The sequence below is a fragment of the Quercus suber genome, unplaced genomic scaffold (assembly GCF_002906115.3).
Source record: "Quercus suber isolate HL8 unplaced genomic scaffold, Cork oak 2.0 scaffold_324, whole genome shotgun sequence".
Taxonomy (NCBI): domain Eukaryota; kingdom Viridiplantae; phylum Streptophyta; class Magnoliopsida; order Fagales; family Fagaceae; genus Quercus; species Quercus suber.
Window position 1 is genome coordinate 172,857 of NW_027069777.1, and position 72,089 is coordinate 244,945.

The 72,089-nt window shown below is 36.9% G+C and overlaps 3 protein-coding genes across 3 annotated transcripts; 2 read left to right on the top strand and 1 right to left on the bottom strand.

Moving 5' to 3' along the window:
* Window positions 1-3,720: 3,720 nt before the first annotated feature.
* Window positions 3,721-18,647, bottom strand: LOC111996280 (homogentisate geranylgeranyltransferase). Its single transcript, XM_065782974.1, has 13 exons — window positions 18,595-18,647; window positions 7,334-7,389; window positions 7,079-7,275; window positions 6,880-6,963; window positions 6,732-6,806; window positions 6,507-6,590; window positions 6,044-6,133; window positions 5,364-5,465; window positions 5,120-5,215; window positions 4,485-4,556; window positions 4,215-4,310; window positions 4,043-4,147; window positions 3,721-3,762 (listed from the first exon to the last, which is right to left on the bottom strand). Exons 1-13 carry the CDS (start codon window positions 18,645-18,647, stop codon window positions 3,721-3,723), a joined length of 1,152 nt encoding a protein of 383 aa, XP_065639046.1.
* Window positions 18,648-18,700: 53 nt separating this feature from the next.
* LOC112009397 (uncharacterized) lies at window positions 18,701-23,857 on the top strand. Its single transcript, XM_024041730.2, has one exon. It carries the CDS (start codon window positions 18,701-18,703, stop codon window positions 23,855-23,857), a length of 5,157 nt encoding a protein of 1,718 aa, XP_023897498.2.
* A 34,416-nt stretch (window positions 23,858-58,273) lies between these two features.
* Window positions 58,274-59,415, top strand: LOC111996267 (ethylene-responsive transcription factor ERF003). Its single transcript, XM_024028229.2, has 2 exons — window positions 58,274-58,531; window positions 58,638-59,415. Exons 1-2 carry the CDS (start codon window positions 58,449-58,451, stop codon window positions 59,113-59,115), a joined length of 561 nt encoding a protein of 186 aa, XP_023883997.1. The 5' UTR covers window positions 58,274-58,448; the 3' UTR covers window positions 59,116-59,415.
* The last annotated feature ends 12,674 nt before the right edge of the window (window positions 59,416-72,089 follow it).

A 72,089-nucleotide genomic window follows, 5' to 3' on the forward strand; every position in this document is an offset into this window, starting at 1 on the left:
GGACTATATTCGTGATTTATTTACATATTCAAACAAATCCAAATCAAGAAGGTGTAAATTTTGCAATTGTAGCCTCCCTGAGATTTCTTATAATTTGGAAATGCTATTTGGGAGTCAATCTATTAGGAATAGGGCTATATAGTTATGGTACATTTACACTAACATCTAATTGAAGTCAGGATCTGATAAATGCAAACAAACATGGGATAGCATATATATTATATAAGAAAACGTCGTGTAAACCATCGAGAACCTTTTGAATCAAAGTCATGAATATTTTTGGAACTGAGACCGCCATTCCACCTATTTTGTCAAGATAAACAAGACATATTCTATCATAACTTGTTCCCACCAAGAAAAAAGTGCAGCATTATTCTGCATAAAATTATTTTCTGTTTAGCATTATTTAAAAATTGTTCACTATGTGTTTTATAAGAAAACAGTGAACAATTTATGTAGTGAAAAGAGAATAATTTATGCAGAAAAAATAGTGAACAATTTTTTAAATAATGTTGAGCAAAAAATAATTTTAAACAGAATGCTAGAAACAGTTAATGCAGAAAATAGTGAACAATTTTTATAAGAAAACAGTGAACAATTTTAATTAATGCAAAAAACAGATTTTATGAATGCAGTAAGCAAATTTGAATATACAGTAAACGTGATGTGTAGAGAGCAAATTTTATTAATGTAGAAACATATTTTATCAATGCAAAAAACAAATTTTGATTATTGTGAAATTTAAACATGAAAAAGCATTTTGATTTAGCTTTTAAATTTAGAAAACACAATTTCACTAGGTGTTTTATGAGAAAGCAGTGAACAATTTATGCAGTGAATAGAGAATAATTTATGCAGAAAAAATAGTGAACAATTTTAAATAATGCTGAAAAAAATTTAAACAGAATGTAGAAACAGTTAATGCAGAAAATAGTGAACAATTTTTATGAGAAAATAGTGAATAGTTTTAATTTATACAGAAAATAGATTTTATGAATGCAGTAAGCAAAGAATATACAGTAAACGTGATGTGCAGGAAGCAAATTTTATTAATGTATAAACAGATTTTATCAATGTAGAAAAACTGATTCAATTATTATGAAATTTAAACATGAAAAAGTATTCAGATTTGGCTTTTAAATTTAGAAAACACAATTTCACTAGGTATTTTATGAGAAAACAGTGAACAATTTTATGCAGTGAACAGAGAATAATTTATGCAAAAAAAAAAAAAAACAATGAACAATTTTAAATAATGCTGAACAAAAAATAATTTTAAACAAAATGCTAGAAACAGTTTTTGCAGAAAACAGTGAACAATTTTTATGAGAAAACAGTGAACAGTTTTAATTAATGCAGAAAACAGATTTTATGAATGTAGTAAGCAGATTTAAATATACAGTAAACGTAATGTGCAGAGAGCAAATTTTATTAATGTATAAATAGAATTTATCAATGCAGAAATACAAATTTGATTATTGTGAAATTTAAACATGAAAAAGCATTCAGATTTGGCTTTTAAATCTAGAAAACACAATTTCACTAGGTATTTTATGAGAATACAGTGAACAATTTATCCAGTGAACAGAGAATAATTTATTCAAAAAAAGAGTGAACAATTTTTTAAATAATGCTGAACAGAAAATAATTTATGTAGAATGTTAGAGATGCAAAAAATAATGAACAATTTTTATGAGAAAACAATGAATAGTTTTAATTAATGCAAAAGACATATTTTATGAATGCAGTTAGCAAATTTGAATATACAGTAAACATGATGTGCAGAGAGCAATTTTTATTAATGTAGAAACAAATTTTATCAATGGATAAAAATAGATTTGATTATTGTGAAATTTAAACAAGCATTCAGATTTGGCTTTTAAATTTAGAAAACACAATTTCACGAGGTGTTTTATGGGAAAATGGTGAACAATAGCTAAACATGATGTGCTACAACTTGCCAAGAAAAAAGTTGCAAAAGCAACTTTCACATCATCAGCCAAACATTTAGATGTACTAAAAGTATGGAGTGAGGATTTTCTTTTACATGTTGTTCTAATTTCTCATTGTAACCCCAATATTTTAACCAATTTGACTATAACACTTCCGAGAAGTTAGAAATTGATGAGTGTGTTAAAAATGAATGAACAAGGGGTATGAGTGGCCTAAAAATTAACATTTTGAAATTAAAATTTCTATATTTTATAATTCTTCTATTTAAATAAATAAAAACATATGTTTGTGCATTCAAATGAAAAAAAAAAAAAATTACTTACTTTATGTTTATGTTTATTTTTTGGTTATCAAAAAAAAAAAAAAAAAAGTATGAGGAACTTGAGCTTACCAAACTTGAGTTCCATATTACAAGGAACTCGAGCTTGGGAAGCTCGAGTACCATAGAAGGAAAAAAAAAAAAAAAAACAGCTCGAGTTTTGTATTTACAAATAACTTGAGCTTGGTAAGCTCAGGTATTGTGTTGCATGGAACTTGAGTTCCATGTGGCATTTTTTCAATAAAAAAATCCACGTTGGCACAAGTTCTTTTTTTTATTTTTTTTATTTTTATGAAACTCGAGTATTTAAAGCTCGATTTACACAGCAAACTCGAGTTTCATGAACTTGAGTTTCAAAAAGTGATATATTACTACTTATTTTGTAAACAGTGATATGTTGCTAATAATTTCCGTGAAAAGTGGTAAATAGCCAATTTGGCCCAAAGATTTATACTAGATTATTAAACTTCTCTTATTACAGTGGATTGTATTTCTCAAGAAAGCTTTCCTTATGTTGACATTTCCTTTGCTCCGTGTGTTTTAACACTTCGTCATCATATGGCATATGCTTGTGTTGTTTACTTTATTATTATTGCTTTACATATGGTGATTATTAATCTATGGTAATTAGCATATGCTAATTTATATTCATAATTAGTTAATTTAAATAGCTGATTAATTTTGCTGTAAAATTAACCAAGGGGTTTAAATTGTTACTTTTCACATTTCCATCTGAACTAATTTGACATTTTCATAAATTGCAATTTAACTAAGTTTAAATAAATAAAAATCAGTTTGGTTCAACTTGTATCAGATCTGAACCAGTTTCGTGGTTTGTTTGTTGACTGCCTGTTAGTCTTTACAATTCACTGCCACGGCCATCTACTTAATAGGAATCCATGCGGACCGAAGATCAAAAGATATTGTAATCTTCATATAGTATAAAATTTATGCTGCCTTTGTTTTGTCATTAACATTTTTTAGAAAATGTGTTATTTTTTAAAAAGAACAATATTTTCTTAATAGGTTTTTTATTGACTAAAGATATATATATGTATATATATATATATATATTTTTTTTTAACTTATTTATTTATTTATTTATTTTTATGCTACCATATATAGGAAGATGCGGAAAACTATTTTCACATGAAGTTTTTCGTCTAAATAAATGGATAACACAGATTTAGATGTTCGCCTACTCTTCTCATAATTAACCAAAAAAAAAAAAAAGTTTGCCTATGACATGTCTTTATTCGAATAGGTCACAACATAACCAAAAAACTTGGGAAAAAAAAAACCACATCTTAAAATGTCATTTGCAGGAAGACCGATTAGGCAGATATTGTTGCCTAGTAACTGTCCAAATCGCTCCCAAGTTGGACAAATCTGAAAATGAGAAAATGTGGCATTACTTTTGTTTTAGCAAGTGACTCTTAATTTTTTTCTCAGCGTACAAAAGGAATGAGGAAGTACTCGGCATAAAACAACTGCAGAAGCAACATCATTAATCAGTATGGATTTAAAGAATAAAACTTGCTTGCTTTTAAAAACAAACTTGCACAAGAACTCTGATCTTATGTATGAGAAAAAGTTAAGCAACTGGTCTTGTATTCAGAGAGAGAGAAAAGGCATGGAAGTGAATATAATTGCGATGAGCCGATGACTTTGAAATGAAGAATTTACTTTGCAGTTGTCATTACTGCCATTTAACCAAAACAAAAGAATGCAGTACTTACCAAAAACGAAAACTGATATATAACCACTCACCTTCCATATAAGCATGTAAAAAGAAGTCACTGAGGCTTTACTGGCAAGATCAACTGATTGAGCTCGAACCAACAGGGAAGAAGCAAGTGCCAAGTGTCCTAATATCTGTATCAACAGATGTTAATAAATGGACATACAACTGCAAAATTAGTTGCCAAGGTACACTACATACCGTAACTAGCTTGCTTGGAAGGAATGAAGAAGAAGCACCTATCACCACAGCAGCCCCATATGCCAGTGTTAACATATTAACACAAAGCCAAAACACCTATCGGGAATATCACAGTACATATAAGGCAATATTTCAAATCTTGATTTTGAAACAACATAATTAGTTGGGTTGCATGCTTGTTAACATAGTAAAAATCTTATCTTCTACATCCTCTGCTAGGCAACCAAACAAAGTGAGGAAAATACTTAAAAGTAAAATTGATATACAGACCCTTTCTTGACCAAGTCTAACGCTGAATGATTGAATTCCAAACTCTTTATCACCATCCACATCAGGTATGTCCTGTTAGAATGACAATAAGATGTGAATTAATTAACATTAAATATATGCAGCGTGATGACATGCACAAGTGATTTGAAATTTCTAAGAAAAAAAAAAATTCTGCAGAAAAATGGATAACTGAACTGTGGTTAAAGATTCAGGAAAATAGGATAATTCCATTTTATATTCCATGACATTTGAAGGCACAATTCCATGCCCTTTAGTGGAGCTATTCATCATTGAATTTGCATACATTGGGTCCGTTTGGGTTCTACTTATTTTGCTGAAACTAAAAACTTTTTGTAATTGTGTCAATGATCCCCTTGTAATTTATATTCTTCCTTTTTCCATTAGGTACGATGACCTTAATTTTCCTCTAGTATCCAATGGATAAGCATTATTTGGCTTTCAAACCATACATGTTTTGGAATATTTTGACTTTATAATCCTATCATCAGGTGCATAAATGGTCTATATTATGTAATGCCTTTTCAAGCTCTCAAAATCAACACTTCACTATTCGGAGCAATACTTAAAGCAACTAAAACTGTAAATAAATTTCCTGGTTAAATTACAGTCCTTACCTTGAATAATGCAATGACAGCAGAGAAGAAGCACATGAAAGCCGCAGCAAATACCAATGATTTTGTTATCATGACAGGTCTACCAAGCACATGGTTCTTCAGTTATAGTCACCATTTTTGTAGAAAGCAGAAAATGAGGAACACCAAATTAGAATGTAAAATAAAAGTCTCTTCATCAAATTTAGTAAGAGTGCTATTTGTCTTGCATACCAAGTCCCTTAAAAATTTTAGGAGTTGTATATACCTGCATGTGTAAAAAGTAAGCGAGTTGAACAACAACAGCCCTCACAATGAGGATGCAAGTTGCGGCAAGAACTGCGTGTCTCTTCCATCTGAGAAAGGGTAGCTATAACACAGACAGAAACAAACTTTAATCAAATTATCCACTACTGCAATACACAAGTTACAGTTGCACACACACACTTATATTAAAAGGGTAATTTAGGCCAAACAAATGAACAATCCAATGTTGTGTAAGGTCAACAATGCTAAACCATGTGTTTCAGAATATGAATTTTGGACACATTTGGCATTCCAGCATTAAGCTGGTATAGCTGCAATCAAACTCAAGTGAAAATAGTTCAAAAGTAGCACAGCTATGAACAATATGAAACTGAATTGCCAGCCACAAAGCTGTTGAGAGAGAGAGAGAGAGAGAGAGAGAGAGAGAGAGAGAAATTTGCCAAAAGGGTGACTAATAGGTTTAAGAATTCATAAGGCCTACATTGCATATTCTTCCGATGTGCCAAAATTTGTTTTCAGTTCAATTTACAAACAGCACTTAGATACTGATTTTTGTTTTCTTTAAAGTGTCTTCTAGACTTCCAGTTATATTGGAAGAATAGGTTATTGATTATATTAATTAATTGTCTTTTCTTGAACTAATGTCAACAAACACAGAATATTTAAGCGTAGGAGACTTACATCAATGGAATATGCACTTCCAAGCAGAAAACCCACTAGAAGTGAAGCAAAAAGTGGTGGTGATTTAAAAATGATTCCCATAGCAAAACTCTGTAAAATAGCACCAGAATGATTGATGTGAGAAAATTTTGGCAGGCATATATAATCTACACCTACTAATGGTACCTGAGAAGAAGATAATTGTGTCAGTTTGAACATCAATTGCTTACGAAATTGGAAAATCCAGCCAGACAAAAATAACCTTCAACACAATTTACAAAAGGTAAAATATGTACAAATTTGAAAATGTAGTTTTAGTTTATTTCTCAGAAGACTAATTGAAAATGTTCTAGTTTGCGTCCTCCCAAACTGGAATAAAAAATTTGAAAGAGCATAATTTTGCAACTTCCAAACAGTTCAATAATCTATCAAACTGACAGTATAAATATAATCAGAACATGAAGGATCATGCCTGCCAACTTACCATCAATAAAGATGCAGTAACAATTGTGATTCCAGTACTCATTGAGAAGGCACCAGAAGCCAAAGGGAGATCGGGTTTGTTAACCTGTAAGCATGCACAACAAGCTTAATCCCAAGTATATGAAATACATTTCAATGAGGCAATCATGCATTGTATCTCAGAAATTGAAATATGATACATATCTTGTACATTTTAAATTTTACTCTAAAGTATATGATGATTTACCTTGTCTATTTCAACATCGAACAATTGATTCAAACCAACAATGTAAATGTTCATCAATATGGAGGGTACCAATGCCTGACAATAGGAAAACAAAAATGTTAATTTAGTACGTAGTATGCAAGTTCATCTCTACCTGACCAAAATTTACCTTCAATAAACCCATAAAAAATGTAGGAGTCAGATCAGCAATGGTTTCTACTGGAAGAAGAGAAACTGATACTATCCCTATAACCTGATAAAAAGAAGTAGCACAAAATATATTATAGTCAAATTCTTGTTATCTCTCAACCAAAAGAAAGATGCTGTCAAATTGTTTTTTCTCAGGTAACTAAAGATATGTAACTCACGGTGCCAATTACAGTGTGAGGACGTGAAAACAAGTAGAAAGCTTCTAATTGCTTAGATAGAACATTAAGAAAGCTCGTCAAATAATCATCCTCAGGTTTAGATGCATATTCATGTTTATATATGGCACCAAGTTGGTATTTCTTGGTTATGACATGACTTCTGATGGTTGTTATACTCTCATGGTTTCTACTATCATCTGTCAAAGAAGAAAATCTTGTGGAAGAACATCTGAAACATTTCTTCTGTTGGCATACGATGGATTTGCTTCTTAGTTGCTTCACTGATACCACCTGAAGAGGAATAACACAACCTGAACAAGTTTTAAGACAATTAAGATCATTAACATAAATAGTATTCACTTCTGGAATCTAACAAATTCTGGTATGTGTTGTTTGGACTTCGTACACCAGTAAATTGGCACAGCAAATGGATGTGTTCAGAATCACCTTGCCTACTTGATTAAATAATTTTTTTTTAAAATTATTATCAAACTTGTTTCTCAATTTCTGACTTATCATGAGGATATCTCTACGGAAAAGTAATTTCAAATAGCTAATCGAAATAAAAAAATAAACATAAATATTTAATGCGCTTAAAACTAAATAGTATTTACATAAATCTCATTTGTATAAAAACTTATGAAGCACGGGTGCGGGACTTGGCAATTTTTGAAAAAGTAGGGTACCGGTGTGGCGGAGTGCGGCGATTAAAAAATTATTAAAAATATTTTTATATAGTGAATTTAATATTTTTTATATATAAAAAAAAATTCAAATAAAGGGTAGAGTTTATTATTAAAAAACAATTATTTATGATTTGTTTTTAATAAAATCAATATTTTTGCTAATTGTAAACAAAAAACCACCTTTCAAGAAGGTTCCTTTACTCATTTTCCAATTCCCAAGCCCACCCACATGAAACAATTGACTTTCCCACTTACTTAATTTATATTCTTTTGTTATATACATTTGTTCTTCTTCTATTTTTTTTTTTTTGGGTGTCTTCTCATCTTCTTCTTCCTTCTTTTTTTTCTCTCTCACATGAAGCAGAAGAATGGCGGCCAGCTGCCCATTTTGGCAGCCGTATCGGTTTGTTTCAGTGGCCATTTTGGCCAAAATCGGATTGATTTTGCCGTTTCGGCTCCCGTTTTTGCTAGAATTGGGCCGAATCGGCGCAAATAAAAAAAAAAGGGGTGAATCAGAGCGTCGGACACTGGACGCCGTGTTGGGACAAGTCCGATGTGGCGGACTTGGAGCTGCACCCGTGCTTTCTTGATAAAAACTCTTATGCTCATCTCATTAACTAAGTATATTTCAGTTTTCTTGGAAATAATTTTACGCATCCTTATACACCCTTGACTTTTTTTCCCACTGAAATAATTTGAAAACTCCTTTGTTCCCAAACGTATTGAATGCTCCAATTTAAGCAAATTAAATCACTTGATATCAATTTAGTGTTCAATTGGGTACCCGCAATTTTTGGTAGCTTATTTACATAATATAAATAAAAAAACAAATTTTGGTAATTTTTATGTTAAATGTATGACAAAATTAAAGCTGACACAAAAAGCCAAAGATAAAAAGCTTTTTAGACTCATTTGGGACATTCTCACTCCCTTTATTTTATCATTAAAATTTCATATGAGTGAATTTTATATTTTTACTTAATTATCTCCCTTTATATACACTCTTTTAAAGTATTAATGTCCTTTTTTTTTAAAGGAAAATTATATTTTATCACCCACTATACCCCAGATTACACTTTGCATCCTAAAATTTTTTAATGCACATTTTGCACCCTAAACTATGATCCATATTACACTTTGTACTCCAACAATAAGTTTGTTGTTAACTTGAATAGAAAAATATGACACCACGTGAAAAGACTTAATTACCCCTCTTCTCAATACCTTTAAAAAAAATATATAAATTATACTTTACCACCTTAAACTATACTCCTGATTACACTTTATCCCTTAAACTTTGAATTTCCATCCAAGTTAATAGCAAATTTAATATTAGAGTATAAAGTGTAACAAAGGTCATAGTTTATGGTGCAAGACGTGCATTCGAAAAGTTTAGAGTGGTAAAGTGTAATTTTTTTTTAATATTCACCTTCATTTTTCATACATAACTCAAAGATTTCATTAGCATTTAAAAAATTAAAAGTATAAGTTCATAAAAGAATATATATATATATATTTCTAGAGAATCAAAGAATATATAAATACGCAAATCATTTTCTTTAAGGTTCTTTTTCTTTTTCCAAAAAAAAAAAAAAAACTCATTTTTATTTGCATTTAGAGAGTTAGGGATGTGGGCATGCAAGAAATTATTATTTTTTCACTAGAATAGAAGATACAGAGATTTTATGGTTAAAAATTTGGGACATGTTCTACTTTTTCATCCATAAAAAAATATTTCTCTCTCTCTCTCTCTCTCTCTCTCTCTCTCTCTCTCTCTATATATATATATATATATATATATTACATTGCACATAAGAATGACATTTATCATTTAATTTATCTAATTTTTTTTTAAATTTATATACATATTTATTCTTTTTTAAAAACTATTGCTATACTTAAATGTGTATTCTTTAATTTATTTGAAAAAAAAACTTTGATTTAAAATATTTAAAAACTATTAATTATAATTAATATAATTTAAAGGATAATTACACATGATTTAATGAAAGAAAATGTTTTCCTTGAATTACATAAAATTGAATTGATAAAAAATTATATACATGAAAATAATATATATATATATATATAATAAATCATATTGAAGTCATGTTTTAAATATAAAGGGATAATTATACTAAACCCACTTGTGGTTTGGGCAAAAATCACCTTGCCTACCCGTGGTTTGAAAAGTATCACTTAACCTACCTGAGGTATGTTCCGTTCGTTTTCCATAACCCACCTCAGTTAAAATCGAGGGTAAATAGGTATTTTTGCTCAAATTTATATCTCTCTCCTCTCAAAACAAAAAATAGCACAAAAATGGAAGGAAATAAGATCAAAAGGGAGGGACAAAAACAAAACCGAAATCCTCAATTCCAAGAATAGTAGAGTTGAGTCTTCAATTTCAAGAACCAGACCAAAAAAGAAAGGTTCAAAATTCTCAATCTTTTTCCGTTAATTTTTCAAGTAAAAACACGAACCTTTTTTGTAAGTGATAATAGTAATTAATTAAACGAATTAAAAAAAAAAAAAAAAAAAAAACAACAACAACAACAACAGCTGAGGAGAGTGAAGTTGAGAGAGAGTCTTCATATTCAAGAACCACCCCAAAAAGAGAGAGAGAGAGAGAGAGAGTTGGCGGTGAAGATTGGTGTGGCAAAGCTTCACTTCGATATCTTCAACAGTATAGTTCTGTGGGACTTAGACTCGGAGAGTCTCTGGCAAAGCCTGCAAGGCAATTTGGGCGAAGAAGAAGAAGAGGACGAAAATGACGTTGCACCACTGTCATCCATTGGAAAGTCCATTACCATCGCTCCTCCAATAGCCCCTACTTTCCCTTCTCTTCCTCCCTCAGGCGACGATGACGACGCAGATTTCTCCTCTCTTCACCTTCGCAGTGGTGGGTTCGTAGTGGTTTGTGGGTTTTGAATCACTAGTTCTGGGTTTAGTTTTGGCTTGAATCACTGGTTTTATGTTTTGGTTTGAATCATTGATTCTAGGTTTTGGTTTGAATCACTGATTCTGGGTTTATTGGTGGCGGATGGTTACAAAGTTTTGGGTTTGTGTACTGATGTTGATGTCGTTGTTTTGTTGATGGGTTTGTGGCTTTTGTTGATGGTCCGTGGTCAGTGGTCTGTGGATGGTGGTTATGGGTTCGTGGATTTTATTGATGGTCAGTCGTCGGTGATCGTTTGTCGTTGGGTTTCATTCAAAATTTCTTTTTTTCGCTGACTAAAGTCGTGTTCTTCATTTTATTTATTTATTATTATTTATCTTCTTCTAATTCGAATCAAAGAAAGCCGGAAGAGGAAGAGAGAGACTCAGGGAAAGGGATGAATGAATAGAATATCACCACCGTTGGTTTCGATATTGTATTGTTCGGTTATTTGTGTAGGTTGATCTGGGTTTTATTTTTTTGGTATGTTCTTCATGTTCAAGATTGATGTGAATTGAGAGAGAGACCCATACCACTTTTTGATCTTGTTTCTCTTACATTTTTGTGCTATTTTTTGTTTTGGGAGAAGAGAGACATAAAATTTGAACAAAAATACCTATTTACCCCCGATTTTGACAAAGGTGGGCTACGGAAAACAAACGCAACATACCTTAGGTAGGTTAAGTGATACTTTTCAAACCACAAGTAGGCAAAGTTATTTTCGCCCAAACCACATGTGGGTTTAGTGTAATTATCCCAAATATAAATTCTATATATAATGTAAATATAAAAAAATTATCTTTACTATTAATAATAGGATTCTTTGTTTAGTTTTTAACATTTTGGCTACTAAAATACCCCTACACAAATTCTTAAACTCTTTAAAATACCCCTGTCTTTTAATTAAATAATTTTAAATTAAAAAACACAAACTGGTTAAAAAAGTGATTTACAGTTCCTAAGTTTTAGGATTTTTCCTTTATCTTCTCCTTTTGGCTTAAAACTTAAGACACTATCTTTATTTTATTTTTAAATATTATTTTGTATTACCTTACCTCTTTTCTTTTTTTCTTTTTTTTTTTAAATACACACGGTTATTTATATATCACTTTTAAACATTATAATACTAAACCAAAAAAGCAAAAAAGAGTATTATTGCACGTGCAAAGCATGTGTGACAAGTCTAGTATTATATAGTATTATTAGGGTTTGTTTGGATAGCACTTATTGTTGCTGAAAGTTGCTAAAAACTGATTGTTGCTGAAACACTGTAGCAAAATAATTTTAAATATATGAATAGTATCGTGGGACCCATTTTTAATATTTTTTATGTGTAACAGTACATGAACAGTGCATAAACAGTGTATACACAGTACGTGCACAGTAAATTTGTCCCCAAAGTCAAAAAAGCCGGCAAAAAAAAAAAAAACACAAAACGCAACTTTACTTTGAAGTAAGAAATTGCTATCCAAACGCAGGCATAATGTGCTTTGTGGATTTAAACATTATTGATATATTTAGTTTAGGCCCCTTAGAAAAATTCAGACTTGCCATTATGGCATTACCTATTACAAATATGAATGGCCCTATGGAACTCAATGCAAGCCTACTATATTCTGCTCATTTATTATTAGAATTTAATATACATGCATTAAAGAAATGTACCAACCAGCTTGATCATGTTCACTTTTGGCCTGGGACTCTAATTATAAACTATATATATCCACTTTTTTTTTTTGGAGAAATATATATATATATATATATCCACCTGAAGAAAAGATTTACTTGTTGTCAATTTGTTATTTGAATGGATTACCGAACTACTAACTTACCCTAAAAATAGTCAACCACTAGAATTTGGCAGATGTTTTTTAAATTACAGCTGGCGTATGTTAGTAATATCAGGAGATTTGAGGGCGTAAATCCTGCAACTATGGAAAATCGTTCAAAACTACTTTGCCAATAAAATGTACCAAAAAAAAAAAAAAAAAGAAGTAAAAAGTAAAAATCTCCCCTTAAAAGCCCTGGTTCATACTTTACATCCTTCTGAGTATTATTTGTTAGAATAATTAAATGATTAAATGTAAAGGAAGATGTTAAAATAATGGTTAAATGATTAGATTTTACTATTCTTAATTCAATACCACTGCACACTTTTGGTGTGATGATCACTTCGCAAGTATAAGTGCTTTTGTGGAGGAGGGGGATGGGTTGAGGTTCAAGTATCTAGGAAGAAATTTCATACACATATACACTTAAATTATATTAGAGTAAAATTTCTATCTTGTGTATAAAAAAAAAAAAATTCAATGAAAAAAAATTCCTAATAGCCTTTTGACATTAAATGATTGTTAATTAGCTTATAGAATAAATCTGAGATCGGATTCTAGCCTTTGGCATACAACAATAAAAATAAAAAGTACATTAAGTAGTGTTAAGTAGTTTAAATAGCATAAATTTGAGATCAAATTATGACAAAATTACAAGAAGAGATTAAAACATAAGAAAGGATTACATATATAATAAAAAAAGATTCTCATCACATAGATAGTTAGACAAAATAAGTGAGGAAGAATGTTAGAATAAAGACTACATAATTAAAAGTGTAAGACAAAGTCGAAGAATTAGTTCAAGTCAAGTTTGGAATCTCGACTACATCTCAATCAACTATCAATCAATTGAAATCTACTTGTTGATCGACTTTCAACCCAATTTTGATCGATCAAGAATTAGGGTTTATTTTTATTGTAAACTTCAATTCCAAATACTGAAATTTTCCTTGGTAGGTGATATCCCAGTGTGTGCGTGTTTTTTTTTTTTTTTTTTTTTTTTTTTTTTTTTGTGTCTATAGATTTTTCACTTTGTTAATAAATCACTGTATTCTTTACATTATATGACTTTGTGATTTGTTGTTGCGGCATTTTAGTTGGAAACCCATTGACCATTATAAATGGTCAACTTAATAAGTTGAATTATTTTTGTTAAAATAAAACAAGGGGCTAAACTTCTAAGTCTCTAACTTAAAAAAAAAAAGTGGATTAATTTATTTTTTTATTTTCAGATCATTACTAGAACTGNTTATGGCATTACCTATTACAAAATATGAATGGCCCTATGGAACTCAATGCAAGCCTACTATATTCTGCTCATTTATTATTAGAATTTAATATACATGCATTAAAGAAATGTACCAACCAGCTTGATCATGTTCACTTTTGGCCTGGGACTCTAATTATAAACTATATATATCCACTTTTTTTTTTTGGAGAAATATATATATATATATATATCCACCTGAAGAAAAGATTTACTTGTTGTCAATTTGTTATTTGAATGGATTACCGAACTACTAACTTACCCTAAAAATAGTCAACCACTAGAATTTGGCAGATGTTTTTTAAATTACAGCTGGCGTATGTTAGTAATATCAGGAGATTTGAGGGCGTAAATCCTGCAACTATGGAAAATCGTTCAAAACTACTTTGCCAATAAAATGTACCAAAAAAAAAAAAAAAAAGAAGTAAAAAGTAAAAACTCTCCCCTTAAAAGCCCTGGTTCATACTTTACATCCTTCTGAGTATTATTTGTTAGAATAATTAAATGATTAAATGTAAAGGAAGATGTTAAAATAATGGTTAAATGATTAGATTTTACTATTCTTAATTCAATACCACTGCACACTTTTGTGTGATGATCACTTCGCAAGTATAAGTGCTTTTGTGGAGGAGGGGGATGGGTTGAGGTTCAAGTATCTAGGAAGAAATTTCATACACATATACACTTAAATTATATTAGAGTAAAATTTCTATCTTGTGTATAAAAAAAAAAAAATTCAATGAAAAAAAATTCCTAATAGCCTTTTGACATTAAATGATTGTTAATTAGCTTATAGAATAAATCTGAGATCGGATTCTAGCCTTTGGCATACAACATAAAAATAAAAAGTACATTAAGTAGTGTTAAGTAGTTTAAATAGCATAAATTTGAGATCAAATTATGACAAAATTACAAGAAGAGATTAAAACATAAGAAAGGATTACATATATAATAAAAAAAGATTCTCATCACATAGATAGTTAGACAAAATAAGTGAGGAAGAATGTTAGAATAAAGACTACATAATTAAAAGTGTAAGACAAAGTCGAAGAATTAGTTCAAGTCAAGTTTGGAATCTCGACTACATCTCAATCAACTATCAATCAATTGAAATCTACTTGTTGATCGACTTTCAACCCAATTTTGATCGATCAAGAATTAGGGTTTATTTTTATTGTAAACTTCAATTCCAAATACTGAAATTTTCCTTGGTAGGTGATATCCCAGTGTGTGCGTGTTTTTTTTTTTTTTTTTTTTTTTTTTTTTTTTTGTGTCTATAGATTTTTCACTTTGTTAATAAATCACTGTATTCTTTACATTATATGACTTTGTGATTTGTTGTTGCGGCATTTTAGTTGGAAACCCATTGACCATTATAAATGGTCAACTTAATAAGTTGAATTATTTTTGTTAAAATAAAACAAGGGGCTAAACTTCTAAGTCTCTAACTTAAAAAAAAAAAGTGGATTAATTTATTTCTTTATTTTCAGATCATTACTAGAACTGGCCAATCTGAATTCGAGAATAATCCTCTCCAATCATCTTATGTTTGGAACAAAGAGATTAAGGAAAAGAAGATCAGCACAGATGAGAAGGTAACTAAAATAGCATTAAATTTAGTTCATTTCGGTCACCTTTCCTTCTTCTCTCTACTCATCTCCAAATTAAACTACAAATTCAACCTGAGATTAACTAAACATTACCCAAAAAAAAAAAAAAAAAACATTTCTCCCACATTGAGGATAAGCACTGATCAAATGAAAATCTTTCAAAAATTCAAAATTTAATTGAGTGAAAAAGTAATAGTTTGCTTACCTCTTGTTTGGGTTTTCGAGGACCATATTTTTCTCTGCAGCCCATCTGTTAAAATCAAGTATAATGTAACTTGAATTTGGCTATTACCTTGAAGAAAATAACAAATGAGAAGGAATTTTCACAGAAAGAAGAGAACATATCTACCTTGTTCTAAAATTGGGTATTGCGAAGCAGTGAAACAAGAAGATGCATTAGTGCCAATCATGCTTCTCTCTCTCTCTCTGCAATGGGATCACCAAAATCTTCTCAAGCCAATTGCGTTTATAACTGAAAGATGCTAAGCAGGTAGCAATGAAGGATGAGTTTCCTTGGTTAGCAATGGTTTGATGACATATTCAACTCTGGCTAAATTATTTACCAGAAAGGAAATAGCTTAGCTATATACTGAAATTGAATTAAAACTTGCCTAAAAAGACAGATGCTTCACATGGAAATAGAGTTAGCTGTTTTCTTTACCATATTGATGTCATAATAGCAATTTTTAAGAGTTGGCTTAGTGGTTTTCAAAATCTTATAATAGGTTCAAAACCTCTTACCGCGATCTTGGAGCCACTCAGGAGATTTTTCTCTATAATAAATTTTTTTTTTTGGGTGAGAAAATTTTCTACAATAACCTAGTGAGTGTATGATGGGGAAATACATGTATTTGAAATGCTCGTAGCTTTCTAAACATAGACGTTTCTAACAAAAAATCTTAATAAGCGGCTATTATTATTATTATTATTATTGTAAATTTTTAACAATGAAAAGAGAGATTTGAATCTTGACACTCCTCAAACAATGCCACTTGACTACACTTTGTATTGATTATGTGCAAGAATATATACAAAAATAAAATAGGCTTACATAATCAATTTTGAAGTGCACATCTCAAGCAAATAGGCTTTGATTTAAGAAGATGGACTCTTATATATATATATATATATAAAATTTAAATTTGTAACGTTCAATTCATAATGATTACTTTTCATTATTTGTCGATGCACTATTTAGGTACCTAAACAAATATATATATATATATATATATATATATATATATAAATGATTTTCAATAATACATTGAACTTTAAGGCTCAATTAATCACATATATTTAAATGGAAGACCCTTGAATTTAATAATTAAAAACTATTCGAAACAATAATTGAAATAATGTTTAAGTGAAACCTCAATTCAATAATTAAGAACAATCTAAATTATTAAACATTTAAAAATTTGAAGTAGAGAGAGACTCACATGAGAATTTAATTTTTGTCCTTGAAAGCATGGAAGAAGGCACTGAAACTTGAGTGAGTTTCACCCTACCAAGTTTAAGTTTAAACTTAAAGCTTAAGTCTTGTGCGTTGCATGCTACATGTGTGTGTATATGCATGAAAAATGATCTAAATTTAATATTTATTATAGAAAAGAGGTGGTGTAGTCTTACCCCTGTCTAGTTAATTCTTATTATAATTCCTTTGTCTAGGATGTAGAAAAATGATGTGAATTTAACATATATTGTAGAAAAGAGGTGGTGTAGTTTTGCCTATATCTAGCTAATTCTTATTACAATTCCTTCGTGTAGTGTGTGAATATACATGAAAAATTATCTAAATTTAACATATATTGTAGAAAATAGGTGGTGTAGTCTTATCCCTATCTAGAATTTTTTTATTATTATTAATTTACTTAAAATAAATAATAAAAATAAATGAATATTTTACTTTTAAGTTATATAATGAATGCATGTTGTGTGAAACTAAGGTATCATAATATGCACACACACATATATATATATATATATAATTGAATGGAAGATGGTAGAGGTACCTACATATATATATATATATATATATAATGATTTTCAATAATACATTGAATTTTAAGGCTCAATTAATCACATATATTTAAATCGAAAACCCTTGAATTTAATAATTAAAAACTATTCGAAACAATAATTGAAATAATGTTTAAGTGAAACCTCAATTCAATAATTAAGAACAATCTAAATTATTAAACATTTAAAATTTTGAAGTAGAGAGAGACTCACATGAGAATTTAATTTTTGTCCTTGAAAGCATGGAAGAAGGCACTGAAACTGGAGTGAGTTTCACCCTACCAAGTTTAAGTCTTGTGCATTGCATGCTACATGTGTGTATATGCATGAAAAATGATCTAACTTTAATATTTATTGTAGAAAAGAGGTGGTATAGTCTTACCCCTGTTTAGTTAATTCTATTATAATTCCTTTGTGTAGCGTGTGAATATGCATGAAAAATGATCTGAATTTAACATATATTGTAGAAAAGAGGTGGTGTAGTCTTGCCTCTATCTAGCTAATTCTTATTATAATTCTTTCGTGTAGCATGTGAATATGTATGAAAAATTATTTGAATTTAACATATATTGTAGAAAAGAGGTGGTGTAGTCTTATCCTTGTCTAGAATTTTTTTTTTAATTAATTTACTTAAAATAAATAATAAAAATAAATGAATATTTTACTTTTAAGTTATATAATGAATGCATGTTGTGTGAAACTAAGTGACGAGGTAAATAAGCACTGATGAAGCCATCTATGAGAATGATCGTCCTCATATGGACGATAACGTCCCCAGGACGAGCAACGTAGAAGGCCACGGTACTGAGGAGGAAATTCAGTCCCTTTAATGCAGTCAACTGAACGGTTACACTTCCAACTGTACGAACCATTTGGAGACATTGATGCCTCCTTACACAGTCATGAAGCGTTACCTAATGGAGCATTAAGACCTCCATAACTCCTCCAATGGCTAGGGACGATGAGGACAGATATAAAACCCATACACTCCCACGAAGAAAAGGAACAAGTAAGAAAGAATACTGTTTATTTTGCTCTTTTTTGTTCAATTTACTTTCCTCACAAAGAAGACCCTATATTCTAACTTTGGCATCGGAGGCGTTGTGGCAGGCACCACACCGGTGTGCAGAAAAGGGAAGGAGGAGGGATTAGCTCCGTTCGACGAACATCACTGACAAGTTTACACTTATCAGTTTGGCGCCGTCTGTGGGGAACGACATTGTTTTCGTGTTCAGACTCGAAATAGTGGTTCCCTATTATTGTTCTTTTCAAGATGGAGTCTAATCAAGAAGCTGCAACCCTGGCTCAGCAAGTTCAAACCCTTGCAGCCACCGTTGAAGAACTAACTAAGCAAAACCAAGAATTGAGATCACGGCTTCAGCAAGAGGACAATTGTTCGAAGGGAAATCAGGAAGATGAGGGGGATAGCAATAGAAGAAGTGACCATCGAAGGCCTAACACTCCCGTCGAGCAAAATTCAGATATTCTTCGGGAGATGAGGAAGGAGATGGACGAGCTAAGAAATGCCATCAAAGAGAAAACAGAGCGGAGTGTGGATCGGATGGTCCGGCCAACGGATTCACCATTCACAACAGCGGTTCTTGACTGCCCAGTGCCGTTGAAATTTCGGTTACCTCAGCTCGAGCCCTTCGACAGGCTGAAGGACCCGCAAGATCATCTAAACACCTTCAAGACGACCCTGGGACTTCAACAGCCCCCAGATGAAATCTTGTGTCGCTCCTTCCCTACTACACTCAGGGGGGCTGCCCGAGAGTGGTTCACAAAGTTGCCAACATCGTCAATCGATACGTTCGAGCAGTTGAGCAACGCTTTCCTACGCCACTTTATTGGAGGACAACGACCAAAGAGGACCGCTGATCACTTGCTCACCGTCAGGCAGGGAGAAAAAGAAACCTTGAGGTCATATGTACAACGTTTCACGAGGGAAACACTGGAAGTAGACGAAGCCGACGATATGGTGCAGCTGACGACCTTCAAGGCAGGGCTGAGGTCTAGGGATCTTGTCAGCTCACTCGCAAAGAACCCCCCAAAGACGATGGCTGAAATGCTCCTCAAGGCGCAGCAGTACATGAACGCCGAAGACGCATTGGCTGCTATCAAGGACGAGGACAGACCAAGGGACAAAGGAAGGAAAGAAGATGATCGCAGAGGGCAGAAGCGAGACCGTCCAGATCATCGAATCAGTGACGGAGTCAGAAGGAAGGATGACAAAAATCCAAGGACGGTAAAATTCACCCCTCTCGTTATGCCTGTTGACAAAATTTTAGCGCAGATTAAGGACGAGCATTATCTTAAGTGGCCACGACCACTACACTCATCTCCCAACGTCCGCGACAAAAGTAAATACTGCCGATTCCACAAAGATCACGGCCACTACACTGAAGATTATAGGGATCTCAAAGAGCAGATAGAAGAATTGATACGGAGGGGGAAGTTGCAGAAATTCGTAAAGAAGGGGGAACATAGCAAATTCGGAGAAGAAAACAAACGCCAACAGGGGTCCTCCTCCAGGAACGACGGTCGTCAATCACAACCCCCTCAAAACATAGTCGGGGAAATACAGACGATCGCCGGGGGTCCTACCACTGGGGGCTCATTCAAATCACTCAAGAAAACACAGCAACGACAAGTGAATAGCATCCACGTGACACATCTGCCAAAGCAGAGACGAACTGATCAGGATATGACCTTCAACGAGAGTGACTCCCGAGGAGTGAAACAGCCACACAATGACCCCTTGGTTATAAAACTCACTATAGAAGGGTTCAACACAAAGAGGGTCCTCGTGGACAATGGTAGCTCCGCTGATATCATTTACTTTTCCGCATTCCAACAGTTGAAGCTGGATCCCAACAGACTTCGTCCATTTGACTCTCTGCTCGTCAGTTTCAGCGGTGACAGGGTGTATCCTAGAGGAATAGTGACGCTGACGGTCACAGTAGGGACGGACCCAAAACAGTTAACTCGTCAGGTAGACTTTTTAGTAGTTGACAGTCCGTCATCATATAATGTCATCATCGGAAGGCCAGCACTTAACAAGTGGAAAGCGTCCACATCCACGTACTGCTTGAAGATGAAATTTCCAACGGATGACGGTGTTGGTGAGGTAAAAGGAGACCAAGTTCTAGCTCGAGAGTGTTATCAAGCTGTTTTAGCAGCTAAGGAGAACCACACGTGGATTGTAGAAGAAGAAGAGGAAGAAAAAGCGGAAGCACTGGAAGTAGTGGAATTAATCGAAGGGGAAACAACGAAAACAACCAAAATAGGGACAATGTTAAGTCCTGAAATGAGGACGAGACTCATTCAATTTCTCAGGGAGAACTTGGATGTCTTTGCCTGGAGCCATGACGACATGCCAGGTATATCTTCAGAAGTTATTCAACACAAACTGAATGTAGACCCCGAAAAGAGACCCGTCAAGCAGAGACGAAGAACCTTTGCGCCAGAAAGGGACCAAGCAATTGCTGACGAGGTAAACAAACTCCTGACTGCAGGCTTTATCAGAGAAGTATACTATCCAGACTGGCTGGCCAATGTCGTCCTGGTGAAGAAAGCAAATGGAAAATGGAGAATGTGCGTGGATTTCACAGACTTGAACAAGGCCTGCCCAAAGGACAGCTTCCCGCTCCCTAGGATAGACCAGCTAGTAGACTCTACGGCCGGGCATAAGTTGTTAACGTTCATGGATGCATTCTCAGGGTACAACCAGATAAAAATGGCTGACGAGGATCAGGACAAGACCGCCTTCATCACCAGTCAGGGACTCTACTGCTATAAGGTAATGCCCTTTGGTCTGAAGAATGCCGGAGCAACCTATCAAAGGCTAGTAAACAGAATGTTCGTCAAACAAATAGGCAGGAATGTGGAAGTTTACGTCGACGACATGCTCGTCAAGAGCAAGGAGGAACTAGAGCATCTGGACGACCTTAAGGAGACATTCGACACCCTTAAGCAATACCAAATGAAGTTGAACCCTGGTAAGTGTGTCTTCAGTGTCGCCTCCGGAAAATTCCTCGGGTTTATGGTGTCCCAGAGAGGAATAGAAGCAAACCCTGAGAAGGTACATGCCATACTCAATATGGCATCGCCTAAGTCCGTCAAGGAAGTCCAGAAGCTGACGGGACGGATTGCAGTGCTTAACAGGTTCGTGTCCAGAGCAACGGACAAGTGCTTGCCATTCTTCAAGACCCTGAAGCAGGCCTTCGAATGGACTGACGAATGTGAAGCGGCCTTCCAAGAGCTGAAGCGCTACCTCAGCAACCCACCGCTCTTGAGCCCGTCGAAAGAAGGTGAAAACCTTTATTTATACCTGGCCGTTTCCTCTACGGCCGTTAGTGCAGCCTTAATACGAGAAGAAAACAGGAAACAGCTCCCAGTCTACTATGTTAGTCAAGCCTTCCAAGGAGCTGAATTCAAGTACCCAAAGATCGAGAAAATCACGTTTGCGTTGATAGTAGTCTCGAGCAAGCTCAGGCAATACTTCCAGGCAAACCCGATAGTGGTAATGACGGACCAACCTATTAAGAAGTCTATGAGCAGGCCCGAAGCAGCAGGGAGGATGGTCCAATGGGCAATCGAACTCAGCCAATTCGACGTGGAATACCATCCCAGGACGGCCATCAAAGCACAAGCTCCAGCTGACTTCATCGCCGAGTTCACCTGTCCATACGAGCCGAGCCCTGCCACCGGGGATGAAACATGGATGGTGCAGACTGACGGTTCGTCAACACAGAAAAGGGGAGGAGCAGGGGTCGTCATAACCACTCCCGAGGGTGAGATACTAAAGTACGGGGTACGGCTAAGATTCCCGGCGACCAACAACGAAGCTGAATACGAAGGGATTCTAACAGGTCTGAGGCTTGGGAGAGAGCTCGGGGCTAAGAACCTATTAGTCCAGAACGATTCAAAGGTAATAATTGGGCAGGTCAGAGGAGAATACGAAGCAAAAGAGGAAAGAATGCAGAGGTACCTCAGATTGACGAAACGCTTGATTCAAGAGTTCGAAAAAGTGGAGTTCGTCCGAATTCCGAGAAGTCAGAATATGGCTGCAGACGAAGTCTCGAAGATAGCCTCGTCAGAAGAGACAGATCCAAGAGCAGACTTGATGATGGAGATACAGAGAAACCCCAGCATAGAAGAAGTTTCAACACTTACAGTCGAAGGCACAAATAACTGGATGACACCCATAATATCATTCCTTCAGGATGGCCACCTACCCCAAAATGCAGACGAAGCAAAGAAGATAAAGAAGAGATCCGCCAGATTCACAATCCTTAATGATGCCTTGTACAAAAGAGGCTTCTCAATGCCTTACTTGAGGTGTGTGGACGAAGAAGAGGCCGAGTACGTCCTGAGAGAAGTTCATGAAGGGATCTGCGGAGATCATGCAGGCCCAAAATCTCTGGTAAGAAAAATTACCCGAGCAGGTTTCTTCTGGCCAACCATGCAAGAGGACGCAGCAAGGTTCGTGAAAAGATGCGACAAATGCCAGAGGTTCGGGAACATTCAGAGGCTACCATCAAAAAAGCTGACGACGATAACATCTCCATGGTCGTTCGCGCAATGGGGAATCGACCTCGTCGGCCCACTACCTCAGGGCAAAGGTCAGGTAAAATTCTTACTGGTTGCTATTGACTATTTCACTAAGTGGGTTGAAGCAGAAGCATTGGCAACCATCACCGAGGCCAGGATCCAGGGGTTTGTATGGAAGAATATAGTTTGCAGGTTCGGGATACCACAGACGATCATATCGGACAATGGACGACAATTCGATAGCCAGAGTTTCAGGGACTTCTGCTCGGGCTTGGGCATCAAGAACAAGTTCTCGTCACCCGGCCACCCACAAGCGAATGGACAAACGGAAGTAACGAACCGCACATTGCTCAAGATCATAAAGACCAAGCTAGACGATGCGAAAGGAGCTTGGCCAGAAGAACTTCCCAACGTCTTGTGGGCCTACAGAACGGCGGTTAGAACCCCAACAGGGGAAACCCCCTTCAGACTCACCTACAGAACCGAAGCAGCGATTCCCGTCGAAGTGGGAATAACGAGCACCAGGAGAGAGGCATTTAACGAAGAAGAAAACGACGACCTGCTACGAGTTGACCTAGACTGCCTCGACGAAGTTAGAGACAAAGCACTCAGCAAGATGACGGAGTACCAGAAAAAGATGACAGACTACTACAACAGGAGGGTGAAACTCAGAAGACTCAATATAGGGGACCTCGTCCTACGCAAAGTGACCCAAGCAACCAAAGATCCAGCCCAAGGAAAGCTTGGCCCCACATGGGAGGGGCCATACAAAGTCATTCACTACTCCAGACAAGGCAGCTACCACCTGGAGACCTTAGACGGACAAAGGCTCCCGAGACCATGGAACATCGAACACTTGAAGAAGTACCATCAATAGATGTAATGAAAAGACATGTCCATCAGTTATAATCAATAAAGAAATTATTCAGCCAATATTTGTGTGTGAACATGCCCGCAGAAACTTACGAAAGCCAAAAATGTGGCCAAGTAACAAGATTCCGCCTAGACGGATGTAAGTTACTGACGAGTATAACTCAGTGATCAAAGCCAAAAGTACGGCCAAGTAACAAGATTCCGCCTAGACGGATGTAAGTTACTGACGAATATAATTTAGTAATTAAAAGGCCAAAAAAGGCTAATTGACAAGATTCCGCCTAGACGGATGTAAGTCAATGACGAAGATCACTGAGTGATTAAAAAGCCGAAGAAGATTAATTGACAAGATTCCGCCTAGACGGATGTAAGTTAATGACGAAGATCACTGAGTGATTAAAAAGCCGAAGAAGGTTAATTGACAAGATTCCGCCTAGACGGATGTAAGTCAATGACGAAAATAACTTCGTGATTAAAAAGCCGAAGAAGGTTAGTTGACAAAATTCCGCCTAGATGGATGTAAGTCAATGACGAAGATTACTTAGTGATTAAAAAGACTAAGCGACGAAATTCTGCCTAGACGGATGTAAGTCACCCACGAAGATCACTAAAGAGCCAGAAACGGCTAAGTGATAAAAAACCCGCCTAGGCGAAGACAAATCAAACAAAAGAGGAACGGGCAATCACAAGTATGGGTAAGAAATAAGATTAAAATTCAGAGGCTAAAAAAAGGCCCATTGTTTCTACAACTGAAAGCCCATAAATGTTGGGCTAAAGATACTGTTCCCAAAATAAAAAGATTGTTTGGCAAATAGATTTACAAAAATAAAAAAGCCCAAAACACAACGAGCACCACAACAGCAAGAAATTTTTAAAGGGATTTTTTCTATGTCTCAAACTCGTCCAGTCGCATCATCAGCAGGGGCATCCTCAGTGCGGGCAGCGTCATCAGGAGCGTCAGCCTCAGTGGCAGATGATTGAACCACCTCGTCAGCAGCCATCTCTTGATCCACCTCCTCCAAATCAAGTGCCTCCATGTTTACTCCCGAAGGGTGTTTAACGAGATATCTCCTTAAAAGCTCGAAACCCTTGAAGTACCAACTGAAGAGCACAGTGTTGTACTCGTCAGTGGTTTGGAAGGCTGCCACCGATCTCGCAGCGATTGTTTTGAGGCTCTCTTTGGCAGCCACGATCTGATCATCCTTCTCGACGTTCAGCTGACGCTCCACCCTGAGGTCGTCAGAAAGTTTCTTGGCCTGCTCCCTCAGAGTATTCGCTGTGCCCATCGACTCAATAAGGTCCTTCTTTAGGCCCGAGTTTTCTGCCTCCAGTGCCTCCACCCTAGAAGTCAGGGATGCCACCTTAGCCTCCTGGACGAGGTATTCAGAGGAAAGATGAAGACTCTCCCCCAGCACCTGCGAAAGAGTTAGAATTTTTCTCAAAAAAAAAAAAAAAAACAAAAATGACAAAGCACCTGGATGATTTTATGGACGTGGCCAGCAGCTACCCCACCGAGGGGGACACCAGATAAGGCCTTTAAATCGGCAGCAGTCACCAACTCATGGGCTCGATCCACCGCCATTTTCTCGTCATTCCATATGGTTGACTGACGAGAATCAGCCTTCTCTTTCTCTTTCCCTTTGTTAGAGAGACGTGGCCTCTTCGAAGCAGGGGTGCCACCTATCTCTTCCAGCGACGCGGTTGGAGAAGCTGTCCTCGTCGTCTCCCCCACAGAGACGATCGGGTGGACGGAAGCAGTTGGGGCGACGGGGACACCCCTCCCGGTGACGCGCACCGTCTTCTTGCCGATATTGGACAACGGCTCGCCCTTCTTCGATCTCATCTTGGCATAGAGGTCCTTGTTGAACTTCGTCGTCATCTCTGCCAGAGAAGAAAGCAACACATAAAAAAAAAAAAAAAAAAGAGGATCACTGACGAACTCAACACTTACTTTTTTTTCCCTCAATATCTATATTGCGCAGAACGAAAGGGGAAGGATCTGGACCGAGGTTATAGAAGGCCAACGTCCTCGGGTCTACCAGGTCGTCCCAGTTTTCGATCGTCTGAGCGTATTCAATTGCTTGTTCAACATGCTCCTTGTACCTGTTCTTGAGCTTAGGCCGTCTCTTCACTGCAAAGAGAGGAACAAAAAAGTTATGACAACCACAAACAGATGAATACCACAAAGCTAAAAACGACGAGGAAGGAAACTGACGCACCTAAGGTCAGGGTTGCCCACCGACGAAGCAATCTTGGAATGTCACCCCATTTCGGACTGGAGGGAGTCTCAAAGTCGTCCCCAGACACAAAGAAAAATCTCGACTTCCAATACCTGAAGGACGAAGGCAACCCTCTAATAATCCTGGCCCTTCTCTCCCAAGGAACCAGCTCATAATACCCATACTCCTTTGACTGTTTCAAACGATAAAGGTGGACGAGTTCACCCACCTTAATCATGTCCCCGTTCGCAGCCAACCATATCTCCATACAGTTGACTACTATTCTTCAGGAATTAGGCATCAGCTGCCCAGGAGTGATCCCAAAATAGCCTAGGAGCTCCATGAAGAAGGGGTGGATGGGGAATCTAAGTCCACAGGTAAAGGCAGCCTCATAAAAGCACACTTCACCCGGGAAGAAGTGACAGGCCCTGTCCTCGTCAGTAGGACGACGAACTCGAGCTCTCTCCGGGAACTGAAACCTATCCCTAAACCTAGCCACCGTCTCTGCGTCTAGACCACAAACCTCATCCTGGGCATAGAAAGCCCTAACGACCCGAGGAGAAGAAACGGCCGTATCTCCCTCCACTGGATTGCCACTGGACGACAACCCAGTCTCGAGATCACTGGATCTAACCTCGGACATAACGTTCTTCCCACTCACCAAACCTTCAAACCAATCAACTGATTGCCTAAGTAAGGGCAACAATTCGACCAACACCACCCTAAGGCCACTACCCTCAAAAACAAAATCCCCAAAATCAGAGAAATTGCCTAAAGCCCCTCCTAAATGCGCAAAGAAAAAAGAAACTGAGGGACAAGCTTTTCTAACCTCAGAACTACCAACCATGAAAACCCAACCAAAACTCAAGAAAGAAAAAGACAGTAAAACCAACTGAGTTGCAGAAAAACCAAAAACGAAAAGAAATAGAAACAATAGAAAAATCAGGAACAGTACTGCAAACATAAAAAGAAACGAGGAAAAGAGAAATAGTAGGGAAAGAGAAGCATACCTTAATCAGTGGCAGAGTGGGAAAGCTTTACTTGGCCAATGTATCAGCTCAGAGAGAAATAACAGGAGAAAACTAGAAGAAAATGGCAGAAAAATAAAGAAGAAGAATGAAAAGAGAAGGAAGTTAAAAAGAAAAGCTCGAAAAACGGAAAGGTTGGCGGGAAACCCAATAGTTTCATTACCTCAAACATTAATTGCCCCAATCAGCACTCGCCACGTAGGCCACGATCTGTGAAGCGCCGCCGCTTCGCACTTAATACGGAGCGAAACCCCAAGAGTCACTTTACATCATGTAACCCTTCATATTCCGTGATCGTCAGTAAGTCGACGAACACAGAATCGGGGGGCAGATGACGAGGTAAATAAGCACTGATGAAGCCATCTATGAGAATGATCGTCCTCATATGGACGATAACGTCCCCAGGACGAGCAACGCAGAAGGCCACGGTACTGACGAGGAAATTCAGTCCCTTTAATGCAGTCAACTGAACGGTTACACTTCCAACTGTACGAACCGTTTGGAGACATTGATGCCTCATTACACAGTCATGAAGCGTTACCTAATGGAGCATTAAGACCTCCATAACTTCTCCAACGGTTAGGGACGATAAGGACAGATATAAAACCCATACACTCCCACGAAGAAAAGGAACAAGTAAGAAAGAATACTGTTTATTTTGCTCTTTTTTGTTCAATTTACTTTCCTCACAAAGAAGACCCTATATTCTAACTTTGGCATCGGAGGCGTTGTGGCAGGCACCACACCGGTGTGCAGAAAAGGGAAGGAGGAGGGATTAGCTCCATCCGACGAACATCACTGACAAGTTTACACTTATCACTAAGGTATCATAATATGCACATATATATATATATATATAATTGAATGGAAGATGGTAGAGGTACCTAAAATATATATATATATAATGATTTTCAATAATACATTGAACTTTGCTCAATTAATCACATATATTTAAATGGAAAACCCTTGAATTTAATAATTAAAAACTATTCGAAACAATAATTGAAATAATGTTTAAGTGAAACCTCAATTCAATAATTAAGAACAATCTAAATTATTAAACATTTAAAAATTTGAAATAGAGAGAGACTCACATGAGAATTTAATTTTTGTCATTGAAAGCATGGAAGAAGGCACTGAAATTTGAGTGAGTTTCACCCCAAGTTTAAGTTTAAACTTAAAGTTTAAGTCACGTGCGTTGCATGCTACATGTGTGTGTATATGCATAAAAAATTATATAAATTTAATATTTATTTTAGAAAAGAGGTGGTGTAGTCTTACTCCTGTCTAGTTAATTCTTATTATAATTCATTTATGTAGCGTGTGAGTATGTATGAAAAATGATTTGAATTTAACATATATATTGTAAAAAAGAGGTGGTGTAGTCTTACCTCTATCTAGCTAATATTAGCTAGATAGAGGTAAGACTACACCACCTTTTTTCTACAATAAACCCTAAATCCTAAACCCTATAATAATTAATTCTTATTATAATTCCTTCGTGTAGTGTGAATATACATGAAAAATAATATGAATTTAACATATATTATAGAAAAGATGTGGTATAATCTTATCCCTGTCTAGCTAATTCTTGTTAATTATAGTCCATTTGTTTTGCAAGGAGGTAGAAAACCCCTCTTTTATATATATTAAAAAAATTTAGCGTTAATATATAATAGTTAAGATATTAATATTTGGAAGTGGTATCTCATACGGATTAGTATTTCAATTATGGGTTTTGGTAATTAGAAGTTAGAGTATAGTAGTTAATAATTAGAAAATTACTTTGCAATTTTTTTAAACCAATCCCTTAAAAAAGTTTTAGAAGAGTTTAAATCACGTTAATAAATTATCTCTATATTCATTTTTTTTAGAATCATGTTAAAAAAAGTTACTAATAAAATTATTATTGGTAAACATTTATTAGCCTTATCTATTTAGCTTTGTTGCCAAATTTGTATAAACTCTTTTATTTTATTTTATTTCTTTTTTTCCGAAGAATATAACACAACCAAAAACCTTTAAATGATAATTTACATTCAATATAAAGAATATAATCAAAATTATTCATAATTTTTTTTTGAGAAAGAAAATTATTCATAATTTAAAATAAATAAATTAACACAAATTATAAATTAAGATATAAATTTAGAAAAAACAATAAAGAATAAACCTGTTTGTTTTCTCTATCACTTTGAGAGCATTTTTTTTTTTTTTTTACACATAGTAATATAATTTAAATAAAAAAAAATGATTAGATGAAGAGTTTGAATTGTAATTGTAGGGTCTGTTTTTGTAGCCCAAGTCCAAAAGATATGGGTTAAAGGCCCAACGAACCCAGGACAATGAATTTGTAGAGAGTGGGCGAAAGAGCTGGGCTGGTTATGAATTAAACAATGGTTGGCTAGGTTACTTGCAGTGATGATAACATGAAATAATGCTTGAACAACTCCCTGAATGAATATCCGAAGAGATGTTTTATTAAGTGAACAGTAATTACAACATTCAGAGCTATAGTAAAGTTTTTCTTCCTTTTTTCTCGTCCCCCATTATCAGGGACCCTTCTTCTTTATATAGCACCCTTTTCCATCATCTCCACCATCCACCTGTTCTTCATCTGTGTATCTACTCAAGTACATGTCACGTCATGTGTCTACTTTAGTTCTTTGTGAGTGGCGGTAGCTGAGGTTGCACTGTTCAGGGGTCTTCTTCACATAAATGCGGCCAGAAAAGCTGTTGCAGTGCATTAAATGCGGTGGTAGCAGCTTTTCCTTTAGATATTTTTTAGTTCTGATCATCTCCAGACCTACCCAGAACTTATCATTATCATCGGGATTGCTAGGAAGATCATTTGGACCTTCCACACGTTTGATTGATCAAGGTTATTTGTGACTGAGGAGTAAGACATCTTCGGACCAGTAGTGGCCTCTTCGGACGGTACTCCCTCTCTACTTCTGGGCTTCCTGCCTTCAGATGGGCCGTTCCAATCAACTATTACTCTTCGGAAATATAATACTCCTCGACATGGTGCCCCAGGCCCATTGAGTAGTTCTGGGTTTTTACCCCCCACAATAGCCCCTTAAAATCTTAATTTTTCCCTCTCATCCGAAGAGGAAAAATGGGATTTTGACTTGTCACGGAGTAAAAGCTTGAAAACAGACAAAAATTCGTCCTGACATGTGTGTAGGTATAGATGCGCGCGCTCCATCATTGCTGCCATTGTTTTCCGTATTCCCAAAGTGCTACATTAATTACTCCAGGGGGCGTCTTGTTCTTTGCATCCAACGGTGGGCTATTGATCCAACGGACGGGGTTCTTCCTCGGGATTTGGCGAAATAACTTCTACCCCTTCGTCTGACCTCGTATAAAATCTCAGAGGTAGACATTTCTTCCTTACTTTGCAACTTTCAGACCATCCCACAAGAACAAGCACACAAACGCTCCGAGCTCTTCCAATCGCCGATTTCAATCCTTCCCAGAGTTTTCAAGAATCCTTCCTAGAGTCTTCAAGAATCCTTCTGCAAGTTCAGAGATTGGTCTCTAGTTCAGTTCCAGTAAGTTCTCATCATCTCAATCCCTCAGTTTGCTCTTCAGCTGTCCTTTTTTCCCTTTGAGCATCTATTTCCTCACTGCTACATCGTACCTTCATTTTTCCGTTAAGGAGTGATGGGTAAACTCGAGTATTTGGTAGACAGCCCTACCTAGTTGGAGAAGTTTAGGGCTACATACCGCATACCTCCAAACGTGGGTGTGAGGTATTGCCCTCCGGAGAAAATACTAACTGATCGGAAAATGGGAGAAGTCGTAATTCCTGTCATCGCCTTCCTAGAAGGGGGAATGGCAATTCCTATGGGCCCTATCACCACTAGCTACCTTCGAAACCATAGGATTACCCCTTGGCAATGCGCGCCTAATATGTTTAGGATCTTAGGAGCAATTGAGGACCTTAACCGTCACCTAGGATTGGGACTCACTTGGCTCGACGTGGTGCACATGTATGAGTTCCACAGCCAGCAAGGGGCGGGGTATTATTTAAAATCCCGGTCCGACATTGTTAGGCTCATTTCCTGCCTCCCCAAATCCAATAAAGGGATGAAGGATGACTATGTGATCATCTCGGGCGCGTGGCATGACGGCCCTCACTGTCCGACCAAGCCAGGAGAGCCAGGTGGGGCACATTAGACTTAGGCACACTAACCATAGGCTCAGGATCTTCGTCTCTTAACAGTTTTTGGTTCTTCTTGTGTTGCTGTTTTCCAGTTTCTAACAAAGCTCTGCTGTGACTTGTAACAGATAAAAGAAACATCTCTCCTCGGCTCAGCCTCACCAATGTCGCCGCACTTAACTTTTTACTACGGTCCGAGATCTTTGTAAGCGAGGACGGACAACTCCGATTGGCTCCCCTCATCCTAGGGTACAAAGCGAAGCCAAAAAACTTCCAACCGGTCGGCAACGCGATAACCCAGGGAGATAAACGCCTCAACCGTATTGACGTTGCGTGGAAAGGTTTTTTGGCACCGTACGAGCTTCCGCCCGTACCACACCCAAACCCCCAGGGTATACCCCCTCTCGTCCGGCCACTTTAGCAAGTTCCCCTCGGACCAGAGGTTGAGGGTGAAAAGGTTGGTTCCTCCACCTCCTCGCTAGAGGAGCAAATAGATAAGTTCCACTTCGGGGGGGAAGCTTCAGGGGCAAAACAAGTAGTAGAGGTCTCGGACGCTGAGGAAAAAGGTGATAGGCAGTCCAGCGTCCACCCACTTTTAATAACTGCCCTTCCTGACGATTCTTCGGACGACGACATCGCGGATTTGAAACGTCTAATGAGGAATAAGGGCCAAAAGTCCGAGCAGAAGGGCACTGGGACCTCTCAACCAGTAGAGACCCTGCCTCTAGTGCCTCCCCAAGCTCCTGAACTCGGCTTGAAGCCCATGCCAAACCTACAGAAGAAAAGGCCCCTCGAGCCTGAAGAGAGGGAGGTGGGGGTGCCACCAAAAACAAATAAGCAACAGAAGACGGCGAGAGAACATCAAGGCAAAAGGGCCTCTTCCACTGAAAGCCGTGACGAGGTCGTCGGGGCTGAGGTCCGCCGAGGAGGAGGACCTCGCATCTGGTCCCCAAGGCTAGAGCTGGATGGTGCTCCCATTCCTTGGGATACATCCCTCAGGAATTACGATGGGGGAAGGGCAGGATATGTTGCTGAGGCCCTGCAGTAGCCACTCCTCCTCCCTAATGATATGGAGTCCTACAGGCGTTTTAACCAGCAGGAGCTCTTCTTATCCCTTAAGAAGGATATAGCCATGGTAAATGAACTCACTCTTTTAATTCAGGTTCTATTTTTAATTTGCTTTGCTTCCTTTCTTCACCTTATGCTGAAAATGTTGTCATGCAGATTACTCAGCAAATTTACGTGGCCGAGGAATGGAACAAGAAGTCCTACCTTGAGGCCCAAGTAGTAGCCCAGTCTCAATCCGAGGCGGAGAAAGCTCTTGGCTAGCTGAAGGAGGAGTATGCTCACACGTCAGAGCAACTTAAAGCTGTGACCAGGCAGAGGGACAACCTTAAGGCCGGCCTTAAAAACGTCGAGACCCAGGCCGAGGAGCAGCGCAAACAATTGAACATGTCAGAGATCAACCTGGTGGCCGAAAGGGAGCTAGTGAAGGGTTTCAAGGCTGAACTCCAAAAAGCCAGAGAGAGCAGCCGAGCAGGAGGCTCAACTGGCCAAGGAGTCAGTTGAAACTGAGAGAAAGGCGGCATATCAGCTGGGAATGGATGAGACTGGGAAACAGCTTATGGAGCAATTTGCTTCGGTTGGTCGCGAATACTGCGACATAACCTGGCAAAAGGCACTGGACGCTGCTGGGGTCCCCTCAGATTCTCACCTGAGGCTACCTGGGAGCATATACTATGATCCAGACATCCGAGAGCTCCCAGAGACCGACCCCCCTCCTGCTTCACAGCTTCTTGAGGCTACGGAGCAAAGCTTAGTCAGTCAAGCTCCCCTATCCACCCTTGATGCACCTAGAGAGGCTGGTCAACCAGGTGATAAGGGCAAGCCAACTGAACCAGCCAAAGACAAAGGCCAAGGGTTGGACAAAGAGAAGACTCCTGCTAAGTCCAAGGGCCAAGACCCAGAAGCTGCTGCTCAGATAGGCCAGGCTGCTGACCTTGTGGTCCCTCCAGCTGAAGAGTAGATACATAGGGCTTTTCATTTTTTTTTTTTTTTGTAAGAGATTGTAAGCTACTCTTTTTAATTAATGAAGCAGTTTCTTCTTCGCATTTATTTCCTTTGTTGTGTGTGATACCACTTACTATTGTTATTAAGTCCTGTACTTTAACCTTATGAGGATGTGAGTGATCGTGATCCTAATATCATGTTGACAACACGCATGACTAAGATTAGCAGAATGTATGAGAACTATTACTAAGCAACAAAAACTACAGGGGTTATAGTAAAAAGCTTCAAGAGCCTTTCCAAATGTGCACAAAAGAATAAGAGACAATATAGGTTAGGGTTAATTTAAACACATTCAGGAATTTCAATCATGGCTCATCAGAGAGTGATACTTCAATAAAAACCATTACATTGGATTTAGATTCAAACGTTCAGAAAGCTGTGATAGAGTGTTAACTAACTCAAGTCTTCTGGTCCGAGGACTATGGGCATGAATAGATTTAAGTTTAAACACCTAAAGAAATCGTAACAGAGCGCTAACTAACCCATATCATCTAGTCCGAGGACTACAGGCATGAATGGATTTAAGTTTAAACACCTAAAGAAATCGTAACAGAGCGCTAACTAACCCATATCATCTGGTCCGAGGACTACAGGCATGAATGGATTTAAGTTTAAACACTTAAAGAAATCGTAACAGAGTGCTAACTAACCCATATCATCTGGTCCGAGGACTACAGGCATGAATGCATTTAAGTTTAAACACCTAAAGAAATAGTAACAGAGTGCTAACTAACCCATATCATTTGGTCCGAGGACTACAGGCATGAATGGATTTAAGTTTAAACACTTAAAGAAATCGTAACAGAGTGCTAACTAACCCATATCATCTGGTCCGATGACTACATGCATGAATGGATTTAAGTTTAAACACTTAAAGAAATCGTAACAGAGTGCTAACTAACCCATGTCATCTGGTCCGAGGACTACAGGCATGAATGGATTTAAGTTTAAACACTTAAAGAAATTGTAACAGAGTGCTAACTAACCCATATCATCTGGTCTGAGGACTACAGGCATGAATGGATTTAAGTTTAAACACTTAAAGAAATCGTAACAGGTTGATATGCTGATTAAAAGAAAAATCTGATTAATAATAATACTTTTTGAGGTTATTTACATTCCATGGGCGTGGTATCATATGATTGTCCAGGTCTTCAAGGAAATATGCCCCAATGCCAGCTCCTGAAGTAATACGATATGGCCCTTCCCAATTAGGCCCTAATTTTCCCCAAGCTGGGTTCTTCGCAGTGCCAACCACCTTTCTTAATACCAGATCACCAGGTTCCAGAGGTCTGAGCCTTACATTGGCGTCGTAGCCCTGTCTTAGCTTTTGTTGGTAATGTGCTAATCGGACCATTGCATTTTCCCTCCTTTCATCAATTAGGTCCAAACTCTTCTCTAGCTGCTCATTGTTACCTGTCGGACTAAACGAGCTAGTTCTCAGCGTCAGGAATCCAGTTTCCAAAGGTATGACGGCTTCAGCCCTGTAGGTCATTGAGAACAGGGTCTCTCCAGTAGACCTGCGTGGAGTAGTTCTGTAAGCCCAAAGCACATGTGGCAATTCTTTTACCCATTTATCCTTCGCGTCATCTAATCTCTTTTTCATGCCATTCACAATGACCTTGTTGACAGCTTCGGCCTGGCCATTATCCTGGGGATAAGCTGGGGTGGAGTATCTATTCATGATCCCTAGTTCGCTACAATAACTCCTAAATGCTTTGCTATCGAACTGCAGGCCATTATTCGAGATGAGAATACATGGGACTCCAAATCGAGTAACTATACTCTTCCACACAAACCTTTGCATGTCTACGTCTCAGATGTTGGCAAGAAGTTCTACTTTGACCCACTTGGTGAAGTAGTCAGTGCCGACCAGCAAATATTTCTTGTTTCCTGCAGCCTTAGGGAATGGTCCCACGATATCTAAGCCCCATTAGGCGAAAGGCCATGGGCTGGATAGCGGGTTGAGGGTCCCCCCGGCTGATGAATGTGTGGGGCAAATTGCTGACACTGATCACACTTTTTAACATAATCCAGGACTTCTTTTTGCATGTTTGGCCACCAATAACCTTGAATGATGGCTCAGTGAGCCAAGGATCTACCTCTAGTGTGGCTTCCGCAGATTCCTTCATGCAGTTCCTCTAATAACAGCACAGCCTTTTTAGGATGCATGCACAACAAGTACGGTTCTGAATAGGAACGTTTGTATAGTTTCTGATCTTCAAACAACTAGAACCTGGCTGCTTTCCTCCGAATTTTATCGGCTTCTCCTTTCTCTTCAGGCAAGATGTCTTCCTTTAGAAACTTAACCAAAGGGTCCATCCAACTGGGTCCAGCCCTGACTTGATGTACTTGAACTACTTCTTTTCCTGCTTCGGTGGGTTTATGCAAGTCTTCGACGAGGATAACTCTCGGTAAATCCTGTGCCGAAGAGGTGGCTAGAGTGGCCAAGGAGTTAGCGTGTGAGTTACCATTCCTAGGAATATGCAGCAAGCTGAAAGATTCGAACCCTGACTGCAGATGTTTAACTCGGCTCAAGTATCCCCGCATTCTTTCATCCTTTGCCTCAAACTCCCCCTGTACTTGACCCACAATCAACCTTGAATCTGAGAATAACTTTACTGCCTTTCCCCCCATCTTTTGGACCATACTCATCCCCATCAGTAGGGCTTCGTATTCCGCCTCATTGTTTGTTGCCGAGAAGTCCAGCCTTAATGCTTTCTTAATGATGATTCTCTCGGGGGATATCAGCACTAGCCCCACTCCAGAGCCTTTCTAGTTTACAGCACCATCCACGTACGCCTCCAAATGGGAAGGGCCTTGGTGAGAGATCATACCAACCGATTTTTCATCCATGTCTGATGCCAGCTTTACTTCTTCTAATCGGGGCTCCGTGAATTCGGCTACCAAATCAGTAAGCACCTGGCCCTTGACCGAGGTGCGTGGTATATACTTGATATCAAAAGCCCCTAGGATCGTCCCCCATTTTGCAATTCTTCCAGTGTAGTCTGCACTTCGGAGTATAGCCATGAGCAGAAGCTGGGTGAGAACGACGACTGTATGGGCTTGGAAATAATGTGGGAGCTTTCGTGTACTGAGCACCACTGCTAGAATAGTCTTTTCCAACGGTAAATAACGGACCTCGACTTCATGCAGCGACTTGCTTACACAATAAACGAGTCTCTGCATACCGCCATCTGCTCGGATCAATACCAAGCTTACAGCATGGGTAGCTACAGCGATATACGCGAACAAGACCTCGTTGGGCTCAAGGCTGGACATGATTGGTGGTCGAGCTAGATAATCTTTTAACTGTTGGAAGGCCACAACACATTCTTCTGTCCACTCGAATCCTTTCCACTTATTAATCAAGGAAAAGAAGGGCCGACACCTATCCGCTGATCAAGAGATAAATCGATTTAGGGCAGCCGTCATCCCTGTCAGTTTCTGAACCTCCTTGGGATTCCGAGGAGCTTGCAACCCATTGATGGCCCTTATCTAATCAGGGTTGACCTCAATTCCCCTGTGAGTCACCATATATCCTAGAAACTTGCCTGATCCCACACCAAATGAGCACTTAGAAGCGTTCAAGCGTAACTTGTATTTCCGGAGAACTTCAAAGGTACTTTCTAGGTCTTTCATATGCTCGGCCACCACTTTGCTCTTCACCACCATGTCATCTATGTAAATCTCAGTATTTCTTCCCAACTGTGGTTCAAACATCCTCGTTATCATCCTTTGGTAAGTAGAACCCGCATTTTTCAAACCGAATGGCATCACCTTATAGTGGTAGTTACCCATGGGAGTCACAAAAGCAGTCTTCTCTTGGTCTTCCAGGGCTAAGGGTATCTGATGATAGCCTTGGAATGCGTCCAAGAAGCTCGTTCGGGGGTGTCCGACAGTGGCATCTACCAGCCGATCGATTTTTGGCATGGGAAATAGATCTTTAGGGCATGCCTTATTTAAGTCAGTGAAGTCCACACATACTCGCCATTTCCCGCTCTTCTTCTTCACCACCACAGTATTTGCCAACCACTCTGGGTAGAAAACCTCTTTAATAGCTCCAACTTGTTTGAGCTTTACTACTTCTTCTCTGACGGCTTCAGCGTGTTCCCTAGATGGACGCCGAGGAGGATGCTTCTTAGGGGTGATCATGGGGTTTACTTTCAAATGGTGGCATATAAATTTCGGATCCAGCCCTGGGGCTTCATAAGCGTTCCAGGCGAAGACGTCGAGGTTCTCCTTAAGAAGTTGCACTAACTCTTCTTTTTCCTGCAAAGGTAACTGGGATCCGACTTGAAAGAATCTTTCGGGATCATCCCCAATGATGACTTTTGTCAAATCTTCGTACCCTGCGCCCTTGTCCGAATCTTCAGTAGGCAATAACTGATGCTTTAGTTGCTATAAACCCTTTTCGGCTCTGGTTGATGACTCGGCTCCTGGCTCGTGCTGAATGGCAGCCACCAAGCATTGTCTAGCTACAAATTGATCCCCCCGGATTTCGCAAACCTGGCCTTCGGATGGGTATTTGATTTTCTGATGTAAGGTGGAAGAAACTGCCCCCAGCGCATGCAGCCAAGGTCTGGCTACAATCGCCGTATAGGGTGAAAAAACGTCCACAACTATGAAATCCACCTCCACCACCTCTGAGCCAGTCTGCACAGGTAGTCGTATTTGGCCCTTCGGGGTAACAACTCTTCCTTCGAAACTTATCAGTGGAGAACTATATGATGTTAAGTCACTAAGTTTGAGGTTCAGCCCCCTGTAGAGATCAGGGTACATTATTTCTGCAGCGCTACCTTGGTCAACCATCACCCGTTTCACATCATACCCCTCAATTCTGAGGGTGACGACCAACGTATCATCATGAGGTTGGACAGTGCCCACCTTGTCCGCGACCGAGAAACCTAAAACTAGTTGATCATCTAGTTTACACCTCTTCGGACCCTGACTAGATTCCTCTGCAGGTAACCGATCCACCGACATAACCTTGGATGGCCAGGGTCCTGTTCTCCCTAGGGCTGCAAAGATATCATTGATAGTTCCCAGAGGGGGTTTTAAAGGATCATCCCTCCAGGACTTCGCACTCATCGGACCTTCTCAGCCATTGGTGTGATGTAAGAGATGTCGCAGTTTCCCTTCGTCGATTAGTTGGTCCAAATGAACCCACAAACTCCTGCAGTTCTCAGTCGTGTGCCCATGATCCTGGTGGTATTGGCAGTAGAGATTGCGATTACGTCTATCAGGATTCCCTACCATCTTATTCGGCCACTTGAAGAACGGCTCGTTCTTGACCTTTTCTAAAACTTGATGGACTAGATCTCTGAATACGGTGTTGACAGTCTGGGGGTTGGCTGCTCCTGACTGCGCAGGAAAATCTCTCCTCGGTTTGCTGTTGGTGTATCGATCTGATTTGAAATCCCTCCTCTCTTGGGGGATAAGCTTCTCCTTGCCTTTTCCTTGTTGTTGGTCTTCTTTAACTCTCTTATACTTCTCAATGCGGTCCATTAGCTGACGCATGCTAGTAACGGGTTTACCAGACAAGGATGTCCTTAAACCATGATCAGTAGGGAGGCCGAGCTTAAACGTTTCTAGGGCCATTGCATCAAAATTGCCCTCCATGTCATTAAATATCTCCCAATATCTGTCCGAATATACCTTCAGTGTTTCTCCTTCCTACATGCTCAAAGACAGCAGAGAAGACAAAGGTCGAGCCACTCTTCGGCAGGTGACAAAATGTGAACCAAAAGCTTGGGTGAGCTCTTTGAAAGAGCTGATGGAATTTAGGTTCAGCCCATCGAACCACCTCATGGCAATTGGCCTAAGACTGGAAGGGAAAACCTTACACATCAGCGCTTCGTCCCTGGAGTAGACAGCCATCCTTTGGTTAAAATGACTCACGTGTTCCACGGGGTCTGTTTTACCGTTGTAAATGGTGAACATTGGTTGGTTAAAGCGCCGAGGAAGTCTCGCCTCTTCAATCCTGCACGTGAAGGGTGACCTAGAAATTTGGTTTAGAGCCCTGCTCATGGCGTCGTTTCCCACGTCTCCACGTGATGGACTTCTGCGTTGCCCCTTGCGATGAGACTCTTCTTCATAGGTATAGGACTCGCTGGCTGGTGTCCTGGATTTATGTTGATAAGTGACGTCCGACTTGTCATCAGGGTCCTCATCAGAATACGAGGAAGCCCGTTTCCTCTTTGCATGGCGTAACTCCCTTTTTAGCTTTTCAATCTCCAGCTGCAAATCTCGGTTCTTCTTTGCATGGGACATGCGACTCCCGCCATGTGATTGGTTCTGACCAAGGGGCACGGTGTGTACGCTACCCTCGCGGTCTTGTCTTTGCTCTAGGTTAAGAAAAGGGTCCATGTGCTGAGATGCCCTAGACTTCGCTTCTTGTTGACCGTGTCCAGCCATCACCTACTGTTGTCTTCGCCCCTGCACAAGCTCTTCCCATGGACGTCGCCAATTGTAGGGTCTGTTTTTGTAGCCCAAGCCCAAAAGATATGGGTTAAAGGCCCAACGAACCTAGGACAATGAATTTGTAGAGAGTGGGCAAAAGAGCTGGGCTGGTTATGAATTAAACAATGGTTGGTTAGGTTACTTGCAGTGATGATAACATGAAATAATGCTTGAAAAGCTCCCTGAATGAATGTCCGAAGAGATGTTTTATTAAGTGAACAGTAATTACAACATTCAGAGTTACAGTAAAACTTTTCTTCCTTTTTTCTCGTCCCCCACTATCAGGGACCCTTCTTCTTTATATAGCATCTTTTTCCATCATCTCCACCGTCCACCTGTTCTTCATCTACGTATCTACTCAAGTACATGTCACGTCATGTATCTACTTTAGTTCTTTGTGAGTGGCGGTAGCTAAGGTTGCACTGTTCAGGGGTCTTCTCCACATAAATGCAGCCAGAAAAGCTATTGCAGTGCATTAAATGCGGTAGTAGCAGCTTTTCCTTTAGATATTTTTTAGTTCTGATCATCTCCAGACCTACCCAGAACTTATCATTATCATCGGGATTGCTAGGAAGATCATTTGGACCTTCCACACGTTTGATTGATCAAGGTTATTTGTGACCGAGGAGTAAGACATCTTCGGACCAGTAGTGGCCTCTTCGGACGGTACTCCCTCTCTACTTCTGGGCTTCCTGCCTTCAGATGGGTCGTTCTAATCAACTATTGCTCCTCGGAAATATAATACTCCTCGACATGGTGCCCTAGGCCCATTGAGTAGCTCTGGGTTTTTACCCCCCACAAATCAAATTAAAAAATTTTATCAACTTATAAATTATAATAATAAAAGGATTAGATGAAGAGTTTGGATTGTAATCAAATTAAGATTTTTATCAATTTAAAATTTATAGGAGAAGAAGATAAGTACAAAAAAAAATTATATTAATTTTTTGAAAATTCTAAAAAAAATTCTGCAATTTAGTGCAACCACTTGGCGCAACTACAGCTTCTATGCCCAACTTTTATTATATAGTTGTGGGGTCTGTTTTTGTAGCCCAAGCCCAAAAGTTATGGGTTAAAGGTCCAACGAACCCAGGACAATGAATTTGTAGAGAGTGGGCGAAAGAGCTGGGCTGGTTATGAATTAAACAGTGGTTGGCTAGGGTATTTGAGGTGGTGATAACATGAAATAATGCTTAAACAACTCCATGAATGAATGTCCAAAGAGATGTTTTATTGAATGAGCAACAATTATAACATTCAGAGCTACAGTAAAACTTTTCTTTCTTCTCTCTCCTCTTTCTCCCCCTACTTATCAGGGACCCTTCTTCTTTATATAGCACCCTTTCCCATCATCTCCATCGTCCACCTGTTTTTCATCTGTGTATCTACTTAAGTACATGTCACGTCGTGTGTCTACTTTAGTTCTTTGTGAGTGGCGGTAGTTGAGGTTACACTGTTCAGGGGTCTTCTCCACATAAATGCGGCCAGAAAAGATGTTGCAGTGCATTAAATACGGTGGTAACAGCTTTTCTTTTAGATATTTCTTCGTTCTGATCATCTCCAGACCTACCCAGAACTTATTATTATCATTGGGATTGCTAGGAAGATCATTCGGACCTTCCATACGTCTAATTGGTCAAGGCTATTTGTGACCAAGGAGTAAGACATCTTCGGGCCAGTAGTGACCTCTTCAGACGGTGCTCCCCCTCTACTTCTGGGCTTCTTGCCTTCAGATGAGCTGTCAAAACCAATTATTGCTCCTCGGAAATATAATACTCCTCAACATGGTGCCCCAAGCCCATTAAGTAGCTCTGAGTTTTTACCCTCCACAATAGTATATGATATTATTAGTTTTTTTTTTAAAATTTTTTTTTTTTGTGTGCAGGAGAGATTCCATCGCAACTTCCTTATTGGACAACAATTTTTTTTAAATTTTTTATTATTATTAATTTAATTTTAATTTTTTTTTCAATTTGACCTAACAAAAAATCACAAAAACATTGACATAATCTGAAAAAGAAATCCTACAAATAATGCTTCAATTTTTATTCTAGTCTAGGGGATGTTAATAACAAGGCCGTGTATGTTCATTTAGCCTATTTGGTATTTTGAAGACCAAAAGGTCGAAAAACATATTGTCCATATAGCTACATGATCAGTTTTTTTTTTTTTTTGATAAACTAGACTGTCTTACCAAGAATCGACATATTTTAAGATTGAGCTTATGATCCATAACGCTTGATCTTCTCACAAGATGGCCTATAAATCATGTCTTCGTTACCTCGCATAACAAGTTCATAGCTCATAAAATGGATTTAAGACCAAAATAGTGTTGCTTCAGGAGATGGGCTTGAAGCTCGTACTACATAAATTGGGCTCAAAACCCACGATGTTACCCACATTACATGTTCAACTCATACCTCTCTTATCTTTTGAATTGGGCTTAATGCAGATGTCTTTCTCCTTGGTTCTATGATGGACTCCCTACACATTTTTTTTTTCTTCACAAAATGAGTCTTATGCTTCATTTGTCTTGACAAAAAAACCTTTCTTAATAATAGTTCTTTGAGCTTTTTTGTGTTTGATAGCATTAGAAAATGCGGGTTATAGGAAAACTAAAAATTGGTCAACGACAAAACCTCAATAAATTTTTTTCTTATTTTCAAGAGGTGGTTTTCTGCTTTTATTTTTCAAAAAACGATATCATTCTCATAATTTCCCTTTCATGTTTTGAAATATATAAGAAATGTTAATTTGTTGCTTGTATCAAGCATCATAAAACTTTTTCATTTTCATTTTCAAGGTCGTTATGAAACACACAAAAAATGAGATAGTTTCCAAAAAAAGAAAAAAAAATGTTTTTAGGATTTTCCAGAATATGCTTGCCTTAGAAATTGTGAAACTCATACATGTATCTTGAAAACCCAAAGCCTTAGTTCCATTTGAATAAAAGGGTGGCCCAAGTCCTGAAACCCAACTTAGTCATTAGCATTATAAAAGAAAGAAAGAAAGAAGAAATGACATTTCTTAATTTTTCTTTGCACAATTGAGTATTGACACGAAGGGGATCTATAATCTATCCTATATTTAGTTCCCGGCAATGTATAAGAAGATGTCAAATCGCTGCATAATTTTCCATATGGTTGTTCAATGTTTAAGCTATTGAACCACATGCGTGATTGCCTTATTAATACTCCCTTAATGCATGCAATTCTCACAGTTAACTAAACATGTGCTTTAGCTTGACTTTTGCGGGGGTCAATTATGGATACTAGATTAGTTTTTGCTTCAAAAACAGAGAATCTCTTTTTGAAGTTGGTAAAGTGCAAAGTTAAATTCATACTATTACCAACTTCAAAAGTAAAAAATAACAAATGAAGCTCTACAGTCTACACTCTATGTAACAGAGGTTTAGCCTTCAATTTTTTTTAAGGAAAATTCTATGTTTACATTAATACTTGCAAATTGCAATGTAAATTTACATTATAGACCTACAAAAAAATGGCAAATATTGTATACAAATTTCCCAAAAAAAAAAAAAAAATACAATTCTTACCATTTTTGGCAAATGTATACAACATTTGCTACCTTTTGCAAATGTCTTTTTTTTTTTTTTTTTAATTCTAGTATGTGGATTTTTGTTATTTATTTTTTGAGAAGATAGTATGAGGATTAATTCCTAATTTTTCTGCACTTTCCTTGCCCTAAATTATCTCTGGAAATTTCGCTTTCTCTTCGCAAAGGTCTAACTTTATACTATTTTTCTTATGTCTTATGCGAGACAAAACAGGGACATGCACATGGAGACGTATACATCATTTCCTTTTCATGTCAATTTCTTGTGTCTGTGTTCAAAATTCAAAGGACCAGCCTGGGCAAAATCCCACGGACTGCGGGGTAACTTGGAGTACAGACATTTCTATCACATCAAACTAAAATACAAAAATTTTCTTGCTTAGCAGCGAAACCGCGTAAAGAAAAATGAAGTGTGTTAAGAATTACAAATCTCTCCATAGTAAGATAAAACAAATTGAAGAAGAAAAACGGAGAAACAAAAGAATAAACAAATGAGTCGAATCCACCAGTGGTGCTTTATTTTGTCCAAGTTTAGCTTGTTAAAAAATTATACTAGATTGAGACAGAATTGACTGCATTTCGAACGTTAAAACTTGAGTTTGAGCTTGACATGGTCTATGTTAATTGAGTGGCAGCCTACGAATGCTTAGTGAAAAACAACTATGAGATAAGCACTTACCACATCAATAGTTTGTAAAAAAGTTTGTAGGTTTAGCATTTTCAATAATATTATTCTAATAGACTTTACAAACTAACTTCTGCAACGTATTCTAACCAACTGTAACTACCTAAGTAATTCTAACTATATTGGATTTAATCACCAATGTTGTGACTTGTGAGGTGGGCATTAGTTTCGATAGTAAGAACTAAGGAGAAATTGTGAGGAAGATAAGCCTTTGGTAAAAATCTTTACTAACTAATCAGAAGTAGAGTCAAACTAACGTTCAAATCTTTGTAGGGGACACATTCTCAAACAAAATGAAAATAAACTTCAATATGTTTGATGTGAGTATGAAAGACAGAATTAGAGGCAATGTCAAGAGCCAAACATTGTCACACCAAATTTGAGGCATATGATTAAGGAAAGTTTAGCTACAGTAGAAGCTAAGGAATGATACTTGGCATCATTAAAAAAGCGAGAGATAGTAGATTTTTTCTTGGCTAACCAAGAGATATGGTTGGACTTGGATCCAAGGAAGACAATAAAACCAGATGTAGAGTTGCTGTCAAAGAGGTCACCAATCCATTCAGCATCTGCATAGGCAGACAAATAAGTGATAGGACCAGGCTTGAAGAGAACCAGAATACCATAATCAATGGACCCCTCAAGGTAATGCAAAATCAGTTTGACAATAGCAAAATGAATATCATTTGGGGGCATACATAAACTAATAGATCCGATTAACAGAAAATGCAATATCAAATTTGGTAAAGGTGAGGTATATTGTAGGGCTACAAAAAGGCTGTGATAGGAGGAGGGATCAGATAAAAGGGTACCATCTTGCTTCATGCTTATTAAGGCATTATGTGGGGTGCAAAGAGTCTTGTAAGGCTTGCACTCAAGCATATATATGATGACGAAGAAATAAATTAGAGTCATATTTGGACAAATGAACAAACAGAGCAGAGGTTGTGAATCTAGCTAGGAGCTGAAGAAGCACTAGAAGAATCCAATATCCTTAAGCTCATATGCATTGAATCGAGGAAGGAGGGATTATTGTTAGTTAGAGTAATGTATCATCAACATAGAGAAGCAGTAAAATAACAAAGGAGCAATTACAATAGAAAAAAAGAAGAAGAGATAAGTCAACATATTGGATGCAAAAAACCAATCTTTCAACTAATCAACCAAGTGACGAAGGCACAATTTATTTTGGAATTCAAGGTGGAAATTTATGGATAATTTGAGGAGATGAGCTGAAGTACCCTAGGAATGAAGGATCAAATGCAAAGGCCCTCCACCAGTGTCATTTTGGCAAGAAATGTGCAGGTATGGTTGTCAAAATCGCGATCTAGATCGTAGGATCGCATGATTTTACGATATCACCTCATCAAAACATTTAGGATCAGACTAGGATCATAAAAATGGTAGGATCATATGTAGGATTGTATAGGATCCTACCGATCCTACCAAAAACACAAATTTTTAGTTTTATTTTATTATTTTTTTTTTTATGGAATAAATTTTTTGTTTTGATGAAGTTTTAAGGGTTTTTATTTTTTCATATTGTGATGGTATGGCTTTTTATTTTTTATTTTATAAAATTATGTTAACCTAAGAATGTTTTCTAGTTTCTAGTTCACTTGTAATCAAAATGAAGGAATATTTCATCATTTCTAAATGAAGAATCTGATGTTGGTTTTATTGCCTTTTAAGTTATAATGTTGTTAAATTTGTTTGATCAATATGCTAATTTGTGTTCTAATATTACTAAAATATTTTTTTATATATAGTTTTAGTAGTTATGCTTGTATTTTTATATTAATTGATTGATTTTTTTGAGCATGCTCTCTAATTGTTGCTAAGCGGTATAATTTGAATAGTTGAATATAAAATTGTATTTTGATGTCTTTTGCAGCTCTAGTATATAGATATATAATATTTACATAGATGATGAAATGAATGATGATAATTAGGAATTTAGGACGGTGGTTATAAGAATCTTAGAATGAGAATAATTAAATGTTCACTTTACCTTAATATTCATCTTACTTTTGGATTTCATATTGTAGTCAGTTAGTTTCCATTTGCTAACTTATTTTGGATTTCAAACTCAGAACTTAGAACTTGGAAAATATTTTCCATATGTTTTGATAAATATTTTGGTGTTTGGTTGCTAATTAAACATGTATTGAAATACATTTGGTCAAAACTTAAATATATTTGTTTTGTTAGTATAGACTTAGTGATGTATGACATGAAAATTACATCATATGATGCAAATTTAAGTTTTTTTTTTTTTAATGGATAAATTTATAATTTACATGATTATTCAACATACAAAGCCATTATCAATGTTTTTTTTTGTTTTTTTTTTTTTTTTTTTTTTTTGCTTTAAATATGAAAATATGTAGAGTCTTACGATTCACGATCTGATCTTACAATCTACGATTCCACCTAACTTTAACGATCCTATGTAGGATCCGAATTTTGACAACCTTGCGTGTAGGTAGTTATAACATTAAAAATCCTAATTTAATTTTCCACACTTTACTGCATTAGATTTATCTATCATGAAATGGTACGATGGCATGGGATAGAATGAATGGTGAAAATGTGTCCTTAGACTAGGGCTCAAATCTGTCAACATGTTGTTCATAAAAATCTAATTCGAATGATGTATATGATGATTAAAATTTTATTTGATTTATGTTAATGTGAAATGATGGATGATATATATATATATATATATATTTTTTTTTTTGGGTATTCAAATACTGACATGCTTGATCAAATACACATATGTTATAATCTGAAATTTAAGTGATTAATGCACATGAAATTATAGAGTCATCATATGCTAAAATATGATTTTTTGTTGAATGATGACATGACATAACAAATTAGATTTTTTCATGTTTATACGATAATATGTTGATTTTTGTGAACCTTATCATGTTCATATGATTACACCCATGATCACACGAATAATTTTCTGCTTAAATTTAAAACATTACATGTTTGAAGTGCTATAATACGTTTGATTGCTTGAAAGTTACATGACATGAATATTGGACATTATCTCCTAGAAGACCAATTTAGGTCGAGCGGAATGAGTGACTAATATATTTCCATTTCGCAATTGAGCCCCGAATTACTTGGATCATTGGTTCTTTCTAGTAACTTATCCAATTTAATTTTGCATCTTTTAGAATGTAACTAGGAACCAAAGTTGTGTACTTTTCTTAAATTATAACAAGAAACTAAAGTTTTATAACTTCTATTTGTCATTAAAATCATGTAATTTGAATAATTTTCAATGAGATAAATATATAATTCATTACTCTTTTTGTAGGGTTGGTTTTTGTGGCCCAAGCCCAAAGACAATTAATTTGTAGAGTATGGGTGAAAGAGCTAGATTAAGTATGTGATTGATAACAACGGATCACCACTTTCAAACACAAGCTGACATTAATTTGTACGTAAACTTTGATAATCTGAAGAGCTACACTATTAGTTTAGCTGATGAACCAAAATCCTAGGGTTACAACCAAATTTTCTCCCCCCCTTTGTTAGGAGCTTCCTTTCTTTATATAGTCACTCTTGTCCTCATCTCCATCGTCCACGTGTTCCTCATCCATGAGTTTGCTGTAGTACATGTCACGTCAGGCATCTTCTTTTAGCTCTGTGTGAGTGGCGATAGGTTAGGATGCACTGTTCAGGGGTCTTCTCCACATAAATGCGGCCAGAAAAGCTGTTGCAGTGCATTAAATATGGTGGCAGGAGCTTTCCCCTTAGATATTTCTCCATCCTTATCGTTCCATAGCATGCTCAGAGCTTATCTCGATCAGGTGGAGTCCTCAGAAGGTCATTCTGGCCTTTCACACATTCAATTGATCTATGATATCGTGTCAGAGGATTACAACCTCTTCAGACAGGAGATGTCCTCTTCGGACTGTGATAATTCTTCATCTTGAGGGTCCCACTTCCAGTCAGGCCCTACCTTCTTCATCTTCCTCTTCTCGGACGCAAAATAGCCCTCCTATGGGCCTTCGGCCCATTACGTTGGGCCGGGCCCTTTTTCCCCCACACTTTTTTTTTTTGGTTTGTTTTGTACCTTAAATAAATTATTCATGACTCCAATAATGTAAAAATATCGATCTAGGAGGTGCAATATGATTGGTTGGGTGATCACCTTGAGAATCATCATAAACCCCCGTCCCTTATACCTTGCTCAAGTCGTGGTTTCTCATAACACAGCTTACTATAGAACAAACCTTACCAAAATTATAAAAAGCCGGTATAGCCCAAATGAACCTATGCCAGTGCTTTAGAGACCTATTGTAGCTTTTTTGAAACGCTAGTGTAAATTTTTTTTTTTTTTTTTGGGTAGTGAAGAGGCATTGAGAACAACATGTCACAATAAAATAATAACACTAAACCAACAAAACCTAGCGTTGAAAGAGAATTACAAGTGTCGACATATTTTGTTTAGGTGTTTGTACAACAAGAAGAATATACTATAGAGCCTACAAAACAAGGTGATATATTTGAACCATGTGTAGTAAATTTTATTCAACCTGTTGAAGCGAAAAATATGTTGCTTGTCATGAAGAAGAAAGATTTCTAACTACATGATGAGGACAAAGTTCAACAAAAAAGAAAAAATTGAGGATATACTTGATGTGAAAAGTGAATTTGATGCTTACGGCACTGTCAAACTTCTATGGTGCATGATTTGACAAATACCATATTTGGATGGGACAACACCCCCTTCACCACAAGCCACCACTATTGCAACAGATAATGATACCTAGATTCTCCAAAATCCAGAGTTCCATCACAAGCATCTACAGGATCAGATGATTCTCAGTGCAATCTTCATCTCTCTCTGAGAAATCCTTGCTCATGTGGTTAAATATCTCCCTTCCCGTGATGTTTGGTAGGCTTTGGAATGCATGTTTACCTCATAATCTCGTGCTCGAACAATGCAGATTTACCATCAGCTCGCCACATTAAAGAAAGGCAACTCTTCAATTGCTGATTACTTTCAATAGTTTACCAATCTAGTTGATACTCTTATGTAGACAACACATTTTGTATCCCTTTCGACTTGGGCCCCTATTCTCCAATGATGTTAGAACTTTAAGGCTCAAGGTTGGTTTAGAGCCCAATCAGATAAAAATTGACTTCAGGAAAGTGTTTATGGAAAATATAATTATTTTTTGGAACACAAAATTATTTTTGGAAAGAAAGGAAACGAAAATCCTAAGGTGTGCACACACATACACGTGTATGCATACACATGTTTAAGCTTTACATACACATGCTCACTGCATGTGTGCGAATACACAGGCATGCGCACACATGTTAGGGTTTTAGAAACTATGAAAGACAAGTTTTTTTGCATTAAAATTTGGTTTGGAATGAATCCTACATAGTCTGGGAGCCGCCCCAAACTCCTATTTTTCGACTATATAAAGCCATAAATGTTACTTTAAATTTGGTTTGAAATGAATCCTACATAGTCTGGGAGCCGCCCCAAACTCCTATTTTTTGACTATATAAAGCCATAAATGTTACTTTTCAAGGAGGATGGATTCTAGTGGTAAAACATATAAGATTTATTAGAAAATAGTGAATCAAAGAGAGAGATTTTTACAAAACATTTTCAAGTCAAATTTTGCTTGATTGGGACATTTTTTGGTCTTGATCTTTGAATTCTAAGTTTACTAACTCACTTATGATTTGATTGTGAATTGATTGATTGAGGAGAATGGTTCAAACCAAGCTTTAGAGAGTTCTAGTGTTGAGGTAAAGTTTCTAACTTTGGCATTTCACTTTCCCTGCTTTTCCTTTGTTTTTATGTTTATATATATGTTTGAAGTGCTTTGATATGTTTGTTTAGCTTAGGTTCTTTTCATGTTTATATTAGAAGCATGCTAGATTTTTAGTTTTCTTGTTTTTTTCTTTGTTTTGTTTTGTTTTGTTTGTTTGTTTGTTTGTTTGTTTTTTTTCTACTTTCTGGGTTTTAGGGTTTCGGGTGTGTATGCGTGCGCACATATACTCGAAGTATGCGTATGCATGCCCTATGTATGTGTACGCATGCCCCATGTAATGCATACTCCTGCCCAAAAACCTTAATTTATTTCTTGTTTGTCTTTCCTTTGTTTTATTTACATGCTTAGGCTTTGTTTAGTCTAGTTTTCACATTTGTATACATTTGTTTATATTATTTTGTTTTATCCCTTTTATGTTTATTAGGGCTTTACTTGTTTGAATGTCATAAACATGCATATGAATATGATCATGCATTGATGCATAGGTGCTGTGATGCAGTGAGGTAAGTGAGGTTAGCCATGTATTATCACATGAACATGCATTTGGTTGATGAATATGATATGGGTGGTGAACATGTTGTGCTTATGATTGAATCCCTTGTTCTTGATGTTTAGATGCTATAAAATGCTTATCCTAATTTGCCTTGTGATGTTTTTGCCCTTGGAGATGTATGCTTATATGCCATGATAGATGAATGATTAGGCTTGGAATGATTATGCCATGTTGATTGCTTTAGATGCATTTTAGAGTGTGTGAATTAGAATAACATGTTAAATTTACCTTTAATGAGACTAAGATTTGGAACACAATGAGTGGAAGCTGGCCCACGAGTCGGGTGGGGTTGGCTCCCTAACACCTTCCCATCCTCATACCTAAACTCCGGACACGTGCTTTGGTAAAGATCAGTCCTTCCATGAAGGGCGTTATATTTGTGGTTCCTAGACCTAAACTAGATGGTGTTTCCATTTACACCCTCTGCTATGGTCCACTTTAGGCCAAGGCGTATTCACCCAAAGGGAGGATGACTCGTCACGGGCGCTTGCGCCCACCCCTTAATGCCATCGACCAATCATTGAATGATTTTGAGCTTGTTTCCTTCCTTTTGGCTAGTCTTGTGTCTAACTATGATTCTTTTGTTACTTATGTGACTACACGTGTTAACCCACTCTTTCTTGAGGATTTAAATGGGCACTTTCTAGCCTATGAAATGCATGTTGAACAAAACTAACCTGATGTGGATCTCTCTCTTGTTGGAGCAAATTTTGCAAATATAGGAAACTCCTTATGTGGTGGAAACGGTGGTCACCATAAATTTTCACCTTAATATAGTCATGGTTCTCCAACCATAAATCAGAAAAATTATCGAGGCAAGGAGCGTGGTCGTGGCTCCACAAAATCTTCCTCCAAGAATTGTTCATCATGCCAAGTCTGCAACAGACCTAGTTATGTAGCTCTCTCTTGCTACCATTGTTTGACAATTCTTATTCTACTAAATCGAATTCAAATATGCAAGCTCTTCTCACCATTCATCAGGGACCTTCTAATCTCAATTGTTATACAAATTCTAGAACTACTCACCATCTCATTATTGATCTCATGTTATTTCTAGATTTTGTATACCTATAATTGCAAATAATAGTGAATTCATTTCCTGCTTGTTTTAGTACTAAAATGGTCATAAATATTATGTTTCATTTTTAGATGCCTTCAATTGATCTACCTAGCTTTATCCAATAACTTGTAAAAATGATGCACTTTCAATTTTCATTAAATTTCAAAAGTATGTTGAACGCGATTTTAATCTCAAAATTATGGCTGCTCAATTTGATTAGGGTGGTGATCAATATCACTCTCTTTTCAATTTTTTTTTTTTTTTTTAATTGTGAGATTTTTCATCGTGATTCTTGTCCCCCATACCCATCAACAAAATGAGGCTATTGAGAGAAAACATCATCATTTAGTGAAAACTAGCCTTGCCTTACGTTATTATGCCCGCATTCCTCTTCATTGTTGGGGCTTTGTATTCCTATGAAGAAAAGTTTATAATGAATATAATTTCAATTAATTTTTTTTTCTTCTATGTCTTGGTTTTGACTCCATCCTATGTTAATTCTTAAGTTTTGTTCTCTCTTTTATTAGGTAATTCAAGTTCCTTCTTTTTAGAAAGATTGTTTTCATCTTCATCTTTTTGTTTAATGATTGTGGGTACAACGTGCGGTCGGTGCTGCTTTTGGGGAGTACGCCTTGGCCAAGTGGATTGGGGCGGATAAAAAGGAGTTGTCACCTAGGTTTATGGTTTAGGAACCATGAATATAGTGCCCTTATGTGGAAGGACTAATCTTGCTATTAGAGTATGGGTTCAGAGTTTAGGTACGACTTTGGGAAGGTATTAAACACAAAAAATGGCTCGACCCGTGGGCCAACTTCCACTCATTGTGTCTTACGTCTTAATCTTATTAAAGGAATGTTCAACATTGTATTCTATACTCACACACACACACACACACACACACACACACACACACTCTAACATGCATCTAACAACCAACATGACATCAAATGTACCACAACCCTAACATACATCTATCACAACATCTCATATCAAACCTAGCATACATCTATCCAAAGCATAAAAAAAACATGGTAGAAAATAGGCTTGGCAGCAAGATATTGACATCAGACATAACCCAAACATATAAGCATAGTATCCAAACAACAAACAAACATATTCGTTATGTTCATCACCCAAAATGTATGTTTATGTGAATGCATGACTTACCTTACTGCATCACAACACCTATGACATTAATGCATGATCATATTAATGCACGATCATATTAATGCACGTTCATGGTATCAAAGCAAGAAATAAAAAGGAAACTCTAATCTAGTATGTTAAAGGAAAACAAATAATCAAACAGAGAAATAGGGACTTAAAGACATAAAATGGGTCAAAATAAAGGCATATTATGTAAAAGAAACAAAGAAACAGAAGCAAAAATTTTAGATTTAGCATATGCATACTTCAAGCTTGCATATGTATGCAGGAAGTCTGCACATGCAGACACGCCCTAAAGCCTAACCCAGAAACATAGAAACGCAGAAAAACAGAGTAGAACTTAAATCTAACAACCTAACATGCATAAAATCATAAAGCAAAGACAACCTAAGCTAAACAAACATATTATAATATGAAAAAACAATAGAAACAAGGAAAACAAAAAGATTAAAGCAAGAAAAAGTAAAGAAATGAACAAGAAAAGCTTAGAACTCAATACCTCAAACAAAAAGCTTTTCAAGTTTGATTTTGACCATTCCTCTTAGTCAATCTATTCACAATCAAACAAAGAAGTGATTAGTAATCTTAAAACTCAAAGATCAAGGACAGAAAAGGCCCTAATCAAAAAATATTAACTTGAGGATATTTTGTGAAAAACTCCTTCTTTGGTTCATTATTTCTAGTGAATCTTAGGTTTTCCCTTAGGATTTGTGTTTTTGAAATATAACATGTAAGGCTTTATATAGTTGAAAATGAGGGTTTGGAACTATAAGCGCAACACGAGGTGTGGGTTGCTTTGGGAAGTATGCCTCGGTCGAGTGGGGTAAGGCGGAGGAAACACATGGAGTTGCCACCTAGTTTTATGGTTTAGGAACCATAAATATAGCGCCCTTACATGGAAGGACTAGTCTTACTACTAGAGTTTGAGTTCGGAGTTTAGGTACGGTTTTGGGAAAATGTTAGGTGCCCAAATCGTCTGGTCATGGGCCGGCTTCCACTCATTATGTCCTATGTCTTAATCCTATTAAAGACATATTTAACATTGCATCTAAACACACACACACACACACAAGCATACATCTAAGCATACAACATGGCATTTCATCCCAAACATAACATTCTTCTATCATGCTTATCAACCAACCCTAGCATTCATCTATCATGGCATCTCATGTTATCTCATTTATGGCAGGAAACAAATTATGGCAAAAAGGTAGGCATGGCAACAAAGTGTTAAGCATCAAATATATATACATATATATATATATATATATATCAAACTTTTAGACATGAAAACAACCATCAAGCAAGCATATTTATCACTAAAAGACATGTTCATACCAATGCATGTCTTACCTTACTTATCTCACTGCATCACATCACCTATGGCATTAATGCATGGAAATGTAAATGCATATTCACAGTGTCAAAGCAAGGAGAAGAAAAGCAACCCTAATCTAGCATGTTAAAGCAAACAAACATACAAACAAAGAAACAGAGGCTGGAAAACATATGAAAAGGTCAAAATAGAGGCATATTATGTAAAAGAAATAAAGAAACAGAAGTAGAAATACTCAGATTAGGGTTTCTGGGCATAAGTATGTGTGCGCATACATATGCCTACGTATGTAGGCTAGTTGTATGCGTACGCATACTTTGAGCCTGCATATGCATGCAGAAGCATGTGCACGCAGACACGCCCTAAAGAACCCTAACCCAAAAAACAAGAACATAACAAGAAAGAACAACAAATCTAGCAACCGAGCATGCTTTAAAACAAAAAACAACTAAAACCTAAACTTAAACAAACATGTTAACACATAAACAAAACAAAGAAACATGATTAAAAGCAAGATTAGAAGAAAAAATGAAAGAAAAGATGTTAGAGCATATACCTCATAAACAAAAACTCTTTTAGCTTGATTTTGACTGTTTCTCTCTGTCAAATCTATTCACAATCAAATAAAAATGATTAGTAAATTTCAAAACTCGATAATCAAGACCAAAAAAGGTCCAAATCAAAATAAAATTGACTTAAGGATGTTTTGTGAAAAACTCCCCTTTGATTCACTATTTCTAGTGAATCTTAGGTTTTCCCTAAGGATTTTCTGTGTGTTTTGAAAAGGTGCCATGTATGATTTTATCTAGTGAGAAAATAGGAGTTTGGAACGGCTCTCAGACAATGTGGGATTTGTTCCAAACCGCAATATTAATGCAGAAAATTTTCCTTTTATAGGTTTTTGAAACCCTAGTTGCGTGTCCGTGTTTGCGTGTGCATACATTAGACCTGCGTACATAGTTTCTGGCCTGCGTGCAGTCCAAGGGTTTTCTTGGCTTTTTCTTTTTTAAAAATAGATTTATTTGCTCATAAGAAGTTATATTTTTCATTTTAATATTTTTCAAGTCAATTTAGAATCTAATTGGACCCTAAACCAACCTTAGGTTTTTAGAATTTCAACATCATAAGAGAACAGGAACTTGAATCATAAGGGGTACAAAATACGGTGCCTACAGGAACGGCTCCCAAATGATGTGGAATTCATTCCAAACCTTAGTCTTTAATACAGAAAACTTTCCCTTCATAGGTTTCTGGAACCTTAGGTCCGTGCCTGTGTACGCATGCATCAGACCTGCATACGCAGGTCAAGGGTTCGTTGACCTTTATTTTCCAAAAAATAGATTTATTTACTCATAAAAAATTATAATTTTCATTTTAATATTTTTCAAGTCAATTTAGAATCTGATTGAGCCCCAAACCAACCTTAGGTTTTAAAATTTCAGCATCATTGGAGAACAAGAACTCGAGTCGTGAGGAGTACAAAATACGGTTTCTACAATGATGTTTCAAAAACTCATCTATATCTTGTTTAGTATCATGGGTTTGACTTGGGGAATACCGTTCTTCTTCAAAACAATTCTCAAATAGAGTGTTAATTGTTAATGCATTGTATGAGGAAGAACCAAAAACGAGAGAACGTGCACAATGTCGTGTGTTGACAAGGATATCCCATGTTCTTATCCCTGAACACAATTCCAATCCTCTTTCGTTATTCGTTAAATCCATTGTATTGCTATATTAAAAAAACAAAAACAAAAATCAAAGGTATTGTGTTTGCATGTGACTTTGGAACGTGTAGTGGACACGAAACCATGGGAGGTTTCATACAGTTGCACGTAAACCGGACAGTTTGCTATCATCACCCATGTTAGATTTTGGGACCCACTTCACGCGTTCTATGTGGGCCCTATGCATTGGATTATGTACTGGACATTAGATTATCTTCTTTTTGACCTTCCTGTTGATTTCAGGCTATTTGGTTAGCTGTAATCCAAAAATGGGACAAAAGAACTCTCAATCTTTCCATTAAATGCTATTTGTCCGATTGTCCATTTGTCCTCTTTTTCTCCTTCCATCTTACTCTCTAGTTTGAAAACATATATAGTTTAATCATAATTTTTTATGATGAAATTTCTCATAAACTTTTTCTTAATTAAGCTTCCCCATTTTGATATTTTGGATTCTTTGGGCTGGTTTTGTATGATTGGGGTTCAATGCCCCTCTCTTTTTAGGACTAAAATGGGCGTTTGTTAAAAATTGAAAAGGGCAAATTACATTTTTCAACCTTAATCTTTCACCCCTCCTTTAATGTTTGTCATGCCTGTCTGTTTTGGTATTAAATATGACGATTCTTTTCTCAAACACATATACAAAATGTGTAAATTAATCTTTCGATGTTAAATGTAGTCCGACTAAACAATAAAACAGACATAGAAGATTAAGTATAACATATTTATAAAACTGAGGGGTTCATTTTGCATTTCAATAATTTAGATGGTAAATTATGGTTAAGTGTAATCGAAGTGATAGTTTAAGGTAAAAAAGAATAATTTACTGGGACGAAAGAAAAAGAAAAGAAAAGTTGTTTTTAAACCTGTTCAATCTTTTATTGTCTGCAATCTTCTAGTTTTTTTGTCCTGATTGTCAAATCCAAGATTGCTAGTTCGACTTAGCATGTACATGTCTTGAGTCTTGACTATTTTTAGGGTGAAAAGTTTCTTGGCTCTTTTCCTTGCACCGTAGACATGGCATGCATGAAAGAGATCTAATTGATATTCTATTACGAGGAACCCGGATCCTCCGTTAGTTTATGTTGAACTGGTAGTTGCCGTAAGTAAGACTATAAGATGAGAGCGTTCAACGAAAGAGGGTACAAAGTGTTTATCATGCTCGATCATGTTGGAATTTGACACAGTCAGAAATAGCTGCTGAATTGTTAAAGGCTATGCTTATCTCTCACCACACACCATATGATTGTGTTTAAAACAAACTTGTACTGAGGAAGACACAGAAATTTGATTCGCTCTCTCTCTCTCTCTCTCTCTCTCTCTCTCTCTCAATATGGGGCGTCATTCTAGGCACGTGGGTGAACAATGAATATATGGTGGTGCATTGCATTTGCATTGCATAAACCAACCACATTTAAACATGAAAGTGTGGAACACAGCTTCTCTGTCCTCTTCTACTATGTAGCATATGACTACATATGCTAACGTTTCCAATTTTTAACTCCATGCTATTACTATGAGCTTTTAGACACATGGTTCACAGCAAAATCTGCAATACAAACAAAAACCCTCACTGCATTATGGCATCAGTTATCTTATAGAAGTTGCATGAAAATGAAAGCTCCAAAACAAATACCACCTTGCAAGCTAGCCCACCTTTTTTGTTTTTTTTGGAAGAAAGATCTAGCCTACCATGTTGCTTCATCAGCATACTTTTTCAATTTATGAAAAATAATTCTCATTTATAAATAAAAAAATAGAAAAAACACTACCCTCCAATTGATATATATATATATATATATGAAAAACCTCAGGACATTGTTGCTCGTGAGTGCAGATTGATCCTATAATAGTACAAAAGATATAATCAAATGATTTGAATTGTTAGGATAATTATTACGGTCCAAGAATCTTTTAATCAATGTGTCCCAACGCAAAATTGACTCAATCATGTTGGTAACAGTTGATGCATAGAGCTCTCGCTCCCTAGGGACCATATTATAACGTATAATAATTCATAACTCAACTCATAAAAAACAAAAAAACAAAATTATAACTATTCATCCTTCCAGTATGCAATATGTTATCTTAATTTTGGTCGTCCAAAATAAACGTAGTATATAAAAATAATAGTATAATATATATGTTCAAAGATTTTTAATTGATCAGCTCGAAGCAAAAATAAAAAATATTTTTATTCTAATTATTTTTTTAATTATCTTTAATAATAATGAACTTGATTGATTCATTGTCTATTCTAAAATAAACCAAACTCACATGAGAAGAATCTATGAGACTATGACCTTAGATTTCCTTGAAGAAAGAATGGGCAAAAGCCAAAAAGGCCAGAGAACAGTGGCATGATATTTTGGATATAATAGCTTGTTTTATAAAAGGAAAAAAGAAATCATGTGAACTGAATTTGGTCACAGTTTGAAATTCTCCACCTATTTATTCAATAATCGTTGCCACAGACCAACTGGTAACTAATGGACACAGAAAAAAGAAGTTTAGACTTCAAAAGCGCCAGTGGGACCCAATTCCCCAAATTGGTTGCCAGAGAAGCCTTAGAAAAAGAGCCTCCAGTTGCATCTATATCTGTCAACAAACCCAACTACAAAAACCCCCCTCTCCCCCTCCCTCACTTGGCACCACTCTCCTACCTCATTTTTCTCATTCAGGCATTTTCACAAACACCTTCTCAAGAAACGTTTCTTTTTTCTTCGATATGGCTCGACCACAACAGCGATACAGAGGGGTCCGGCAGAGGCACTGGGGCTCTTGGGTCTCCGAAATTCGCCACCCTATATTGTACGTTGACCTAATTAGTTACTGAAACCTAAATACGTTTTTCTTTTTTTTTTCATGCTAGTTTGTTTTCCTTGGTTGAGTACTAAACGAAACGTTTCAATTGCAGGAAGACTAGAATTTGGCTTGGAACATTTGAAACGGCCGAAGACGCGGCACGAGCCTATGATGAAGCAGCAAGGCTTATGTGTGGTCCAAGAGCTAGAACCAACTTCCCTTACAACCCAAATGCATCTCAGTCATCTTCATCCAAGCTTCTTTCAGCAACTTTGACAGCTAAACTCCACAAATGCTACATGGCTTCACTGCAAATGACCAAACCATTAGCTCCAGAGCCTAAAAAGGAACCATCACCACATCTCATTGCCTCCAATGCCTTTGCTGGAAAAACTTTTGAAATGGGTATGTGGTTCCCAGAAAAAGGACCAGAACTAGAGCCCAATTGGGTTGTGAAGAAAGTTAAAGTGGAAAATAGCCAGCAGCAGTTCAAGCCTCTTGAGGATGATCATATTGAGCAAATGATAGAGGAACTGCTTCACTATGGATCTGTTGAGCTTTGCTCTGTTGTACCACCTCAGGCTCTTTAATGTTGTCAGCTTCAAACATCATCCTAAACAACCTTAATTAATTCTTTCTCTACCCATAATCTGGTATATGTATATCATTTCTGCTAATGCCACTCATTCAGCTAATATTTAAGACTTCTTTTTAATCAGCCTACCCAGTGCCTCCTATTTCTTGGACCTAATAGTTCAGTCCTGTTCATAGTTTTCTCCATGTAACCATTTGAATGCTCCCCATATGCCATATGCGACATCAAACATTTTATAATTGTAATAATTCTCCTGATATCAGTTTATGCGCTAGTTTTGACTTTTGAGCATCAATTATGTGCAAAAATTACGTTTTTTATTCAAGTTTCTTTTGTAGTAACTAGTAAGCATGTTTGGAATTTGGCGAACGGTAAAAAATTACTTGGACCATACCTCATTGAAGAACGGCTCTAGCACAGTACTTTTATTCTTTTTTTTTTCCTTACGAAATAACTAAAATTTATATAAAATACTAGGAGGGAAATTTTTTAATTTACATTGTACTAGCAATATAAATTTTACATTGTTAACTAAACAAATGTATATATACAAGTGAGTTCCAGCTAGCTCAATTGATAAAGTCTTTGATGGTTGAATAAGAGATTTGAAGTTCAATTCTCGCCTACACTAAAAATTGATTAATGTCTTGGTTTAATGATAAAAATCTATCATCAAGAGCGAATGCTATAGGTTAAAAAACTCTCTCAAAAAAAAAAAAAATGTATACAAAGTTATATACATTTGCAAAAAATATATAATATAAAAATATCCATCAATCAACTTAAGTTCAGCCACATAACTCTTTCCTCTTTTTTTCCTCCAACTTTTGTTGTATTCATTTGTGGAAACCCAAATTCAACATTGATATTAAGAAGAAATAACGAAGAAATACTATATTATTGTACCTCGAAAGTAAGTTTTAATTTTCCAGTTACTTTTATTTTTTTCCCATATAAAATAACTAAAATTTAATAAGAATCTATTCAACAACGTAACCCCCGCCCATGCTCCCCCACCCCTCTCATTTTTTCAACTTTTGTTGTATCCATGTCAATGATATTTTGGAAACCTAAATTCAACATTGAAATTACGAAGAAATGACAAAGAAATACAATATCATTGTACTTCGAAAGTAAATGGTAATTTTGCCTGATATGACAATGCAATTGATCTTGCTTAAAACGGGAAAGTATGTTCCCTCCAAATTGAGCGTTAATCACGGGCAAAATGGGAATGTGCTAGAACTAAAAGATATACAAAATTACAAATATTAGCCCTCCTTGGACATGGTCATATCTCTGGCTTGTGTTTATGATTGGTATAAATTCCAGCCAGTCATTTTGCGCCACCTCATGTAATTGAAAACGGAAGCGTTTGTTTAAACTCTAAAGAAAAAACACAAATACCATATAGAATCTGATTTTTCCCCCTTTTAGAAACAGAATATTCTGTTTTCATTAGAAAAAGAAAAATAAGAAAAACAAAATGGAAGAAGAAAGGAAGAAATGTATTCCAAAAAAGAAGTTTTATATAAAACAATTATATAGTTTCGTAGCATTCCTTAAAATATTGGCATCAAATATACTGAATGCTAAAATTTTAATATTTAACACACCAATCACCAAAATTTAACCTTATTAAATGTGCTATATATATATATATATATTTTTTTTTTTTAAATTAACACACATCTACAATGCATTTCTACTTTCTAAAACTCTAAATCTTATAAAAAAAAAAAATACTCTAATCACCTCGAACCCATGTCATCGCACCAATTAAAAAAACAATTAAAATAAAATAAGATTCTCTCAAAAATCAATCTATGTTAGATTCACTTGGCATATTGGAGGCAACCAAGATCTTTTTGGCCTCATTTACTTATGACTGTTCTTGTCCAGCCTTGGAAAAGTGTGTTGTCACTGGATTTTGGCTAAATCTAGTTGCAAAGCAAAGATCAAGATTTTTTTGTTTATTATGACTCATTCCAAATTTTTCTGCCTTTTGATTAGATTGAATCCTCCCCTATATGTATCAACCCATTATTTCAAGATTTGATATCGGTTGTACTTAATTCTAAGGGCTTTGTTAGGAATTTGAGAGATTTTAACGTTAGTATTAGCTTTTAGGTTTCATTTGATTGTGGTTTTTGAATGTCGGTTCTAAATTCTTTAAATTGATCGTACAAACATTTAATTAAAACCGCTGGTTGACGAGTTAAATGCCTAATATGATGAGAGTATTATCCTTGAAGGATTTATTAAGTTTTTATAATTTTAGAGTTATGGTTTATGCACAAATTAGGTATTTTTGTATTTTGGATATTAACCCGTGAAATTGAATGTTTAAGAAAGAAATTAAGATTCTAATTAAAATTAAAAACTCCTAAGAAGGTGTTAAGGTGCTATAACAAGAGTGGTTCTTCTGGTATCATATTTATAACAACTTTTCAATCTAGTACTAGTAGTGTTATAACCAAATAGGCTACAATAATATGTAATTGGATCATTTAATTCAGTTTTTTTTTTTTTTTTTTTTTTGATAACCATTTAATTCAGTTTTTGTTAGTTTAATTAAGTGAAATTATAATAGACCTACGAGTAATAGGACTTAGGCCAGATTTGAGGCTTTTGATGATTCAAGGGCAAAAATGGGCTTTTGCCCTTTTTACCCAAAATATGTAGCAAAATGCTCCATGTTCTGAAACTATCTAGCAAAATACCTTTGTTTTAAAACTCGATTTTAGAAAATTGAGTTATAGGCAATCAAACTTAAAAAAAAAAAAAAAAATTATGGAACTCGAGTTCCATGTGATTTTTTCCAAAAAATTCGATTTTCATCAAATTGAGTTTTACATTGAAATTCGATTTTTTAAAATTTAAGTTTCAAAATAAGGGCATTTTGCTAGATAGTTTCAGAACAAGGGCATTTTGCTACATCTTTTGGTTGAAATGGGCAAGTGCCCATTTTGGCCATGATTCAAGTGTTTTGATCTCAAAATGAAGATTTCTACATGAAATTAAGGTACCCGATTACTGGTTTGATTGTTTAATTTGGTGGTTAAGAAATTGTGATTGATTAAATTTTAGGTTTGTAATAAAAAAAAAAAAAAAAAAGGTTTTCTTTTAAATTGGAATTTTTTTATATCTACGCTTGATTTCAAAATGAACCTTTTTTTTTTTTTTTTTTGAGAATCCAGTTTGTAATGTCTTATTAACTTAAGAAAGAGGCATATCTGCCAATACAAAAGAGTCTATATCTGGTGGAACATGCTCCATCCAAACGATTAAATCATAACTAAATCTATCTTTTTTTGCTAAAGCATTAGCTATCAAATTTTCCTTCCTATAGGTATGAGAAAAACAATAGCTTCTTAAGGAATTGACATAGAACATAGTGTCTTTAAGGAGATGGCCATAAGCAGATTGAAACATATCACCTTTTTGAAGGGATTTGATGACAGTTTCCGAGTCTCCTTCCAAAATGGGCTCATGGAGACCTACTTCGTGGACAAAAATGGCAGCATGCCTTGCTGCAAGTAACTCCAGGCATGTAACTGAAGGTGGCTATGGGATTTTTTCAAAGAGAGCCGCTATGATTTTGCCAGCATGGTTACATATTACCATACCTAAGCTTGCCTTTCCTTTGTCTATGAACATGGCCCCATCAAAATTGGTCTTGAAACAATTGAACTATGGAGGCTTCCACTTTGTTTCTTTTGCATGAGAGTGATTTTTTGGGAGGTTGCTGATGGAGTGACAAATATCTTTTTGCTTCAAAAACTACTCGGTTTAGAGGGAGAATATCCTTATTCAGCCTAAGTTTGTTCTGCCTGGACCATAGAAACCAAGCTGTGGTGATGAAAAGCTCCTGTTTGAGTGGCTTTTGCATGATCAATTCAACTAGATTTTCGAAGGACCCCATGGACGTTTTTTGGAGATCAACCCAACCAAAATCCACATCCCAAACCTGGCGGAGAGAGGGACAATTCCAGAGAGCATGGAGGACAGATTCGGACTGGGCTTTGCATTGTTGGCATGCACTATCTACTATGATTTTTCGTTGCATTAAGTTTTCCTTCGTTGGCAGCGCATTTGAACAAGCTTTCCCTGTGAAATGCTTGATTTTTCTAGTACATCAACTTTCCATATTTGCTTCCAAAAGCCGTGGGTCTTGTCTGGGATTGATGTTAAAGCTGGTTCCTTATTCTCCTCTGCACACAGCCACTTATACCCCGTGCTAACCGAATAAGAACCATCTCTGGTTTAAGGCCAATATAGTGTGTCGGGTTGGTTGGTCAGTCCCAATGGAATGGACTTTATTTTTGTTGCTCTAAAAGGCAGGAAATTATTGTCAATGGTGTGGGAGTTCCATCCATAACTATGTGGATCAAAGAGTACTGAAACAGTAGCTGATCTAAGTGCAGGTGTTGGAGGTGAAACCACTCACCCTTGAGACTCCCCAGGTAGCCAATTCTCCCCATAAATCTTGACTTGAGAACCATCACTAACTCTCCACTTTGCACCCTTTAGGATGAGCTTTCTTGCATGTAAAATGCTTCTCCACGCAAATGACCCAAATTTCACTTTTGCTTCAAACACACTGCTATTTGGAAAGTATTTGGCTTTGAACACTTTATAGAAAAGTGAATTTGTGTCATGCACTAGTCTCCACACTTGTTTGGCTAACATGGCTTCATTGAACTTACAAAGATCTTTGAACCCCAAACCTCCATCTACCTTAGGCTTACATAAAGTCTCCCACATTTTCCAATGTATTTTTCTCCGGTCACCCCTTTGCCCCCACCAAAATTTACGGATCATCGCTTGAATGTCTCTACAAAGACCAACCGGTAGGCAAAAGTAACTCATTGCAAAGGTGGGGATTGCTTGCACCACTGTTTTGAGGAGGACTTCCTTGCTGGCTTGTGACAATAATTTTTCTTTCCACCATTGAATTTTTCCCCACACCCTTTCCTTGATAAAATTTAGGCTGGCACTTCTGTTTCTTCCCACCACCACTGGAAGGCCTAAGTACCTTTCATATTCCTTAATCTCCGGAACCCCAAAAAGATTTTTTATGTCATTTTTTGTTGCCAAGGGCACAACTTTGCTAAAGAAAAGAGTGGTCTTTTCCTTGTTAATACGCTACTGGAAGCTTTCTCATATTGATCCAAAATTCCTTGGATGGCTTTTATATCACTTATCTGGGCACGACAAAACAGCAGACTATCATCAGCTAAAAATAAATGAGAGATTTTTGGACCATACTGGCAAAGGAAGTATCCCCTAATTTTGTCTTCATGCACAGCTTGTTTGATGAGAGAATTTAGACCTTCAGAGCAAAGCATAAAGAGGTACGGTGACAAAGGGTCACCTTGTCTGAGACCTCTTGAGGGGACTATGTTTCCTTTTGGCTCTCCATTCACCAGGATGGAATAAGTGACTATGCTGATGCATTCAGAAATCAGCTTCACCCATCTTCTATTGAAGCCCATTTTTTCCATCAGTTGTAAGAGGAAAGGCCACTCCACTCTATCAAATGCCTTGCTCATATCAAGTTTGAGCGCCATAGAGCCAATTTATCCTGATTTCCTTGTTTTCATGTGGTGAAGTGTCTCAAAAGCAACTAATATATTATCTGAAATCGCTTTGTCAGATTGAAATGCACTTCGAGATTCAGATATAATATCAAGTAATATGACTTTTAAGTGGTTAGCTAAGACTTTTGAAATAAGCTTGTACACAATGTTACACAATGCTATAGGCTGAAATTCAGTTACATGTTCAGGACTTTTCACTTTTGGAATAAGAGTGAGATAGGTATGGTTTATACCTGCTGGAATATGGGTTGTGTTGAGGCAAGAGAGCACAATGACAGCAACATCACTTCCAATATCCTTCCAATAGTGTTGGAAAAAAATTGGCGGCATCCCATCAAGACCTGGGGCTTTTAACTTCGCCATTTGAGATAGTGCTAAGTCAACTACTTCCCTTGTAAACTCATGGCCAAGGAGGGTGTTCATCTCTTCGGTAACACTTTGCTGGACTTGCTGCAATGTTGAGTCAATTTCATAAGGGTTTGATGTGGTGAATAAACCCGTGTAGTAATCAACCAATAAAGCAGCAACGTTTTCATCCCCACAACACATCTCCTCCCTTGAATTTTGAAGACCATGAATGGTATTATGGCGAAATCTATGAGAAGCTCGGCTGTGAAAATAGCTAGTATTTTTATCCCTCAATTTTATCCAGTGAGATTGAGACCTTTGATGCCATAGTTTTTCCTCCACCACCAACAACCCATTTATATCATGCTTTAGTTGTTGTACCTGGGCAAAATTTTTATCCTGGGCTACCACCCTTTCTGCTTGTTTCAGTTGCTTTTTCTTCTCAGCTATTTGTCTTGTGATATTGCCAAAATTCTGTTTACTCCAGTGTTGTAGACTTGATTGACATTTGTTGATTTTTCCAGCCATGTTTGTCATGGGAAAAGACCCAAAATTTTGCCTCCAAGTCGTGTGGACTGTATCATGATAGCACTCATTGTCCAACCATACCTATTCAAATCTCGAAGGGCATTGCTTGCTGCTTGGGATGCCCATGGGGTGAATTTTGATGGGTTTGTGGTATGAGGTACCACACTCAAGAGTAAGCACCTTTGATGTCGGAAAAAGGTTCAGCCAATCTTGTGTGTCAACAGCCCTGTCAAGCTGCTCCTATATTGTATTGCCATTCTGATAGTGTTTGTACTAGGTGTGCTTATTTCCCACATACCCCAAGTTAGTGAAACCACACTCGTCAAGAATGTCTCTAAAGTCCTGCATTTGCCCATTTGGTCTTGGTCAGCCACCTATTTTTTCATGAGATTTCAGAATCTCATTAAAGTCACCATCACATATCCAAGGAAGGGAAATTTTTTGGTGAACCTTGATGGCCCTAGTTGACTTTAGGCATATTGAATTATTGCTAGATAAAATTTATATTCGGTTTAATTTAAAATTCTCAGTAGTTACTTATAGAAAAATAATAATAATATAGTGGGATTTTGGGGTTAGAGACATTTTCTCGTAAAGTGATGGTGTATGTGTGAGATTAAACATATTTTTATTCAAATATTATATTTATTTGGCGGGCAAGACTTAGGTACAGTATCTTAGGTTTTTGTCTTAAAATTCAGTCATGTGGCTACTTAACTAAAAAATACACTTCCATCGCATAAGAAAAAATTCACATAACAAAATCTTAAAAGAAGAACCTAAGGAATAACACTTAAATATTGTTCCTAAGTCTTGCCCTTATTTGGCGAAGGCTCCATGGATCTTGGTAACATTTTTTTTTTTTTTTTTTTTTGAGAATCTTGGTAACAACCTAGTTACAAGTGATTTCACTTCATTAGTTGAACTTATAACACATCACTATGCTTTTATCTTTTCGTTCTTGATATTTTCAATTTTCATATTTTTCTTTTATTTCACTTAATTGAATCTTATAACACATCGCTATGTTCTTGTTCTTGATACTTGTATATTTGAACAATCATTAGCATCTGTAATTATTCTTATATCATAAGTAATCATTTTAAACATGTTAGAGCATTCACATCTAGCTTTTCAAACTAACTTAGCAAAAAAATTACCCGAAAAAAAAAATCTCTCATACCCAATTAGGCATAATTGTTCAAAAATTTGCAAAAAATTACTTTACTCTCTAAAAATATAGAGTATTGTAGCTTTTTTGTAAATATTTTATCTTTTTTTTATTCACTCTCTATTGCACTCAGAATCTCTCTCTAATGGTGACCGATTTGGCTGTGGGGAGCTACGATGGTCGTAGACGTGCACTAATCTGCCATTGAGGATGTTGGTTTGGGTCGTTGGGTTGGGGCCTGGGGGAGTGGGTTGTTGGCATGAAGCGTTCCTTGCAAGGTTAGATAATTGTGCGGTGCTAACATGGTCCTTGGTCAATTTGTCTTCGCAAACTTTAGTTGTGGTTACGAGTGAGAAGGGGATTGGAAAAGAAATTATTTTAGAATATTTTTATAGAATGTATTGTAAAATAGAGAATGAGATGTATGGTATATTACAAAAGTGGACAGTTAAAGTAAAAATTGACTTTTTGAAGCAATTATATAACCAAAGAATGCAAAATTGTATGTGAATACTCTTATATATGGTGTTGTGAAGATGTGGTGGTGGTAAGTGACTAGGGCGTTGCTCTTACATGTGGGGTCCAATGCACAAGACATGATGCTATTTTTTGGGAGTAATTATTAGGTGATCCTAAAAGCATGATAATGTGGTGCTTCATTTTCTCATATTCATGATAGATCTTACTAATTAAATTCATGGTGAGATCTACCATAAATATGAAGAAAAAAAAAATCATATTATCATATTTCTGGAGCACCCAATAATTTTCTTTAAAAAAAAAAAAATTCTTGAAGCTGACTTTTATTATGATTCATTGTGTTGATGTATAAATTATATGCAATTTGGTTACTTGATGAGTTGTTAGTTCCTTTTACACTAATTTTAAAAAGCTCAACTTATCATTTATTGCTTGCACTATCATCATGCATTGTTGTTTTAAATTGCTACAATTTAGTTAAAAATCTTGTAGTTTAACTAGTTAACACATTCTGGTGTTTTCAATGGAAATATCTTGAATTCAAATCCCTTTATACATCCATGTTCAACTATTGAATTATCAAGAAAAGAAATGGTAACAATTTAATTACATAAGCATAAAAAGTAGCTACCGTTATGATTAGTAGCTAGCACGTACCTGATTTGTAATAGGGTGTCACAATAAAACTTTGTTAGTGCCAGAATTCCACAAAATCCAAATCCAAGATGTGACTCAACTAGGTCTCATTCTCTATTTTCAAAACATTTATCGAGCATTAACATTAGTTACTTGTTCTCGAGGAATGACGGCAGCACTCCAGTCTTTGCCTCATAACTGAAATTCTTGTTTGAATGATTAAATCAAGAAAACATTTCTTTTGTTGGAAAAAGAGGTGATTGAAAGAGGTCACACATTTTTTTAATACTGGTGGTTGGATCGGGTTACAATGGAGGACTTTGGAGATTCCTATCGATTAATCAAGCTATTAGATATTATTGTGGGGAATTGTAGCTATTCGATATTATTGTATTTTGATTTTCCAAAAAGACCTCTCTCTGGCTATCTGGGCCGGGTAAAATGTGACTTCTATGTTGGGCCTGAGTTATTGTTTTTATTACTAGCCATTCGGTTAGCTCTTTTGGGTTTTACCCAACTATGAGTCCTAGTTACCATATGGTAACAAGAGATACAAAATGATTTAATTTTGGGTGAGAAGATACAAAATGAGATTGAACTATGTAAAATGACAATGGATAGAGTTTGCTTCCAAATTGGTTGGAAGAAATTTTCTACAACCTACAATGTGACGATTCAAAACTTAAAATGAATATTCACATATATTTTTAGTTACTTGACATGTTTAATCGTTATATGACTTGTTTAAATGATTTAATTAATCGTGACTTAATAATCTTTAACGGTAGTATGAACTATTACATAATATTTTCAAACTTAATTTTAAGAAAATGGTTATCCATTGACAATGAGACTATTTTGATAGGTTTCCTAACCTATTCTAGTCTTAATAGAATGAGTTTGAAATTTCTTAAAAAGACAATGGGACTAATTTAGGAAGGGTTGGGTTATTTTTCTCATAACCCTAATATTATAACCCTAAACACAATATTTGATAATAAAAAATAAAAAAACTTATTTGAATTGAACTATTAACATTGTTAAAAAATTTCCTCTAAAAAAAATATTGTTAAAATTTAGTTAGTAGTTTTATGATTTGGTAGTATTGTCTGTTTCTTTTATAGTGAAAAATTCGGGTCTGAATTCTCCCTTTCATCACTTTTTGTAAGAGAAAAAAAAATGTTGTTAAAGTTTGTGTCAGGACTCAATATCACAAATCTATAGCATTTCATAAACGCTTGAATGTGGTTAAACAATTTTTAGAAGTTAAGATTAAATAATATGAGATTGATCCTACCTAAAATTCAATAAATATAACTGATAAGTTTGGAATGGGTTGTTGATATAATATATTACAAGAATGAAAGGTATATGGAGGAAATGTAGTCCAATGGTTGATTTGTAACAATATTCTTTCAATAAAAAGTGATGATGCTGAGATCGTCAGTCAAGATGTTCGTCCAGAATAAGATCGTCCTCTGCTGGTATTAACCCTGGGGTACAACACAGAGAAAAAGTCACCGGTGGGGCGCTACCCACAACGCCTCCGATGGTTAAGTTAGAGAAGCATAGCAAACGGAGGAAAGTAAAACTAAAATGTGGATTGACTAGTCTGATTTTGCTTACCCCTTCTGGATATTGTCTGAGGATATATATAGATCCTTTCAGTGCCTTTCTAGCCGTTGGCTTCGTCATTATGAGGGCATTATTGCTTGGGCTCGTAACGCCTGAGCCAGGTGTCAGGTTAACAGGTGTTTCTTCAACGGAATTGGTGTTTAATGCAGCTACTCGTAACGGTCGTCCTTAGCTGAGTTGGTCGGGTGGCACTCTTAGTACCGCGATGGTAATGATCTCGTCCATTTTCATCGTCCATAGGAGATGGACGATTTTACTAATTTATGGGCCCATCAGCTGCCCCCCATTCCAAGGTCGTCCGTGATTCTGGACGATCCTAGGAATACAAAACGATATATACATATATATATATATATATTTTTTTTGTCGCTTGGGAATGCGTTCTCCGCATTAACTGCCTTGTGGCGGCGTGGCCTACTTTGTGGCCACGTGTCACATTCTGACTGGTGGGGAGGCATCGTTTCCAGCGAGTGTCTTTTTGGTTTCCCGCGATTTCCAGGGCAAACTTTTAACCTCTACTTTTGTTAGTTTCTTCGTTTTTATCTCTTATTTGGCTTCCTCTAGTGTTTTTTGTTTTTCTGTCTTTTCTGTGTCTTCTGCTGCTGCTACTTTGCCATCTCAGATTTCAGATTTCCTTCTCTTTCTTTTTAAGGTGCGTATCCCTTCTTTTCTGTTTCTTTCCTTTTGCTATCTGTTCATTTTCGCTTACTTTCCTTTTTCTAAATGCATATGTCCCTTCTTAATGGTAGGTTATTCTGATTTTGAGAGTGTTTCTCCTTCTGTCACCTTTTTCTTTGCTCGCTTGGGGGGATTTCTAGAACTTTTCGGTGACCGGTATCCACAATCCGGTGACTTTGCTGTAGGGGGTGTAGCCTAGATTTAGTTTTGAGAGACTTATACCCACTGTTGCAGCGGTCACTTTTCTGGTTTAAATCCACCCGCGAGGTTTTTAGGGGGGAAGAAATGGGTTCTGTTGTAAGGTCCACTGACTCTGAGGGAGGCTCGTCCTCTGGCACGGCCGCGGACGGGGTTGTGATGGACACAGCTACCTCAGTGCCTCCTCCCTCGTCAATGCCCTCCACCTCTATTATTGTCCCTCATACCTTCCACGCCCTCAAGGAAAAATGTCATTTGGGTGTAGATGTTTTCAGCAAATTTAGGGATAGATTTCAATTCCCTGTAGAAACTAGGGCTCGTCTACCCAGGAAGGGGGAAAGGGCCTGTACCTTCGCCCATGATGAAGTTTGCTTCTATGAGGCGTCCTACCTGTGTGTTCTGAGGTTTTCCGTCCACCCATTTATAATGGAGCTCCTAGACCACCTGCAGATTGCTCCTGGGCAACTTATGCCCAACTCCTGGAGGATCGTCATAAGCTCTATGGTGATTTGGACGATCATAGCAGACGGAGATATGATAACCGTGAATGAGCTTATCCATCTCTATCGTTTGAAAGGGTCTAGGGAGTTTGGGTATTATGAAATCGTCCCTTGGGATAGGAGATCCTGTCTAATAGTTGACCTCCCTTCGTCCTTCCGCTACTGGAAGTCGAGATACTTCTTCGTGTCTAGAGACGGTTGGGAGACTTTGTCAGACGATTTTTGGGGGAATGTTCCCAGGTTGCTGCGACAGTGGGAGACCCCTCGTCTCGGTGCGTTCGTCTTTTACGCTCATCTTCTTCCCTCCTAATGGAAGTTTTCTTCGTTCGTCCTTACAGCTTTGAATGATTTCCTTCTTATGCAGTGAAAACTCGTCCTGATTTGAAGAACCAATTTAGGGAGAGAGTTCAGCAGGCGATCAGATATGCGAAGACAATCGACGACTTTGACGAGCTCGTTAATCCTCGTACCTTATCCAGTCACTGCTTGGGGCCGGAGCCTTCAATCTACGTCCTTCAAGCAATTGATCGAAAGCAACGGAAAAGTAAGTGATTCTGATGCACAGGGTCGTCCTCTTTTTCCTTATTATTCTAACTTTTTCTCATTTGATGTTACAGAGATGACGAGTAAGTTTAACAAGGACATGTACGCCAAGATTAAGGGGAAGAAGAACGAACCCCTTTCAAGTATTGGCCAGAAGACTTTGAAGATTACTGACAGAGAAAGGGATAAGGCTAAGGAAAGAGAGAGAGAGACGACGGAGAGGGGCTCGTCTACCCCCACTCTGGACGAGGGCAGGACAGCATCCCCGGCCATTTCCCTTGAGGAGGTCCCTGCCCCCAAGAGGCAGAAAATAAGCAAAAAGGGGAAGGAGAAGCTTGGCTCCTCTGTCTGGGAGGATGCTGACACCGCTGTTGCCCGGGCGTATGAGTTTTTTACTCCCGAGGAAAAAAGGGAGATTTCGCTCGTGCCCTCTCATGAGATGGTGAACCAGCATGTACATAAGCTCGTTCAAGTACCTTTTGGATTGTTCCTCGTCATTCTCAAGAAAAATAAATGCGAATATGTACTCATATATGTTTTAAGTTTTTGTCCACAGGTACTGGGGGAAACCATGCACCTTACCTCCCAATTTTTGGCAAGCGAAGAGAAGGCCGTCATGGCTGCTTTGAAGGTGGAGGTTTTGGAGGCC

What these genes read in the sequence shown, in the direction of transcription:
- LOC111996280 (XM_065782974.1), bottom strand. Translation starts at nt 18,647, where the DNA reads ATGTCGTTCCCCACAGACGGCGCCAAACTGATAAGTGTAAACTTGTCA. An exon ending in TTAGACTTGGTCAAGAAAGG is followed by an intron (nt 4,311 to 4,484) that starts GTCTGTATATCA and finishes TATTCCCGATAG; the next exon opens with GTGTTTTGGCTTTGTGTTAA. An exon ending in TTTACATGCTTATATGGAAG is followed by an intron (nt 3,763 to 4,042) that starts GTGAGTGGTTAT and finishes TTGCTTCTGCAG; the next exon opens with TTGTTTTATGCCGAGTACTT.
- LOC112009397 (XM_024041730.2), top strand. Translation starts at nt 18,701, where the DNA reads ATGGAGTCTAATCAAGAAGCTGCAACCCTGGCTCAGCAAGTTCAAACC.
- LOC111996267 (XM_024028229.2), top strand. Translation starts at nt 58,449, where the DNA reads ATGGCTCGACCACAACAGCGATACAGAGGGGTCCGGCAGAGGCACTGG. An exon ending in GAAATTCGCCACCCTATATT is followed by an intron (nt 58,532 to 58,637) that starts GTACGTTGACCT and finishes TTTCAATTGCAG; the next exon opens with GAAGACTAGAATTTGGCTTG.